The following is a 72,089-nucleotide window of genomic DNA, read 5'->3' on the forward strand; positions in this document are numbered from 1 at the left end:
GCACTTTTTGTTTGTCGTTCAGTTTTAGCCTGCATAAAACTCATGGCCGGCTCGCTCACTTCTCATTACATCGGAATGTGAAGAACTGAATGAGAAGTGAACAGGACTCAATGATGATCTTCCTGTCTAAACATTCTGCACGAGCGCGAACAAGTGCGAACAAATTACTTAACTCGCTCATGCCCACGTCCAAACGAGCATTGGTTCGTGTAAAAGGGCGTGATTGTGGACAGTTTTGATAAATTATTCCCATCTTCTCTAGAAATGTGAACTGCATGCGGGCAGGTGTTGCCCCCAACAAACAATATACCCATGGCAGGATACGGGACATGAGTCATCGGTAAACACTAGACTCTTGGAAGTGACTACAGTTCTACATAAATTACAAGCTGAAATAAGGGTTGTGTTTCAAGTGAAACCCCCTGCATATTGTGGAGGTTACAGATGGCGTGTATTAGTTTATGGGAGTTGTCCATTTGTATTAACTGACCATTGTTAGCTCCAGCTGTTTATCCCAAACCCTAAATTGATGAATCACATCCCATCTAGCCATTATGTGACAATACAATCTGGTCTTGTCGATTACTGCTGGGTACAATGATGTGTGTTCCACAGATGGATGACTGATTGTAAGAATATTTCACATTATTAAAATGTCTAATAACTTTGCAGCGTATGGGTTGGGATACTCAGGCAGCTTTATATTCTATGCGATGATGGGATAGTTCTCAGGCATAGACTAGTAGTATTTTTTCTGTCTTCTTCTACTTACCTTTGACAAAAAGACTAGGAGATTGAATGGAGTGGTGGTTGGGCATTCACAGCGATGCTCCATTCACTTTCAGTGGGACCGCCAGAGATGGCAGAGTGCTTAGCCCCATGGAAATAAATGGAGCAGCAACCACACATGCATTGCAAGCAGCTCATTCAGTCTGACCTCACAACAGGTAGGAGACGCATCCCACAGGGATTAGAAGCGGGACTCAGGATCGGTGGGGTCTCAGTGGTGAGATGAACTGTGGGTTGCAAAAATGACTTTGAGTTGGACAGCATTATCGACCAATAGGGCTTGTTTCCAAACATTAATATACAATGTGTTTCACATTACCATATTTTTTGGTTGGGATACATGCCCATTTTTGGTGAAAAAGGATCATGTGAATGTTGCCCACACCTGGATAATATATTGATAAAGCAGAGACATCATTACAGACACCATATAAAAGGTTTTATTACATAGACCTAGGAGATTAAAAAGATTGTCCAGCTATGAAAATTGATTACCTAGCCTCAGGATAAGTCATCAATAGCTGATTAGCAAGGATGTGTCGCTCGGGACCCCCACGATCAGCTGTGCATCAGGCCGTTGTGTCATTGTACAGAGCCAGAAGCAGACAGCTCTGTGCACATAGTAGTGGTTCAACATGGGATTGCAGGCACACATTCTATACACCAGATTTGACATGCATGGGATTTCAGGGACCGCCGTGTGTAGATACTTCAGGAAAGTCTCCAAGGTAGGTATGTACAGAGAAAGGTTATATGAAACTCCAGGCAGCTTCTTTGCCTAGATGAACAATCTTGCCACATGTTCCCAGTAGCAGTTTCAGAGTCTCTCAGGGATCACTTTGTCACATATTGCTGATCCCAAAGATTGAGCAGGATACTTGCTTGGCTTAAAATTTTTCAGAAAATCCCTTTACTATCTATGGTATGTCCTAAGATGTCATTCAATACCGTAGGCTTGGCACAGAGGGGGCCCCATATGCACCAACGCTTCCCAGTTATAAATTATCCTAGTTCTTGACATCCAGGGGGCTCCCACTTCCCAGACTTTTATCGCATTTTTAAATGCCACATCATTAAAACGAACAGATTGAAAACTCCTTTTGCATCAAAATGCTGCACTTTTAACAAAAACCACACAGCAGCCCGATGTTAGCTTTAGGTCAACATGAAACATGCTATACACCTTTTTGGGATGTTTTTCCTCACTTGCCTTGTGCTTTTGTGGTCTACAGCTTTTTTTCCTTAAACAAAATATATGTTTTAGGGTAGCTAGTTCACTTCTGATGCTTTCCTGTAGATTTCACTACATGTACTAGGAAAAAGCATGTATCTCTAAAAAAAAAAATGCCACCCGAAAGACACGTGTAACAGATGACATTCACGGCTTTTTTTTTTTTTAATCAAAAAGCCACAACATAGTATACCTGAAAGAATCCGAAGGCCTGCGGTACACGGGCATATCTGCGTGGGCAATAGGCAGTGAATAGAACCCATTGATTTCAATGGGTTTGTTCATATTTTGCACACACTTTCCTGCACATTTGCGCACGAAAATAGCCCATATTGAACAAAGTAACTTAATTGTACATTTCAATGCATGAGAACGGGTTTGCAGGATTTTTGTTTGTTTTTTTTGTGCAACATCGGTCCACATAAAGAAAATGCATATCTGTATACACCAGTTTACTTTAATGGGTCTGTGTGCTATCCGTATTCAGGCAGTAAAAAATACTGAAAGAACACGTTCACAAAACACGTCCATGTGAATGGGCTCTTAAAAAGGGTATTCCAGAGAGTAGGACTTTTTCCAAGGTTTCACCTAGCCTTTGCATGGGTGAAAAGTGATAGATCAATGAGACACCTTCTATCCTAAGAATAGGGGCCTGTATCTTCCTTATTTCTCAGTGCAAGATCGCTTATCCCCATTTCCATAACATTGCAGCGAATGGTCAGCTGGTCCTGCTTGCGTGGCCGCAGCCCCATTCGTTCCAATGGGGCAGACAAATAGGCAAAGCTTTTGCCTATCTCTGTCTTTCCCATCGAAATGAATGGACACGTGGCTGCACACTGCTGTTCCATTTATTTTGATGGGGCTGATGAAGATAGCCAACTTCTATGCTTGACTATCTGCCAGCTCTATTGAAATGAATGGCGCTGCTGCTGTGCATGCATGAACAGTGTCTGATTCTTGCAACTCATGGGGGTTGCAGCAGTTAGACGACACCAGTTTTCACCCATCCAGCAGAAGAACTCTTGCTCTCAATACCACCCCTTTTAAGGTAGAGGACTGCAGAGATGACCATATTTGATAACACAATATGTAATTAACTGTAAAAATATGTTTTTGAAGATTTGTAATTACTAGAGATGAGCGAGCGAGCGAACGCATTAAGGACAGATACTCAAGCGAGTCTCATCCTTTTCGAGTACGTGCTTGCTCGCAAAGATTCGGGTGCGGGCAGGGATCTCTCTTTCTCTCCCCCGCCCCCGCCCCCGCCCCCACCACCACCACCACCACCTCACTCCCCCCTGCAACCCACCGCTCACCCCCGCCAACACCCGAATCTTTGCGGGCGAGCAGGCAGGTACTCGAAAAGAACGATACTCGCTTGCATATCTGTCCTTAACGAGTACGCTCGCTCATCTCTAGTAATTACCTATTATACAACTCCTACCTCACATTTCTGTTCACGTTAACCATTTATTGTTACTACAGGGTGGGGGCACAGAAAAGTAACCCGCCACCACAGTCAAAGAGAATTATGTTCCAGGTACAGTTCAGAAACTTGAGAATTTGTCACCTCGGACCCCCCACCACCACCACCACCACCACCACCCCATAAACTGCTGAATGCATACTATAAAAGGATAGCGACTTCACTTATGTACTTAAATATTTATACTTGCGCCTGTTCCCCCATTGTGCATCCACAAAGCAGCTGTTTGGCGATGACAGCAACTTTAAGGCCGGTTTCATACGGGCGACAAAAGTACACGATTTTCTTGCGCTGCAACAGCGCTACAAATCGCATGTACATGAAGCCCATGGTTTCCTATGGATTCATTCACATTAGCAATATTTTGCAGGCTGCTACATTGCGAGAATACAGAATCGTGGCATGCTGAATATTGTCGCATTTTGTAGCCCATGTTTCCCTATGGACTCTTCCTTTGTGTTGCATTGCGTAAAAACACGGTTTAGGTGCGATGTAACTTTTACAGTAGTAAGTCTTACTGTTGGAGCCCTATAAGCAGCCCCATCTGCCTTTAAAAACAAAACAATATATCACCTATCAGGCGCTATCCGCTATGGCATACTCCCTCTCGGCAGCTCCGGGACACTTGCTTGTAGTTTTCAGCCAACGCTTCCTGGTCAGAGGTTCAAAAACCCTGCCTCCAAGAAGCGCTGGCTCTGATTAGTTCTCGAGCGTGGCAGCTCAGCCAGCCACTGCAGCGCTCGATGAACCAATCATAGCCATCGCATTGAATGGCTCTGATTGATTCTCGAGTGCTGCACCCCATGCCAATCACTGCAGTGTTCGATAAACCAATCAGAGCCAGCGCAAGTGTGCCAAAGCTGCGGGGAAGTGTGCCCGTTGGGTGATGTATTGGTTTTTGGGTTTTTTTGTTTCCCATGTTGTTACAAGCCCAACAGATATAAGTTTTTCCGTTTTCTAGGTGACTTGCTTTAGCTTGTTATACATTTGCTAGCAGAACAAATTGAAAGCAGTTTGATGCAATCTATTTTTGATACCGTATTTCCATTAAATGATCAAGACCTCAAGTATCGGGACTCACCTTCTGAAAAAACAAAATAAGGCCCAATATGCATGGCTTTGATACAAACATGCACTAATACCATTAAACAGTCTATAGAAGCAGCTAATGCAGGTGGGATATAATGTATACAATCCGTGTGCAGTATACACTCCACCTGCCTGGCCTTTGGGATTTGGAACATCCAGGCAAGAAGAGCAAAGCTTTTGTCAATACCTCATTTACGATTCTCATCATTTATAAAACTAGACAGCTGACCACACAAAAAAGAAGCCACCAGGGGGATTTATAAGATTTGTCCTCCTCTATGCATGTAAATGTATAGCTTGTAAGAAACCTAAGAACCAATTTACTAACATGATTGTGCCCAGCACTGGTTGTCAAAATGCACCAGATTTTTGCACATAAATGTTTACCCTTTACACTCACTTCTGAAGGAAATGCACCAAATTGAACTAGCGATTACACCTTGCTCGTTAAGAGATATGACTTACTGGCAAAGGGCATAGTTTAGTGGGAACGAGGGCACGGCTTAGAGGGGTTATCCTAAAATATACTGCTATCCACAGGATAGGGGATAATTATGATTAGTGAGGGTCACACACACACACAGTGCCACTCCATTCACTCTCAATGAGACTACCAGAAATAGCCCAGTACAAAGCGCCCAGCCAAAATGAATGATGCGGTGACCACACATGCGCAGCCAGTACTCTGAGGTCGATGCAAGTGGGAGAAGTGACCTGGCAGTGAGAGGGGTGTAAGGGACCCCCATTCTCACATTCTTAGGAGCTGTGGGGGTCTGAGATGTGAGACTCCAACAAAGTTATCCCCTCTCCTGTGGATTGGGGATAACTTCCTAGATTGAGAGAACCCCTTTTAGTGTGTTTAAGTCCCTTGACACTTGCTCTATGCCCAAGATGCTCGGGTGCAACTGGCATCAGACACCTGTATGATACATGGACAGTTCACACACAGACAAGAATAGGATATGCAATGAGGTTTCTTTCTTTCACGCAGTCTATGTCTGTGAAAAAGGAAGAAAAAAAACCCCTCTGTAATTGCTGCCTTATTGATTAATATGTGTCCATATGCTGTCCATGTCATCTGGATTTATTTGACATCCACAGTCAGGTTTTATTAAAAAATAAAAAAGGCTAGTAAGTCGGGCAACTATGAGATTAGGGTGGAGCTTTCAATGCCCTAAACTTATTCTAGATGAATTGAAAGGCCAACCCTCCTCTCACAGGACTCCTCACCAAAAATCAATGCCCAACCTTTCTGACGATTGGTGCTGGAAATTTGCCCTCTTTCTCAAGCTTCATTCACACGAGCGTATGCGTTTTTACCGTTGCCCGCACGTGCCGTAAAATAGCGTGAAGAAAAGCTGCGATCAAGTCTGAGCTTAATTAGCGTTTTCTTGTGCATTCACGCGGCCAGGTGTGACGTATTAGTTAAAAAAATAAATAAATCGTTGGAATGACTAAAGCCTAAAAAAAAAAATAGGAATCTATGGGAGGCGCCAGCATATATTGGTCGAATGATAGGTTGCGCTCTATTCTTTTCTGGCTGTGTATAACTTCGGTTGCCGATGTCAGTTGCATATGTGCTATTTTTTCTCAGCGCAACGTTTTTACGCAGAAAAAAAAAAAAAAAAAAAAGTCATCTGAAGAAATACATGGGAAACCAATGCTTCGGATGGTCAGCCGACGCAAAAACGCAGCTAAATAGCCCAGGTAAAACGCTCATGTGAATAAAGCCTAAGACTGCTGGAAAGTCTTCCCAGAAAGGGGTGGACTGTTCCATTTAGGCTGGGTTCTCACTAGGCGGATTCCCGAAGGAAATCCTGCAGTTTGGCCGCAGCGAAAAACTGCGAGATTTACGCCGGGAGAACCGCTGCTTCAAAACCCACGGCGGTTTTGAAGCGGCCCGGCTGCTCGCTCTTCCACTGCGGCCAGCGCTGCCATAGAGGAGAGCGCTGCCGCAGCGGGGAACAAGAAATGAACATGCTGCAGTCAGCAAATCCACGCCACAGCAGCGGCTTCGCCGTGCGGTGTGGATGAGATTTCTGAGAAAATCTCGTCCACATGACTGGCTAATCCCGGGATTAGCGGCTGCATGCGGATTTGCCGTGGCAAAATTCAGCACGGAATTTCCACGGCAAATCCGCCCTGTGTGAACACAGCCTAATAAGGTAAACCAGGCAAAAATAAAAAATGAACTGTTGGTTTTGAAATCACAACCTTTTAAAAACTTGAATCAGGATTTGGATGCAATAATCTGAAGCGTTAACATACTGTGTTCAGGGTCAGATGGGCCCATCAGTAAATTACCCGGTGGGCTCAAGCTCTGACAATATTGGATGCCTAATAACAGTCCCCCAAAAAGGCCCAGGAGAAGAGAAGACAATCTCACTCGGAACCAATTCCAAAATATCCTATTAAACCTCATTAAGATACGGCCACATGGAGCAGTAAATCTGTGGATTCTGCAAAAACTGTAAAAATCCAGCATTTACAAAAGCAACAAAGTCAATGAGATTGTAAAGAATCTCATCCATGCTATGGAAAAAAAAATCCATACGCAATTTACTTGTGTGGCATATTTAAAATCTGCAGCAACTCAATTGTTTGCTGCAGAATTCACCTTCCATAAGCGGGGGATTCGCAAGCAAAATCCACTTAAAACAGGGTGGATTTTTCTGCAGAACCCCAGTGGAGTTTTTACCCTTTGTAGCTTTACCGCAGCTCCTGCAGGTTTCTTAAAGGGACATTATGTATACAGGACATGGACTGAGTGGGCCTTCAGAGCTAATTCTTATAGTGTATTCAAGGAGCGCAAGGGTGCCTTCACATGTGCAGAATCTTTCTGCAATACACACCAAAGAAGATTTCAGAAAGAGAGGTACACACAGATGCAAGTTCTGATTCTGCATGCAGAATCCAACCCGCCCCCCCCCCCCCCCTCCCCGTGTGCAGCCGGCCTTAAGCTGCATCTTTAGGTGCATATTGTGAAATAATTTGGCTCATGTGAAAGCACCCTAAAGTCCCTTTGGCACATAGCAATTATTGTGTGAATCATTAGATTGAGTAGGTTACATGAATTGTCAGGTGTAAATGCATGCAGAGAGCGAACAATAATAAATTATTCGGTCCGCAAGAAAAATCTGATCAATGATGACCTGAAAATCGTAGTTTGTCGGCCGCTGCATTGTTTAGTATGAACAGGAGTTGTGCGATTTGCCAAATAGAGGGCAAACGATAGAAATGTTGACTAGAGGCATGGATATGATCCAGCCAACAATCAAAAATCCCCAACTATTGCTCAGTGTAAACGCATGCCAAGTGAACAATATAGGATCACTAAGTCACCGCTGGTTGCATGCTCACTCCAACTTATCATGCAGTGTAAGAGGGCCTTTAGTCAGATGTGGGATGTGAAGTACATACTAGTCATCAAGCAGATGGTGATGTATGAAAGATTGCATACTAAACATTGATATGTGGATAGAATTCTAGAACTGATGGAATGATGGATTCTACAGAGCCCTGTGTGGTGCAGTGTGCTAAGCTCTCACACATGACCTGAAGGTTGTGGGTTCAATCCCTGCATGGTTCAGGTAGCCAGCTCAAGGTTGACTCAGCATTCCATCCCTCTGAGGTCGGTGAAATGAGTACCCAGCTTGCTGGGGGGTAATAAGTTACTTGCGGAATAAGTTGACGCTATACAAAATAGCAAGATTTATTTATTCTACTTCAACTGCCCTCTACGTACCAAGACCTAAATTCGGACCCCCATAAAGACTGTAAAAAAAATCATATCAAATGCCATGAGAGGCAGAATCTAACTTCCCAATTTTTGTGGCCAGCAAACATGAATTGTATAGGTTCTAACAGAGAGAGATTGTCAAACAACAGCATCCAGAATTATATTGCCTGTGTTACACTACTTTACAGGCATAGGAGGTGGATTTAGGGCTCATTCACACAAGGTATATGCAATTCTGGTCTGTGAAAAAGCACCATTTTTAATGAGTATGCATGTTCATTTATAGTGCATATGCACATTTATATCTGTGCTGCAACCAAGTTCGCTGCATTTTTTACGTGCACAAAAAAAAAAACCTTCAAGACAACCCAAGTGATGCCAGTATTATTACAGCCCACAGTAAACTGACAAAAAAAAAAAAAAATGTACTGAATGCATAAAAAAAAATTAAGTACACACACAATAGGACAGGCTACTTTTTTTTTCATCTAACTTGCAACACATCTGAATGCACCAATTTAATTCAGCGAGTCCGTATTCTGTCTGTATTTCGTCAACAAGAAATCTGGACAGAATGCTGACAGAAAAATGTGAATGGCCCCCAACTGTGTATAATGCATAGTAGTAACCCATAGCTTACCATTATTTTGTATACACAAGTCTTAAAAACACACACCAAATTTTGGAAAATTCTTGTATTTGAGTACTTGATTAAAATTACAGTATTCTATTCATCAATGAAACAATAATGGAGCTGGACGTCCAACTTTCAAAAAGAAAGTGCATAAAATGTCCACTTCCCACTAATACAAAAATCATGAACCACACCTCACTTTATGTTATTCTATCAGAGAATAGAAAGGGGGATGTCCATTAATTTTTTTTTTAACCCCTTGACTGCCAGAGGGCTACAATGCCTTCCAATGCAAATCCACCCCCCCCACACCCCCTCCCCTTCAAGGAACACTTGAGCAAAAAGGTTGACAAACTTATTTACACTAAGTGAATATTTTCTCATTTATATATTTATATATGTACATATAAACAAGCATCTACATTTTATTTTTTTTCCATGGAAGTTTGTTCCAGATGCTATACTTAGCAGCAATTGTGAAATTCCAGCACATTCTATAAGGACTATACCTACTAAGAGGGAAAGAAACAAAAACAAAGTGTCAACTGCAACTTAAAATAATTAAAACACTTGCATCCTCTCTCAAATCACCGACATGGTTGTCACTGTACACAAATCTATACAGAGAAAAATGAAAATGCACTGAACATCTACTAGTGGATAAGAAAAAAAAAAACTTTAAAAAAATGCCAACTATTTAGGGTAGCACTGTACAGTCTTAAAATATCAGTCCCATTTCGTACAACCAACCCTCCCACCCAGGAAGAAGGAAGTAACCTTCCCTTTAAAATGTGCATTCACATACAGACATCATCATACTCCCATATTATCTTATGCATTAACACCAGGGACCATGTTAAAAATCAAATATATAAAATAAGTTAATGCCAAAAAGATCAACCATCAAGACTTGCAACTTGCCATAAATGTTACAGCCGGTTTACAACTCTAGTGTATTAGTATTTAGTTCCAAATATGAAGGCCAGAGTTAAAGCTTGCATTGAGATGCAGAGCTAAAAAAGTTTTAATCACTAATAAATACACTCACTTAAAACTCTGGAAGTTGGATGTAATACAAAAAGAAAGTCTCAATGGTGTAGTTCTCAGAAAATAAAAAAAAAGGAAAAAAAATAAATCTGAAGCATGGCAACCTCTGGCTGCATGAATAGTTCTGGAGAACGTGGGCTAGTTTGTGGCAATCTCTTTACTGTCCTCCACAAAACGCATAAACTTGAAGGAAGTCCCATTCTCACTGCTTGCTAGTTTCTCCAGACCAGCTAGAGGTGCATTTGGTTCAGAGTTTTGCAGTTTTTCTAGGTTCCCAGTGAGACCACTGATGGGAGAGCTCCCACCATTTCCCAAGCTTCCAGTCATTGGAGTAATTCCACCATTCTGAATAACCGAAATTTCATTGGTCTTCATGGCCAAGCCATTTGACAGAGCTGCAGCATACTGGTTCCAGAAGCTAGATGGGTCCCCATTCCCTGTCCTGGCAACCAAGTCTTTCTGGAATATTTCTGGAAATTTGACAGGATTCCCTCCTAAAAATGCCATAGGCCCATCCACAGAAAGCCGCCTTCCTCTCCTTGCAGGTGTACTGTTCCACATGTGAGTACCCATATGAACCTACAAAATAATTTGGCACATTTTAGTTTAGTGCATAGACTTCAGAAATCATAGTTTTATTTTTATATAGATATCTATACACTTTTCCATAAAAAAAAAAAAAAGGTATAGAACAGTAAAGACGTATTCCAAAAAACAGGTATAAAAATTACCCAGATATTTACAGGCTTTGTTCATGTAAAGCAGACAGGGAAAAGCAAAAAAAAAAAAAGTGCTTAAAAGTAATTATTCATCTCACATTGCTCACGGCAATCTCTGGAGAAATTCTGTCAACACCATTTGCACAAATACAAGGACTGCGCTACTGTTTTAAGAACCAGAGTCCTACATGCTTCAGATGAATAAAGGGCATCTTGGTTAAACACTTAAGGGTTTCAGAAGATAAATGATGTCATTCAAAAAGTCAATATACGGAGAGAAAAAAAGCCACACACATTTACATGGCTCTTTATAAGGAAAAAAAATAACACAAGACACTTAGCACATGTGAACAAAAATGACCCTTCCGTTTAAAGGTGCAATACTAATGATTTCAGTGTATTACACGGACCCATACTGCAATATCAAATGCACATGACTGGAGGGCAGTATAAAAACTCCAAAACTAAAAGCACGCTTCAAAAACTTAATAAATATATCTCTTAATGCCCAATTACAGAAACTATGCATATCAAACTGATACAACCATGATAGATAACCCTGTCCGTAATCCTTCAACTACTTCCAAATACCTATGTCCTGTTATACAGTTTAGGCTGCTGCAGGGATTCTGGGTAATGGCATGCAAATGAACACAGCATTGGGAGGTAGATTACAGAACAGAAATCTGACATCTAAAAAGGGGTTGAACCACTTTGTATTTAGAGACCAAAAATGCATTCAACGCTAACATTTTGCAATAACAGCTAAGCAAATACAGAAGACGGATGGCCATCATCTGCATGTGCAAAAATCCCCATATGCAAGTGATAAATACTATTAATCTACTGCTATGATATTTAACAAAAAAAAAAATATATTGTATATCTATATTTCCAAGTACAAGTCACGGGCATTAACTTTAAATATATTGAACAAGTCTAAAAAGTTCAAACTTCATAGCCTTCTAGCACAACTACTGCACAGTTCTAAGAGCAGTGCGTTCGTTAGTAAAGTACATGATTTAAAAAAAAAAAAAAACACGAACATGAGCACAAACAAGATACCTTTTTAGGCTATCAGTTATAGCTTCACACACATAAAAAGCTGAAGTCAAAACAAACATCAAGTCAGCTGCAGCAATCCAAAACTACAATACTTAAAGTCAGAATGAACTTGGGTAGGGACAAAGAAAAAAAAAAAAAAAAAAGTTTAGAGAGAAACAGAATATAGAAATGACTGTTTTTTTCCAATATTTGGTAGCTATTTTTACACTATAAAACCAAACTGTACCAAATAAATATACACGTAAAGTTTAGCCATTTTATGTCAAACATCACCGACTGGAAATAGAAACATTATACAGCGCACATTTATATTCCAACATGTATAAATTAGTGGAAGTGACAAGTTAGATCATTCTAAAAACTGAAGTGAAACCATCTCAAGATACGCACTAGTTTTCGGTAGGCTCTTGTACATTGTATAGACCGCACTACAGAATGTTAAGCTTTAGCATGAAGCTAACAGAATCCGAAGACTTTCTACAAGCAGAGGTTTACACAATTTGTCTGGTGCCCAGTACTTAATTGGGCCATTTAAAAAAATAAATAAATAAATAAATAAATAAAATCACATCCATGCTGTAAGAAAAACTTTTGAAAGCCTGCACGCTCCTACTCTGACCACTCTTAGAGCTCTCGGCAAACCTCGTTTCATCATTAACCTTTTGACGAAATACCTAAACATTATAAAAGGATGTCCCATTAAACAGTCTTCTCTTTAGGGAACAGGCAGACTGTTATGTGGGCCTCTGCAAAACTTACCAAGCCATCTCAGCCCAAGTCTAAAATTCTGATAAGTCTATTAGCTCTAAGTCATTGGATAGACAAGTGTAACAAAACCCCATTGCATATATGAATTGTAAGAGAGGTAGGGTAGAGTTGGTAAAATCCTAACCGACAAGGCCAATGCACCTAGAATGTGTGTGTGACTGAAAGCAATTAATTTAGTTCAGAAAGGTATTTCCTAACTGGCTATAATATCCAATTCATTCCTACAGCAGTGGATGATTGCCTTTCACAAATTAAACAATTTTAATAACGACTCATCAAAAAATTACCAGCTTAAACCCAAGTTTTTACGTTAAAAAAATATAAAAAATTATATATATATCCCTTATTGTCTTGTAGATTTTACTTTGGCCACCGAGCAAAATACACTTCCTGTTCTGTACAGCAGCAGTAAGACAACTGGAGAGGACATTAACTTCTCTTCTCTGCACAATGACCTCCATACAGATCACAGCATGTTCTAGTCATGCTGTGATCTGTATGGAGGTCATTGTGCAGAGGAGGGGAAGAGGTGAGCTGTGTCCATCACCTATTACAATGGGTAAATCCGGTGTTCTGTATAAAACTGTTAGGGTACTTTTACATGAGCCAACTGTTGTCCCAAAAAGTGCTCAGACAAGTAATTTTAAGCTATAGTCTCCATGTAAGTGTGGGACCTACCAGGATATTAGGCGAGAAACCGCTCTATTAGTTGCTAGTCAATTTGTTTTAGCTCACTGAAAAGTAGCGACTGGAGAGCGACTTCTTGCTCAGTGTAAATAGGCAGTTGCTTATTTTGTGGCTGAAGAGGTGTTGGTGCACTTTACCTCCACTAACTAAAGGCTAGCCCCCCCTGAGTGAAAGCACAAGAACAATAATCACTGGGACGACTGTTGGACACTTCTGTCCCCAAAATCTGTCCTGTGTAAAAGTACCCCTACCATTAGTTGTAATGCCTGTGATAGAGGATTGCTGAGAAATTCTCTACAGAGCAGGAAGTGCCAGACTAGTCTGTTTAATGGCCAGTGTGAAAACTGCAATTTTTAAATATACATTGACGTACAATATGTATTTTTTATTATGTTTAACATAAAAACGTGATTTACGAATAGGCCAATTTCTGATTAAACATTCCCTGAAAGTTTTTTTAGACATGCATGAAAGACTTACCTTAAGATTGCCTTTTGTTGTAAACGCTCTTCCACATATAGTGCAGGCAAACGGTTTTTCACCCGTATGGGTTCTCTCATGGATTTGTAAAGCACTGGAGGATGAAAAAGACTTGCCACATGCATGACAGTAATGTTGTTTTGGAGTCCTTCTGGCGGCTAAAGATGGAAGAAGAACTGGTGATGTAGCAGAAGATGACAGAGATCCTGAAGATGTAAGACTTGAAGGCTGTTCTTTATTGTCCTGAGTTGAGCCATGCATAAAACCATTAAACTCAGTTTTTATTATGGTTGCCAGTGGATGTGGAGTTGGGTTTAGTGGTGGGTGTGTATTAGTTGTCAAGTTGGAATTGGGTTCAAAAAGTTGTGATGGTAGATCTCGCATCTGATGGGTAAGCATATGCTGTTTCAAGTTGCCTTTAGTGGAAAAGCCACGATTGCAGACTGTACATATAAATGGCCTCTCTTTGGTATGGCTTCTGTAATGAATGTCTAAGGCACTCTGACACGCAAATGTTTTACCACAAATATCACATACTGTGTTTTTAAGTTTATTTCGTTCTCTGAAGGGAAACAGCATCCCCATGGGTTCTTCTTTAATCACTTTATCTGTGTTGGTCGAAGTCAAGTCTAGAGCACCTCCATTGGCAGGGGTTGGCGACATCCCATTGGGTAGTTCAGGTGGTAAAGCTCGAGGCAGCTTTTCTTCAGCATTTGGAAACTTCATGTGGTCGTTTGTGCTGTTAGGAGACAAAGCATTCATAGAATAAGTAGACTCGGATGCAGCTGGGCTCCCACCACTGTGACTTTCAATATCTCCACCAAAAGAGGATGAATCAGTCATACCATCACCTTCAACAGAGCCATTTTCAGCTGACTTCAGACTAGCCTGGAGCTGCTCAACCAGTCCAGCATTGATCATCTTCATTTGATTCTCTAAAGCAGCAATGCTTGACACTTCAGTGGGTAGTGGAGAGGAAGACAAACTATCTTGAGATGCATCTGCAGACTTAGGCGTGTCAGGAACACTGCTGTCAGGACAGTCTTCCATGTTTTCATCTGAGAAGTTGTCAAGGTCATCAATAGTTTTCTCATCAAAGGACCCAGTATCAGATTCCATAGAGTCAGGATAGTTTTCATTGACTGGGGTGTTAGGAATTTGTCCTCCCATATGCATCCTGATATGTTGCTGCAGCACAACAGCGTTTGTAAATTTCTTTTGACAAATTGGGCAGGAATGTTGTACCCTAAGTGGTGGCATGGCACGATGTACACTATAGTGAGTCTTTAGGTTACCTTTGGTGGTAAAAGCACGTCCACATACTTTACATTTAAAGGGTCTTTCTCCTGTGTGTGTTCGGTAATGCATTTTAAGAGCACTCTGGCAGCTTAATACACGATGACATATTACACACTCGTTTGGGTCACTAGACTTTTTGTCAATATTTTCTACAAGTTGCTGCAGTTTGGAGGTCTCCGATGCAGGAGCTGTATCCAAAAGCCCACCGAAAGGAAAATTTGCCTTGAACTTTTCAGAGATCAATGGTAGAATTGGGTTTGAAAACACTGAGGGGTTAGCAGTTGTTAGCGAGTCATCGGAAGGAGAGCAAGCAGTGCTGTCAAAGTTTTGAAAATTTGAATGTTGAGAGTTTTCTTCACCTTTGTCATCAGGATTGGGCAATTCCATAGATTCAACCTCCTCTGAAGGACTGTTACTTTTTTTAAAAGGTGGTCCGATAGCTTGCAAATCACTTTTGACCGAATCAGATGGGCTTGGAACTGGGTGGCTGATAGCTATAGGTTGTGGTTCTTCAGTCTTAATAAATGGTGTCAAGTTGGAAATAGTTGGTGGTAGTGGCATCCCTACAGATGTTGTCAAGGTAGGTAAAACTGGCTTCGTGTCCAGCCAGTTTGTCACGGGTTTTTCAGGTGGTATAGACATTCCATATGGAATTCCAGTACTTGTTGGTATGTTATCTAAATGCTCTGGCACTGGGTACGGATTCATCTGAATGTGGGGGTATTTCTCTTTATGGCGTTGAAAGTGAACTTTTAGATTCCCTTTTGTGGAAAACCTGTTTCCACAAATGTTGCATTTAAATGGCCTCTCGCCTGTATGAGACCTAAGATGGATCTGCAAGGCACTGTCACTACCAAAGACCTTTGCACAGAACCTACACTTGTGTTTGAAGAATGCCTCATCAGAGGAGCTCTTTGCTTCGAATGGAGCCACGCTGGCTGGTTTATTTTTCCTCAGTGAATTTAAGTCCTCTACAGTTGTTCCTATGTTGGGTAATGTGCTGGGGAATAAGGTGGTACTTGTCGCAGCCTGAGGTAGTAGTGGGTTAGATGCAGGACTTAGTAGACTGCTTATTGCAAAAGCTGGTGAAGATGTTATAGGTGCTGGTGGGTTACTGACCTGCGAGCCACCAGTGCTTGAGGGTACTCTGTCTACAGACGGTGGATTAGCTGCTGCCATTTGATTTATAGTAGGAGAACAACTGCTATTGGATGGAACAGTGGTGCCAGGGCTGCTCTGAGGTAGCTGTACTGAGGGTATTTGCTTGATACCAGTGATGCTAGCCGATTGGCTAGCAAGACTTTGCGCCAATCCAGCTGCTGCTGCAAGCTGTTGGGACAGGTGAGAACTCAATGTAGTCAACGGGGTAGCAGATACCCTCAGTGCCCCTTGAGAACCACTAGATGAAGGTATTTCTGCACTTTGTGATGCCAACAATAATATTTGGTGACGAATTTGCTCAATTAGATGCAACTGGTGGATCTGCTGCTGCTGTAAAGCCAGGAGCTGCTCCATTAGTGCTGGCACAGCCATTTTATTGTTACTTGCTCCTTTAGACTTGGCTTCTTGAGAAAACTGTGCCACTGCCACTTTAGTACTCTGAAGGTTTTCAATAATGACATTGCTGTTAATAACAGAGAAGTTGCCCAAAGCTGCCAGATCCCTTACTTGAGGTAGTGTGGTTGTGATAGCTGAGGTACCCAATGTGGAATTATTACTGCTAGAAACTCCATTTTCCACTTTGTTGGAACCACTGCTGCTGTTGCTAGCTTCGATCTCCACCTCCATGGATTCTTTTTTGTCAGGCTTGTCATGCTCTGAAAGGTCACTACAGTCAGCTTGATCTGCGTTATTAACTGTGTCATTCATGTGCTCGTCAGGATTATCTGAGGGGGGACTTGGAGAGGTTGTTTCAGCAGGAGGTGGTGGATTTTCATTCACAATTAGAACCAATTGATTTTTAGTGCAGTTCTTCTTGTGTTGCAACAAATCTGATAGTTCAAAGAACTCAGCGCAACATCTGCTGCAGACATGAGCATCCTTGTTCTTGGGTGTCCGATGAGGTTGACCCCTCTCTGTAACTCCTAAAAAAAAAGAATTGAAAATTAGGAATATGGCTTCCAAATCAGATACATTTTCTACAAAATCATATTTACATTGCAATTCATAATGAAAAGGATTTGTGACAGTAGCACACGGATTGTGCACAATATCTAACACTTTACACACCCCTACTAGACTTTGAAGTCCTGAAACCCTCATAGATAATTATTTGCTTTTAAGAACCCATCGAAAAAATTAAATACTCTGTACGGGAGGCATTTGGTAATAATGAAATTCCATAAGTTGTATTGATTTCCAATATTTCAGGATTTTGAGTTATGCCGATTTCTACTGGGCAGAAACCAATTTGAAGGCCTTGTTAAATATCCTGAAACAAACAAGGTTGATAGGATCTGGGAAATCTTGATTATATCCTTCAGTCTAACACACAAGTTAACAGGCGTCATTAGCAGCATCACCATAAACATTTGTGAGCAGGGACTAGGTTTTAGCTCTAGAATAAATTGCTTATAGCACAAGGAAACTTGTTGGAATCTCATAGGTTTCTCAGTCATTGCTAAAATGCTACAATCAGATGAGATATTTGCAAACAACTGGAATATAGAAAATCGGTCACATTTGAAAATATCCTTTATTATGCCTAGAAAAATATCCTTCGAGTACCTAGATCATAAAAAAAATATGGGATCAATGGCCAGATGTAGACAAGTCTTCACTAGAGACAGCTTTACGTACACCTCAATCAGTATTGGCTCATCCAAAATAGAATTTGGGTGCCAATATCAGTCACAAATATGGATACATTTCTGGAGGTTTCCAGAAATGGAAATGTGAAAAAAGCAGCGATTTGGGGAGCTCAAATATTTTTTTGCACTTTGCGCCAGAAATCAAGAGACCTTAAAAATGGCTGCTTGAAGCAGACAGATTGCAATTGACAGAATAGCAAGTGTCAGCAAGATACACTTCAGATTCTGCACGTATATTTGTGTCTGACTGAAATGCGTCCGAGTAAAATCCCTCGCAGGCATAAAAATATTGTAATATCAGATATCTATCTTATAATTGTAAAGAACACATTTTATTACTAGCAAATATCTATGCTAAGGCTGGAAGGAAAGCAACTTTCAGATTTAATGGGGGGTGTATGCGCCCAAAACTCCAGAATAGTGTGATCAAACTCTTCTTCTATTGTTCCACATCTGTGTGCTTCCACACATTTCAATTAACCTATGGAGAAGGCTTACCAATTTACTCTTCCCACTAGTTGCTCACATTTCTTATCACACCCAAGACCATTTGCAAATTAAACATAAGTCTCTGACTCCAAAACTAACTGATCCTATTGAAAAACAGGATGGTTTCCTATTGTTCACCCAGCGTGAAGACAGAAACTTCTGTTGTTTAAAATGGTGTGTGGTTATCTTACAAGGCTGTGAAAAAAACCCTGTTTAATTCAGAGATTACCTCCCTGCATGTTTTACTGCAATCCTAAAAATCACATAATGGGAAGTTTCCATGACACCAGCATTGAATTTGGCCAAAGACTTTTTTGTGTGTGCGTCTTTCAACATAATAAAATACCCTGGTCTGTAATAACTTATTAGAGCCAGTGAATAAAATTAACATTTTAGGCGCCAGAAGGAGCTGAACAAATAAGACCAAGGGCTTTAAAATTAAAGTTTGGGAAAGTTTCATAAATGATAGGTTGCTATGATTTGACCAGATTTAGAATATATTATATTTCATGCCATCTACATTTGGTTACTTTTCTACCATGAAAACTAGGCAAACCGTAAAATATGATAATAGGCTTCTCAGACTATGTGTAGGAAAGGCGGTTGGGATTGTAGCGTGTTGACAAGCAATGTATGTGCATTTTAGTTGCCTCTCTGTTCCCATGAAAATTCAGCATCTAATATATTCAACAGAAATGCTGCACATTTCCATATGTAATGGTTATGTCCCCATCTACTTTTACAGCCAATTATGAGCGAACAAAAAGCCATTCTGTTTGTGCACACATTTTGAACAAAATGCATTAAAACTATTATGTCAGCATGTTCATTTAAGCTCTACATTCAGTGGAAAATACGTTTCAACCAGATCACATTTATCAAAACATAATGCCACTTTAAAACACAGTTTTGCTTGGTCAGCTGTGCTTAGGCAAATAATAGCAAATTCAGGACTAAACCGCTTGCGTGTGAGAGGGGGGGGGGCAAGGACTTTCTCTAGGAACATATAACTTTATAACTATATAACTTTACAATATTTTATAATATAATAGCTACAATGAATAGTCCAAAAACCAGGAACGAACCGTGGGCACTGTTCAAAAACACCCAGTTTAATAATTGTCTAAAAAGTCAATTAAATAAAAGGAGTTCACATACTTTCATTTTTAAATAGAAGTTTTCCTTCATGTACTTCAGATTTCATTTCTTCAGACTCTCTGGCAATCTTCATCTGTATTAGATCCAGTGTACCTAAAAAGTACAGAAACGTTTATTGGGGAGAGAATTTATTTTATGGGAGAAACATTTAAAATTACCTGAAAACTGGTTAATAGGTTAATAATTTGCTGGGGCTTCATGTAGAAGCTCAAAATATAGACCAAAGGAAATTGAAATACTGTACATCCAATAGGGTGGCAAATATTTTTGTATTTTATATTAATGTGCAGAAGTACAATTCAGTGGGCCGTATTCACACAAGTGTCTTTTAAAGCATAGTTTTAACGAAAGACAAAGGAAAGGATCATTTCATGAGTTGCATTAATTTCCCTGGCATACAAAATGATGCATTTTTGCATCACTTCAGACAGGATCTAATGTGTTATTACTATTATTCTCGTAGTTATATGATCAAGTGAATATGACATTTTCAGATCTGAAAATAGTGTATATATTTCTCCTGAACCCATTTGATATGCACAGAATGCTATCAGGTAGAAGAAAAATAAAATGTGTGTATATGTTGTGTATGAGAGTATATTTTATATATATTATATATATATATATATATATATATATATATATATATATATATATATATATATATATAAATAAATATATAAAACGTGGTTTACTAATTACCCATGGTTTTAAAAAAAAAAATGTGTGCAAATGCACTGTAAAGACTAAAGATAATTACATATACACTAAACTATCATAAATGGAGAAAATATATTTATCCTACCATCTGCCCATAGTACACAACACACTAGATATATGGATACAATGTAATAGGTGTACATATTAATTTTGAGTCATATCCATATAGGTATAACAATATATTTCTGTATTTTGGTCATGCATTTAATTCATACTTGGCAATATTAATTTCTGAAGTTATTTTTCATCGGTCCAATATTATATGCAGTTACTAGATGAACAACTTTTACAAAGAAACTTTTGATATTCTATATCACTTCAATAAATGAAGCTCACACTTTATAATAGTGAACACTAGGTGGGGATCCAGAAGCAATGCTTTCAATGGGGAGAAAGAAAAAAAATATGACAATTCCAGTGTGAGTGAGTGAAAGAAAGTAAAAGAAAGAAAGGTTCCTGGAGTCTCCATCTACACTCTGCCTACATAAATATTGGCATTCAGACAAGAAACTAAATCCCAGTTGTTTTGGAGAGCACTGCTCTATGGGAAGCACTTGTCAATCCAGTGTTGTGTGAGGGCAGGAAGGGGTTAGTGGAGAAGAAGTGCAGCTCCTGATAAGGTGTAAGGGACTGAGTTAACTCCCTGCTAGGAAGGATTAGGGGGGACTGGATGTGGAGTCATTGAGAGAGGATCCAAAAACATATTGGATGCTGAACTTTGTCACCTTTTTAAGAGAGGAGGCCAGCAGAGGTTAACAAAGCCAAGGGATTTAGATTGATGTACAAGATACAAGGCATGCAGCATGGTAACAAATATAAATCATACAGCATAGAATATAGAATCTAAACAGTTGACAATTAACATTTGTGGCTCAATTGTTTTGTCACTATAACTACAATGCATCTCCATGTATGCAACACAGTTAATCAGCTTCCCTCAACACTATTACCATCTTACGAACTCAACAATATCTAAAAAAGACAACCAGTAATTAAAAAAAGAGAAAAAAGAAAAAACAGCAAAAAAGACTTTGCTCCTAAATACCAGTTCGTAGCTTCATAGGAAGGACAAAAAGAAACAAGGACGATTTCTAATTTTATTTCCACTAAAGCAAATTCAGTTTATCTTAAACTCCACCCATCTTCTTTACAGAAAGTACTTGTTGAATTTCTTAGAAGATAACAATGTTTACAAACACTGGTAGAAAAGAAGGAACAACAAACAAAAGAATGATCTAAACTCCAGGGAGGAATCTCTATACATTGTATCTCAGCGAAACAACATCATCATGCGAATTTGCAGAATAGTTTAGAAATGCGACTTTCATTATTGAGTGAAGCAAGTGACAATATAGCTTTTTGGTTGTAAATTAACATGATAAAAAGTATATAATACTTTAATTATATTTTTGGGGGTAGGGAGGGGATTTGTGGCTTTTACAAAATGCTAATATTATTACAAGATAATCCTCTGAACTATTACAATACATGCCCTGCGGGCAGAGTTGCTGTAAAACGAAGATTTAGAGGTGATAAAACTCTTAGGTTGGTTTATAATATGAACGGTAGAATTAAATACTGAACTCCCCTCTTAACTACCCGTTAATTGCAATTTTAATTCCCCTTCAATTTTAAAAGCTTTGTATAATATTTAGTCATGTGTACACTTTTGCCATATATATTTGATCACATCGGGCTACTTGTCTACATCCAATTTAGATGCAAACAGGTATAACTTAATTTGTGAACCTTAAAAAGTTTTCACACTGTACTACTGTAAACCAATTAAGGACTGAGGGAATCGTAACATTTAATTTTGATTAGTTGTAAAATAATTTAAAAAAAAACCTAACGAAAAAATACGAATAATCAGATCAGATGGCAAAAAATAAAAAACAGATTATACAGTTAACATTTGCATGTGCAAAGCTGCGTGCAGAAATTCAGCAGTTAATGCAAATTAAAAAAAAATGAAATCCTATTGTTTAGCAAAGATGGTGGGAACCGATAAGCACAACAAACAAATAATAGCTTTCGAGGGGCTTATTAGCATTGAGCATAGACAGGATCTGGTTACACTAAGTACTTTTTTCGTTTCTGGTTGGAGTGACCATATTTTTGGGATTAATAAGTAACCATCTCATGCTGGATGTGGTTAATCTTTTAGCAGGACCATGAGGAGGAGGTCACCTTAATGTGACTGACTCACTGGGACAAAGCAAGACAGTCCCCCCTCACTATTATAGGGGCACTAGTAAAGAGTTAAATCCTTAGAGCAGCAGTTCTTAAGAAGTTATCTGAAGAAGACAAAAAGGTGCTTCCTAGAACCGACACTTCATCTTAGGTATATACTAGGATATCTAAAATAAGGGGCGCAGAAGATATGGGGGACAAGAAACCCCTTTCTTTTCCTCCCATGTGGAGAGCATTGTTTGTTAGTGAATAGCTTAAAAGATCTGACCCTAAATGTTGCCCTGTCCTCACAATGGGACATGGGGAGCTGCCTACTATGCCTGGAAGATGTTTAGCAAGAGGGGACAAATCACTTTTCAATGGGGGTCTGGGGGGATTGTCACACAAGGTGCATGTAGTAGATTACCAGCCAGCTCTATTATTTTAGGGGAGGACTTTAAAAAGGAACACAGGGATAATTGATACACCAAAATATATTATTATACATACGTGTATGCTTCATGTAAAAAGTCACACCATAAAAAAATAATAATTCTTTCAAACAGCAGATGTGATAAAAGTCCATTATAATATATTATACGCAGCATACTCTGTCCTTTCTTAGGGGTGACAAGAGAACTTGCACAGCTATAATGTAGGACAGGACTTCAATAATAAACAAGTAGCGAGAACCGACAGATAAATGAAGGGATCGTAAAGTTTGCAATGAGTAGAAAGTAAAAAAGTTTGCTTTCGTGCCCATTTATGTGCACATACATTTCTTCAGATATATCCTATTAAAGCCCGATGAAGAGACCTAAGCAGATTGAAGAGCTTTCTGTATCATCATCGCTTTTTGATAGTCATTAGAAGCCATCATATCTACAATATGACTTTGTTTCGCTCACTGAGAACAATCACAGTTTGCAAGGAGTTTTACTGGAGAGTCTTGAGAAGGGGCAGCAGATAAGGTCTAGGATCCAAGGAAGTGAAGGATAGGGGGAGACATGCAGGGTGTGCGATCCCCAGGGCAGAAGTGCAGCAGAGACCCCCAGGCTGGTGCAGAGGATACTGGAGCAGAGGGGACTCACTTACCATGACTTCCAGGCAGGGCCAGCCCAGGGTCCGATTGGAAATGCTGGGGTTTCGCCTGCTTCCTCCGAGACATGCTGGCTCACACATCAGCTGGGGCAGAAGACAAATAATTTACTCCCAAAATGTGCTCCCAATTCCGGGCAGGGAGCCCCATCCAGCGCGCATGTGTCCTGCCATAATTATGATGATCAATAATGCATTGCGATTAATCATAGGAGAGGAGGGGGGAGGCTGGCACATGTCCAGCTCTATTCAAACCAACTCTCCCTAATCAATGAGCCTGTGATTCGCTGGAGGCTCCTGTCCCTCTCAGCTGCCACCCAATAATAAGGGGGCCGGCTCCAGGAGAGGAGGGAGGGGGCAGGGACTGCTGTTTGGATACAATGTTAACCCTCTTAGCAACTAACTAGCAAGCTCCGTATCTAGAGGAATGTTTATTGCAAGTCTCCTCCTTGTAGATTGCAAGCTCTGAGGGCAAGTCATCTGTTGCATCCTTCCTCTCGTTGGATAAAACTAATTGCAAGCTCTCAGGGCAAGTCACTGCTATACACACACTTACTATGAATGGAGAACTATGGATAAGACTAATTGCAAGCTTTTAGGGGCAAGTCACTGCTATACACATGTTTGCTATGAATGGAGAACTGTGGATAAGACTAATTGCAAGCTCTTAGGGCAAGTCACTATGCACACACTTGCCATGTCTGAAGACTAACTGCAAGCTCTTAGGGCAAGTCACTGCTATACACATACTTGCTATTGCAATTGTATTCTTCCTCTCATTGGGATTTTTGCAGATAAAGCTAATTGCAAGCTCTTAGGACAAATCAGAAACTTGAATCAGTCTTCTCATTGGATTACTATGTGTAATATTAATAGCAAGTTCCGAGGACAAGACACTTCTACACACTCACATGGTCTCTCTTCTTGAATAAGTATAAATAAAACTTCTATAATAATCACCTGATGGATGCTTAATCCAAAGTATCTTTCCAATAGACATATATTATGATGTGGAACTACAAGCAGCAGCATGCCCTCCTAGGCAAAATGCTACTGAGGCATGCTGAATAAAGGTAAATTCACGCAAACAATTTTTCCATCCAATGTAGGCTAGGTGCACACTTGCGTGAAAAAAATACGTCAGCAAAAATTGGATATTTTTCATATGTGTGCAGCTCCCTGTAGCCTCTGTATTCTGTCCTTTTGTCAGTCCCCCCCCCCCCCCATCCTGTATGTCATAAATTTTTCACTTTCAAAAAAAAAAAAAAAAAGCCCCACTTTTTTTCGACATTTGTGTGCTGGCCTTTTTTAAATTTATTTTTTGCCCCATATTGACGCGAATGAGTGAGTCTCATCCGTAAAATGGATCAGAATAGTGCATGTGATGAGTATTTTCACGCAGTTCCGGTGTGCGTAAGGAATCTTGGTAGTGTATGTTGCACCATAGAATAATAATGGTCCGTGTGCTGTCCATGTGTAGTCTGTCATTTTAACGGACTCCACACGGATGAAAAAAACACTAGTATGCCTGTGGTTTTCCGTATTGAAAAAAATGGGCCTGAAATCGGACGGAAATAAAGAATATCATTTTAAAGGATTATATTCACACTTGTGTTTTATTTTTATTTTTTTGGACGAAAGTTCTAAGGGAAATAAAAAAATCACTGCTTGTCCTATGTTGGCGTGATTTTCGGATGAAAATTGCCCATTCAAGTCTATGGCTTCCTTTAAAAAAATCATATTGCAGAGGAAACCATGGAAACGATAAATAAATTTAAACAAATTAACCGCAATGCGATATTTTTTTTAGACGTGTGAAGAATATATGCATTAAAAAAATGTGCGGAGAAATTGCAAGTGCGCACAAAAAAACCGATTGCTAAATTGGACCAATTTATATGGTACAACTTTGCAAAAGCACACGTGAATACATAGTCATGTGTATGTATATACATACATACACATCAGCTTCCAAACCCTCTATTAACAATGCACTATTAACCCTTTCATACAGTGATCTGTCTCATATCAATTCTCACTACAGCCCACAAAACTCTGGAGTGTTTGCAAAGCAAAGAAGTTGTGCAGGGAGCTCCAGGACTCAATTGGTCATTGGCTGTGGCTGCTGTCAGTCACTAGAGCTGTACAGTGTGGGTGGATGAGAGGTAGGCAGGACCTGGGAGAAGTGCTGGAGAAGGGAGGCTGTGAGTGTGTGAGATCTCCCCCTTGTTCCAGCACAGTGCAAGGGATTTAGGATGATGGCAGCAGGTCCTGGAAGAAGCTGAGGAATAGTCAGATCACCTTGGAGGTTGCATCTCCCTGTATGTGTCCCCTGGAATACTATAATCTGTTCTGTTCCACCATTGCCAAACTTGACCCTAACACCATAGCCCTCTGCTTAGTTATGATGACTGATTGTATAGACAGCTGCAGCTCTATTAATGTCTATGCATGACTTCATGTGGTTGTTTGAAATAAAAGTCCAAAGTTATTTTTATATATTTCTTCTGTTTTATATTTCTATGTGTTGTATTTATTATGTGATTATTTCCCCTTACAAATCAATCTGATTATAGAGGAGATAGACTAGGGAGTTTTGCATACATGTAGGCGAAGACTGTGGCTGATGGAACATGGAGCTCAGTTGGGGGCTGAGTTTGAAGGATGGACATAATAATCTTCCTATAGGTGATACTGAACAAGTCATTATTTTTCTCTGAATATTTAAACACATCCTTTGGCAGAGATTGATATATGGCTGGTGGAGAGGAGATGGTGAAGGCTGCTGTGCTGTCTATGTATATACAAGTGTGGTGTGATTATATTCCCTGTATTAGACAAAGTTTGGATATCTATACAGATAGCTTAATATTGTCTTTATTACTACTACCTATTTGTGTATATATAGTGTATTTGTTTATAGTATACTTCAAACAATTTTTTTCATACTATTTTGCTGTATAAAAAAGTAAAAATAATGCTAAAAAGGTCAATTGTTATTTTTATTACTTTTTACTCATTTATATAGCACATACATATCCTGCAGTGCTGTGCAGAGATGACTTGCACTTGCTTGTGTCCATCTTTCCACACCTGCCTGATGACAATACTGCCAGGACCTTTTGTAGCTTTAATTAATCAATTACCTCTATCACTTTTCTGGGGGTGGGGGATCTTAACAGAAAACCTTGCAGCTATTTATGCTTATTCTTCTATATCCATCTTTTTAAATCCCCAAACCAATAGAAAGACAAATTATTGTCAATTTTGCAGTAAAGTAAAATGTAGTCCTATTTTAGAAGAAATGTAAGATTAATTGGAAAAAGGAAAGTGTTAATAGATGCACAAGTGACAAAGCTGCAATTCATTAACCATTTAGCAGCTGAAAAATAGTTTCCACCTTAGACTTCATTGCATGAGCGAAGAGGATGCATGTTAATGGGAGAGGTGCTATGTACACCCCAGTAGTCTTGTATCACACATTATGATGAGGAGTCATTGCAGCACATCTGTCATTTAATAACCGCTATCTTTTTGGTATATATATATATAGTGCACACAGATGTAGCCGAGCTGAATTTGTGAGATAAAATCGCTCAGCTGGTTTTTACCTGCGATCCCAAATACATAAATTTTGGGACATGCTAAGTTCAGTTTTGCTACATATATATCTATAGTAGGTTTGCCTGTATAAGGCTATTATTGCCCTGCATGGCCAGGTATTTCAAATTGATTGTTCTTTGTCTTTAAATACAGTCCTCCCTCCACCCACCCCACATATTACCCCTCTGTATAACATGAAGCCCTTGTGGTCTTTGCACTTTTTCTAGACAATAGGGACCCATCAACTCCCTAGTTTAGATTTATTTCTTCATGATCAATACCAGGCATGGATGTCCCAAATTCAATCTGCTTCCATTATTTCTGACAGCAGATAATTGATCAGAGGTCAAACAAATACACATAATTGAATCATAGATAATATGGGGTGGCTCAAGGCAACCTGATTGGGGAGAAGGAATCAGTCCATTCATTTGTGCTTTGTTGTCCATTGGCGTGACTGACCACACCTAGAAGTGTCTTTTTTTACAGTTTGGATGTTCCTCTTCTAGAAGAAGAGAATTCACAATTGCTACTTTTATAATAGATACAATTATTATTCAAATATAGTGAGGCACCAAAAACATACAAAAAAGTTATGTTCCAAGCTGAAAATTCTACAAAAGCTGTGAAAGATTAATTATGTTAAAAGATCCATCTATCCATGGTCCGATACACACATATCATGCTAGATAGACTCTCTGGGAAAGATGTCCTTGTTAGTTTGCTCACTGCTATCAGATATTTGTTTTTCTGTAATTGTAATCTTTGCATGTTTATAACTTTGCTTGATTATGAAGCTCTGTAGGATTGCTACATAGTTACATAGTCTTAGCAATACTAATAACAATACATAATATGTATAATTTGTGGCTGTAAATAAAAAGAGAATGGATGTACATATAGTATGAATGCAACATGGAAGGAAAGCAGTGGTTACAAATCTAAGCTTTCCTAATCCAGGGTCAGAAGGACAGGGGTAAGAAAGCATATGATTGTTGAATAAAACTATGAACCAATCAGTCATTAATTCTCAGGGAATGTATCTGCTTTGGTTTGCATCATTACATTAGTAGAAATGCAGAGCTTTTCTTGAAAGTACCTTAAATGCCTGTTGCATGCATATTTTACATGGGACTATCTTGGAGAAAACAGACTTGCAAAAGATGAGACCGTCTTTAGTGTTTAGCTGCAGTCTTGTTTTTTTTTTTGTATTTGCTCATTTAGAATTTCCAGCTCCTTGGAATGGAAATGACTGCAAGGAAGCTGTTCCTCAGACATGGCATATGTTCCTTTAGGCGTAGAGGAGGCAACATTATGTCACAATTAAATTAGCTCTGGCTTTTAACATTGAATAATTGGGTAATTTAAATTAAAGTCGGGCTAACACCTTCCATCGGTTATAAACTTTAAAGCATCCTGCCATTTGTTGTCACCATAATTATAACAGAGGTAAATAAAGTGCATATATATATATATATATATATATATATATATATATATATATATATATATATATACAGTACTGCGCAAAAGTTTTAGGCAGGTGTGGAAAAAATGCTGCAAACTAAGAATGCCTTTAAAATTAGAAGCGTTAATAGTTTATTTTTAGTCAATTAACAAAACGCAAAGTGAATGAATAAAAGAGTAATTTAAATCAAATCAATATTTGGTGTGACCGCCCTTTGCCTTCAAAACAGCATCAATTCTTCTAGGTACACTTGGACACAGCTTTCGAAAGAACTCAGCAGGGAGGTTGTTCCAGACATCTTGGAGAACTAACCACAGATCTTCTATGGATGTAGGCTTGCACAAATCCTTCTGTCTCTTCATGTAATCCCAAACAGACTGCATGATGTTGAGATAAGGACTCTGTGTGTGTGTGTGTGTGTGTGTGGGGGGGGGGGGGGGGGGGGGGGCATATTAGCACTTCCAGGACTCCTTGTTCTTCTTACACTAAAGATAGTTCTTAATGACATTGGCTAGATGTTTGCGGTTGTCCTGCTGCAGAAAAAATTTGGAGTTCACAGACGCGTTCTGTTTTTGAAAAAATTCTTACTTAGCAGAATCTTTTCATCACAAGTCACAACATTTAATCGTCGATCCATGACCAAGCACTAAATCTTGATTTAGCCATTTATCAGACAAGTTTGAAAAACAATTAAAGCCATTATACATTTGGTGCATAAGGGGGACACTTAACTATTTTGTGCCATAGCAATTAGATTGCCGACAAAAGCCACCAAAATTGGATGGATCTACTAATAAATATTACTGGTCTATTGTAGCTTTATGGTACTCCACGTGGGGCGTATTTTCTGCAGTGGAAAATCCACAACAAATCTGCAAAATTTGGATTTGCGATGGATTTTACTGAAGATTACCCAGGATTTCACCCCACTCACTGAACGAATGAAATCTGCAGTGAAAATCCACAGCATAAATTGACATTGTACTGTAGTGGCCTGGAACGGTACTGCTACACTCTCCCATTCACTTTAATGAGACTGAGCTTGTAGTACCATTCCGATCCACTGCACAATGTATAAATCTGTGCTTGTTCCTATGCACAGCGGCTCCTGCAATCGGGGAAGAGTGTGTGTGTGTGTGTGGGGGGGACCCCACCAATCTAATATGGATGACTTGTCATGAAATAGGTGATTGATATTTTAGACCCAGGAAACCCCATAAGTGTTTATAATGATTTACCAGTGAAGTTGAATCCAGATTTCTGGCTCTGGATAACATCATGGAAACTCGTTCTTTTAGGATTGTGCATTTTATAATGCAAGCAGAAGGCAAAATATTCTGCCAAAACATACAATTGCCAGAAGTTATAGAGAATGTATCATCAGAAAATGAAATATCATTTTAATCACGTTTTTAAGAGCAGTCACAATAGATTGACACTTCCTTTATTCTGTAGCTCACTTGTGAACTTTATTGTATATTCTGGATCAGGTTGGACTGAGTCATCTCATTATTAGACAGTGGATGAGTTAATGACAGCTCTTTCATATGGAAAGATAGTAACATTATATACAAATAAGACTCTGCATGCAGCTCCGTTATAGCACACCTATCTGTGTGTGTGTGTGTGTGTGTGTGGGGGGGGGGGGGGAGTAGAAGGATTTACTTTAATCTAAAGGTGCCCATACAGATCAGATTAAAGCTGATGAAACAGTAGATTTCAACCATTGCATCAGCCGGCTAATGACATTGTCATTCTCTGGAAAGAACTTGACCATGTTTGAAATTTTCATCTGATAGTTGTATAAAATATTTTTCCCAGAATGTTTCCATTGTTCATCCATTTCCCAGTGTCATTAAACATGTATGACCAATGTGAAGGACTGTAACGGCCAACAATCATTCACCACATCATCAATGATGTTCAACCATCGACCTACTTCTATCCAAGGTGTATGCTCACCTAAAGATATTTCAGTGGCATATAACACACATCTGTTGGGCAGCATGTTGGCTCAGGGGTTAGTACTGTTGGCAGCATGTTGGCTTAGGGGTTAGTACTGTTGGCAGCATGTTGGCTCAGGGGTTAGTACTGTTGGCAGCATGTTGGCTCAGGAGTTAGTACTGTTGCCTTGAATTACTGGGGTCCAAGATTCAAATCCAGCAAGGACAACATGTGTATGAAGTTTATATGTTCTCCCCATGTTTGCGGGAGTTACCTCCCACACTCCAGAAACATACCAATAGCTAGATTTGGATTGTGAGGCCCAGTGGCGACTATATAAAATAGATGCCTCCGATATGTTTGTCAGCAGGAAAGCTTTTCAACATAAAAAATAAATAGCTACAAAACATTATCCTTTCTGCTGGATAGAGTGTCTATATGGGAAGGTCATGATAAGTACGGCATATGAATTTATAGCTCTTTTCCTGTGTTTTTTCTAATTCCTATGTGCATTTTTTTCAGGAAAGAAGTAGCTATGAACAATAAACATATGGGTTCCTGGTGATCACTTGCTCTATAAAGGAGAATCAATGGGAATAACATTGTTCCTGTACCTGCATTCTGCACACTTTGCTCTCTCGTATACTTTTTGTTCATACATTCTCTTTTTATTTCTGTCCATTGAAACAACATATCAGATTCTCCACAACATTACTTGTGTCTTTCAATTAAGAACTCACTTTCCAAATCCCACCTCTCCCCTCAGACTGTGTAATCCATTCTGCAAGGGAACATTACAATATAACTAATTCTTCTGTCATGTAATGAAATATTTATAGGTGTAGCCTGCAGGAATTTGCATAAGGTTGGCTTGAGTTACACACATTGTAGGACATGTGAACCACTACCACTGTGTTAACCCAAGTAGCTACACAGAAATGCACAGTTATTTTGTGTTCACTTTATTCACTTAACAAAAGGCTCCTTTGGAATCCAGAAGGACATACTGCTGTTGTAGAAGAAGTACTATTCTTATGTGCAACATAGAATTGTAAATATTGTTGTTATTATTATAATATTATTGTTATGTACCATGAAATTATATGCTGTAAAATCAATGATTTTATTAACAATTTGAGATTCAAGGTGAATATTGTATGTTAGTAATATGCAATGAATTATAAAAAATCTAATAGGTCGCAATGTATTTTTTTATCATTTTTTAATATGGGAAAAAAACAAAACAAACAAAAGCATTTGTACATCACCAAATATGTGAAAATGTCAAGTCTTAGTGGTCAAAAGTGAAATGGCAACACGCTAAATAAACAGCAGTCTTAATAATCGGATCAGCCACAACATACTTGCCAGCATTTGAAGCTCAAATCACAGGGCAATTGCAAGCAGGGGAAGGACAGTGAGTTGTAAGCAGGGGCGGGGCAAGGAGTTATATGCAGGGGCGGGACAAGGTGATGGCAGAGTAGGTAATTGCTTACATTACCATGAGAAACACAATTTATGGATTGATTTACTTTTATAAATAATGTTTTGCTACTTTTCACCAATCCATATTTCCATGTATAAAGTAGAACACTGTGGGATTGGTGGGGGAAAAAAAACAACAGGAAATAATTAAATGAATGATTGCCCACTCAGCAGCTATCATGCTGATTCTCAGGAACCAACAGTGGCAGAGTACATTCTGTGACCACTGCCCCAGGCAATAAAAGAGCTAGTTTTTGTAAGTGCTTCTTATTCAGTGAGGAAATGTGCATGAAAATGTTTTTTTAGTGCAAGCTTTGCAAAAACACTGATACTTCATGGTCTGTTTCACAAAAAAGTCACATAATAAAAGGAAAAGTATGTTGTCAGCTGAAAAAGAAGCTAATAATATCATATTCTTCCCATAGATGTCAATAGGGAGGGGAGAATACAGATCCATGTTACTGATCTGTACTTTCCCCAATGAAATCAATTGAGTCAAACTATAGATCTGTAATTCAACTTCTTTAGAGGATGAAAATGAATTCTGGATGCTTAATTTGAAATGCCATTGACTGCTTTGTCCTTATTTATGCACATGAAGCTATTTGTAATATTGTCGTTATACTGTAGCATCATGTTAAGTTAAATGACCGACTGATACATTTTTAGGGGATTTTCTGCCATGTAGAAATCTATTCCAATTATTTTCTATATAAAACTAGAAGGTGAAACAATAAAGCAATAAAACCGTGAACTTTGTAGCATTTGTATATTTTTTTACAAGTGTTTTGAAAAATAAAGTTATATCAGTTTGCATCAGTTCTGCCGTAGTCTGATTTAAAAAAAATCCCAAACTGCCAATATTGTTATTTTATGTATTTTGTTAAAAAAGTTGTTTTGCCTGCAGATTCCATTCATTCCTGAAGCACCAGCACAAAAAAATAGAAAAAAAATTCCACTGTGACCAAAAGGTTCTAAAAACAGATGCAAAAAGTTAATGAAAACCTAATGCAAATTGATATAATAAAGGATTTATCTATTCAAACAGTTTGTATAAAAACACAATACAGAAATAATAGCAAATAATAAAGGAATCGCATTGTGGAGTAGAGAACCTTAACTGGAAATATATTATGCGCCCGGCATAAAGTTCCTACCCCCTGTTCCATGCTCTACCCCCAGGAAACTGACCAAAGAGAAGATTGTGTTGTTAGTTATTTACTTTGCATACAAACAATAGAGGTGTTAGAATGCACTGAGCATACCATTTACAGAAGGTTTACATACATATGATAAGGCTTACAATTTGGAGTGAAAAATCACACAAAGACCACATAGTGTCATTTATGGAATATTTTAATGTAACTTGTAGATACATTTTAGCAACTGGTGACTGTGACATTTTGGTTATATGTATGCTGTTTATTTTTTTCCATATACTGCTTGCTTTCATTATTACCCTTTGTTTTTAAAGTGGTACTAGTTTATGCAGTTTTATTTGTTCTTAGGTATTTTTTCATGCTTTTACACACTTTTTTATGCAGCATAAAGTTTTCGCTTTATATACTTATAAACTGAAAAGGTAACAATTAAAAGGCATTGATTGACGTATGCAGTAGACTAAATTGGTGTTCTTATAGATTGTTGTCTAATTAGAGAAATGTACTAGTACCACAGCTACTACTAAGGGCAATGATGAAAAATATTAGGTTGCAAAATCATAGTAAAACATTACAAAAACACAATATCATCCTTCTCTGCCAATAATAAACATAGTAATATGACTAAAAAAGACATAATATAAAAAATAACAAAAAGTTCCAAGGACGGTAAACTTAGAGGGGTTTTCCAGCTAGGCTATTTTGCTTAATAAGCTGTATATGTGCTAACAAAGTTATGAACTTAGCTTCACCTTTTCAGTCATTTCCATGCAAATTGTTCCCATGTCTTTGTTTACAGCGTTGCAGCAATAATAATTAAATGTGTGACTCAGGCCTTATTCACATAGCCGTATATATGAAGCTAAAGTAGCTGCGCCCAAAAATCGTGACCATCTGAAGCATTGGATTCCAATGTATTCACCTGATGAGCGATTTTTGGGCACCTAAAAAAATTGCACTGGCAAATATGGCACCTCAGCGACCAAAACAGTGACCGATTTTATAGGACGTGTGAAAAATTGGTCTTGCCCAATCTTTTGCCGAGATATGCTGGAGGCTCCTATAGTCTCCTATGGGTGCTAAAAAAAGGGAGGGGAGGGAGTTTAGCTGAATCCAGCACTGGCAAAAGATGACAGCTGTCTCTATTTAGGCATTAGCAGCCATTCTGAGGATTTCTGCTGACCGAGGCATTTCTGCGCTGCAGCAGATTTTTTTGCCGATATGTCGCCTGTGTGAATGGCAGCAAACATAGATGAACGATTAACTGGCTGATCATCGTTTGACTATTATGCTTGCCTAAATTGAATGAATCATTCATCGTTCAGTTACTAGCAGTGTTTACACAGAATGATTATTGTTCAGTTTCGTATGATTCAGCAATAAACAGAATGATAATCGTTGTGTGTAAAAGAGTCCTTAAGGTCCTTTTAAACACAACGATGATTGCTCAAAATTCGCTCAAAAACCATCTTTTGAGTGTTAATCGTTGCATGTAAATGTGCCCATCTTTCACTTTTCTGCCGAACGATGATTTTATGTTCTGCATAAAATCCATTGTTCAGCAGAAGACTTGTTAGCAGTGACTTCACGCTGTGTTCTCTGCACGGAGCGCTGATGACATTGCCTCAGCTTTCAGCCCCGCGGCAGAACAAAGGGAATGTATTCAGAGAACAGACCACCCGCTGTTCTCTGAATATAGCTCCCAACTGCTCACACACATTAATAATCTACTAATTGGCATTAGTACCAATTACTAGTTTATGCAAAATAATCACTCAAAAGCCATATTTTGAGTGATCATCTTTGTGTGCAAAAGGTCCTTTAGGCATCTCCTGTCTGAAGTGGTTGTGTCAGTAAAGGTGTGACCACTATACAATCAGGATCAATGGGCGACCCGCCCGTCAGAGTCCCATAAATTATGGCATATCCTAGCAATAGAGCATCAGTTTCTGTGATGGAAAGTCTCTTTAAGAATTTGACATCTATGAGCAGCTTAAAGTGATTGTCTGATTCAGACAACCCCTATCTATCTGAATGAAATTCAAATGATCAGCTTATGCCCCAGGAGGGGGGATTTTTCTTCCTTGGAGGTGCCAGAATGACTCAGGGGAAATATATGGATAGTATTATCTTTGTCAATACAGAAGACAGATATTAGACATCACCCACAGGATCCATGAGTCTTCTGTGGTGATGCAGAGATGGACCAGGTCCTTCAGCTCTGGGGAAGGAGAGCATGTGAGAACCCTCTTTATTTCACCCATATGGAATAATATTGCATACAGAAAAAGGTTACTTAAAGTGGACAACTCCTTCAAGGTAGGGGTTACACTCATATATTTATTCCATGGCTGTTACAATAGCAACTGTCACATCTTAATATTTTGTGTCGTGTCGGTTACTGTAAAATCCCACTGAAGTGCAATCCAATGTATTCCTACGCACTGCAATACTTCTCTAACAACTACTAACTCTGCAAGTGCAAAACGTCATGTTCAGCATGCAAACTGAGAGAGAGGGAGTAAAATATAAAAGTGGCCAGCAGAAAATGTAAATTTACTTGTAGCGAATGTCTTAATGAACGGCGCTCACTACAATAAAGTAAAAAGACCAGGTGTCACAAAATTTGTCTTCTATAGTGCAAACTAGTCCTATAGGGTTTTTATGGCAGTTTATGTAAGACACAAGGGGATTGCCTGTTCAGTTGTTCCCTTAGGCACCAGAGAGACCAGAGTTGTGTGATTGGTTGTCATTAGTTACAGTACAAGAATTCTCTATAAATACAACATTAGCAGCTACACTACAAATTCATGACTACTTCTAAAAACTCCATTTAAAATCTAAAAACTGAGTTGTGGCAGAAGCTAGCCCCTATATCCCAGAGCAGGGGCGTAACTAAAGGCTCAGGGGCCCTGATGCAAAAGGTGAGCTGGGCCCCCCTCTATCTGTATCTGTACCCGTACCCATACCTAAACCATGCTGCACAGAGGCATAACTTGAAGCTTCTGGGCCCCAAGGCAAAACCTGTGACAGGGGCCCCCGAACTATAATGCTTTATTCATAGTACTGGGCTCCCTATAAGAGAAGAAGCCTTATGGGCCCCCTAAGGCTCCTGGGCCCGAGTGCAACCGCATCCCCTGCACCCTCTATAGTTACGCCCCTGTCCCAGAGCCTCCAATCTCATTCCCAAAGGGTCCAAGAAATTAAGGTATGCTTGTCAGGATCCTCACACTGGGAAGCTGGTGGTCGCTGGTGATTTTCTTTTCCTATCATACACCCGGCCATCTAGCTTCTTTCAGCATTGTAGTGAAACATTGGAGGGAAACTGGTGCAAGAACCTATCCTATAGTTGTCTACGGGACAGTTCAAGACATTTGGCACATACCTTCCAGCCCAGAACAGGAAAAACATTGCATGCAACGATTTTTTTGTCTGGCTATGTCCAGCTATGAATGTTGGACCAGAGCCAAACGTACTTCAAAATGGCGTCAGTTGCGTCTAGCTCCAATATGAAAATCAATGGCCAGACACAACAGCCTTACAAAGTATCTACCTAACCTTCCCTTAGTTTACAGCACCAATGATTATCAGCAGTCTGGTGTTGGAACCCTGACAAACAGTACCCATATCTCAGCTTCCTGGACCCTGTGTGTGAGATGCGTAGGGCAAGACAGATACGATCCTGGAGTCAACTTCAGATGCATCAGAATTTTTAGGCCTTTAGTGGATTCAAGTTTTCATTATGCAGTCTCATAATAGATGTTAAATAGATATTAAAGATGAGCAAGTATACTCGCTAAGGCACATTACTAGAGCGAGTAGTGCCTTAGCCGAGTATCCTCCTGCTCATCTCTAAAGATTCGGAGGCGGGCGCCGGTGACAGGTGAGTTGCGGTGGGGAGCAGTGGGGAGCGGGGGGGGGGGGGAAGAGGGAGAGAGAGAGATCTCCCATCTGTTCCTCCCCGCTCTCCTCCGCCGGCCCCCAATTCTTTAGAGATGAGCGGGGAGATACTCGGCTGAGGCACTACTTGCTCGAGTAAAGTGCCTTGGCGAGTATACTCGCTCATCTCTAATAGATATATATCAGCTAAAAGATGTTAGCAGAAGTTCTGAATATAAACACACTGGAAGACACCAAGGCCATATGATGCACATGAGCATCCCATATTAAAGGGTGTGTACCAGGATCACATGTTTTCCTCTAACCCCTATCCAGACCCCCGCTGATCTCGAGAACTGATCTCAACGGTGAGACCCCCACTGCTCAGTAAGCTATCCCATATTTTGTGGATAGGGGACAACTTGTGATCCTGGTACAATTGCCATAGGGGTCTATATCATTATAGATCTTAAATACTATGTCAATGCATTTCATTGGACCAGTTGCATCACGATTCTTTACATGCCATATAGGGGAACTGAATTCAGTGTTTTTAGAGTAAAACTTGATTCATAAAACGTAATCTAACTCAGGACTTGAAGATTGTAACACAGTCCATGGACCACATAATAGGTCAACATGCATAATTCTTGTGTGCATGAGGCCTACCTATGAATGACCTCCGGATTGTGAGCTCCCGCGGTCAGTGCTTTCTTCTATTTAATCCTGAAACTCTTCCACTCTGATAAGAATGCCTCCTGCATTGTTCTGCTTCTACGCATATTTTGTTCTGCATTTTATGATACAGCATCATCAAAGGACGATGTCACTATTTAGTTTCCTTCAGTTCATTTTACAACCCACCAAGTCTGACCTCGGTGCTTAAAGAAATGATGACGGAACTGATGATGACTTACATGCAAAAGTATGACTTGCCCGATCCTTTACATGTCAGCTGACAGAGCCTTGTATGACACAATTTAACAGTCCAAGTTCTGTCCCAGTTTAAAACTGATCGAACTCGGACTTGTTAAAGTCAATGTGTGTATTCACATGTGCAATTTTTTTTCATAGGCTAATAGACCGTGTCAAAAAGTCACAACATGTCCTATTCTGGTGAGATTCTCGGACCAGAGTCAGCCATTCAAGTGAATGGGTGCATTAAAAAAACGGAAAGCACTCTGATGGCATGCATGTTGTGCCCCCTATTTTTTTTTTCATGCACCCATTGATTTTAATGGGAGTTTTAAATGTCATCAGTTGAACCACCTTCCATTTTTTTGAGGTGCGTGAAAACCGGATGATGCTCGCACATTAAAAGTGCAAATCAAGAATCAGGCTGATACACCTGTGCCAGAAGATTGATCATTTTTTTTTTCGCGATCCAAATGCCCGTTCCCTTGCTCGCGTGTTACACCTTTCCATAGAGTAGAATTGCAATTAAATGCATGATTAGAATCGTCTGTCTTCTTTTCCCCGGTAACTCCCTTCCCCTTCCTTTTTTTCAGCTCCCATAGAAGTCTATGGCAGCTTTCTGCGCAACATGGACAACAATAGAGCGCGGAAAAAACACATTTGTCTGCATGAATCTATTGACAGTGAAGGGATCGCTTTACTGCGTTATACTGGCAAGACTTTCACTTATGGAAATGCCTCTGCAAATACGTTCGTCCGAATCCGCGCTGAGGGTATATTTACAGGGAAGATTATCACGCTCGATTTCCGTGCTTTGCGAGATGCGCAGAAATCGCACGTTTAAAGAACCCATTCATTTAAATAATCTATTTACTTGTGCGATTTTTTTCTCGCAGTGATGCTGCAAGATGTAAAAACTCCTGTATGTCCTATTATGGGGCGACCTTGTTCAGGAATCGCCCATGATTTACTAAGCAAGGGAAAAAAATTGTGTTTGACCCGCACGTAAAAGCGGTTTTCATGGCAGTGTGATTTTCTATTTTTACTATTATAACATCGTGAGATTTCGACACATGTGATAAATTACACGGGCAGCTCTGCGATACGCTTTTCTTACAAAATGCATCACGCTCACCGGAAGAAGTTGCAAGTTTACAAGTGCGATGTCGCGTTGCCTGTGTACGGCCTCGGACTGATCAGATTATCTGCCCAATACAAAATAATTCTAATGAATGCAAATAAGCATGAAAAACTGATATATCTATATTTTAATCACTTTCTATAGACGATTATGGGCATATTTTAAATTAAAAACAGACAATGGTAGCACATGCTGCGTATTTTAAACACCTCGTGAAAAAAACGCACATGTGAATAAGCCCTATTAGGGACCTTTTGCACAGGCCGCATGACCAGAGCAGAAGCTGCGTTAAATTCTGCATCAAAATCCGTGGATTTTAATGCGGAATTAAAAAAGGGTTAAAACCTGCCTGCAATTCTGCATCAAAATCCTCAATTAGACCTGTAGATTTTGGTGTGGAATGCTGCGGACTTGGCTGCGTTCTGCGGCGTAATTCCGTCCTGTGTGAAAGGTCCCTTCATTAACTCTATCGTAACACGGATTAAATATGGCTTTTGAAATCCGCTCATCTGAAAGCGCCCTTACGTGTAATAAGCTAAATATCTATTTGCTGATCAAAAATACGCAAGCTCGCTAACTGTATATGACGAAGCGATCAAATAACTCTACCGCGCGCTTCTGCGCTGTTCAATGTACAACCTGAAAAATAAATCCCCCCTAAAAAATGATTAAAAAGCCCAAATAAATTATACGCTAAAAGGCATTCAATAAAATATATTAAAATATAGACATATCAAGTATATAAAAGCAAGTATTTAAATGCCTCTATGTGTACATGATGTAATATACTATTAATGGTCTATAAAACACATCATATAGCAGGCGTATAACCAACATCCACCTCATACAAACAGAATAGAAACTCACCCATTCTCCAAAGTGCCCGCCGAGGTTTACAGTCTAATATTCGTAAACCACACAGGACTGTTTATGGATGGAGGTTGTGGAATCAGAGCCGCGCGGCCAAGTGCTGTGAGTGCGAGCAGCCAGCCGGATGGAATGTGGCACGCAACACATATTCCACTGCGAGCGACGCTTGTTGGGATGATTCTCGTCCTGGCACCAGTTTACAGCAAGTCATCACCGACGAGTTTATTGTCGATGGCCCTGTCAGACGGATGTCCTGCACAACACGTGGTTTAGATTTACCTGAAACCGCAGAGCTTACAGTCTAAGGGCTCGTTCACACGAAGCGCATTCCAGTCGCACAAATACGGCGTGTGTTTGTATTACCGGGAAGTACTTATTCTTGCCATTTTTGGCTGCGTGTTTTTGTGTGCGCATAGATAAAAAGGCGCACAAAATCACATTGATTTGTGCATACATGCACAGCGAAGATGCCAGTTTTCTGCATATGTTGTGCGCATTTACGCCCGCCAATTGATTTCAATGGGCCTCTGTCGTGCGCACCAAGATAGGTCATGCCGCATATTTTTTTTTACACAATCGCATATAAATAAGGCCGCATCCACACAGGCGATTTTCTCGTGAAGTGACAGTGCTACAAATCGCATGCATGTGGAGCCCGTGCTTTCTTATGGTTCATCCACATCAGCGATGTTTTGTAGCCTGCGACATTGAAAGACTACAAAATCGCGACATGCTCTATACACCCGTGATTTTCTATGTTTTGTAGCCCATGTTTCCCTACAGAGCCTCCTTGTTTATCACATCGCATAGCAGGAACTTGGGATTTTCATGCTAAGTGATGCAAGTTTAACATTAGAATATCCTATTAATCTTCTCGCTACAAAATGGCGGGTGGCAGCGACATAATGCTACATTTTCCCCAAAAACGCTACAAAATCATGTCTACATAGCAGCGATATCGCTGTCACCCATGTAACTGCACCATCAACCTTGTTATGTAGCGCTAACTTATTTCCCAGCGTTTTCAGGTATCTTTTTTTTCATTAATTAGCCCCTCCACCAGTTTACCGACCTCAGAAGGATGGGAGGCAGAGTCAAGCTTTAGCCAGCTACCTGAAGCAAGTGGGGATTGAACCTGCAACCTTCAGGTCATGAGTGAGAGTTTAGGACTGCATTCTGCTGCCTCAGCACTCTACACCACGCGAGGATGAACAGACCACAATGGGGTCTATTCACTGTGTATTATGCACCCAAGATTTGCTCATGTTATACGTTGTGCAAATACGCTCATGCGAACAAGCACATTGCTTGAGGGCAAAAACACATGGGCGCATGAGCTAATATGCTCGCTGCAGCGGAGCGCAATAGCGCATTAACCTTTTTTTATTATTATTATTTAAACTCAACGCTATTGCACGCAAGTTTGAAAAAACGAAAGCCGAGAGATAGGTAATTCCCTATTTTTCTTGCACGTAGGAAGACTGGACAGGGCTAGTTTCACACGGGCGAGCGCGATTTTGCCGCAAGAAAATTGTCTTTGCTCCAGCCATTTTTGAGCATCACCGATGCTTTTTTTTAAGAATAATCTCGCATTGCTGCTGCCTGCGATAAAATTACGCGATTTTTTATCGCAAGGGTCAATAGGACTTTCTACTTTCAAAATCGCATTGCAATGCGTGCTTGTTGCGATAAAAAGAATCCTCCATAGGGAAACAAGGGAGACAAAAAAAAAAAATCGCACATTGCAGATAGATAGAGCATACCACGATTTTTTCTCCCGACATCGCCTCAGTGAAAACATCGCAGATGGGAAGGAAACCATTGAAAAAAATCATTAGTTTCCTAATCTGCTTTTTTACTGACTATCGCATTAGGCGAAAATCACGTGATTTTCTCACTCGTGTGAAGCCACCCCAAGTCCTATCTTTTCTCATGCGTAGTATTAACGTGCGAGAATCCCAATAGGGAAAATGAAACCATTGAAGTCATGGCCTTGTTTCGTGCCGTCATACGGCCGTGATTTTCACGGCCACATAATGGTCAAAAACACGCCCGTCTGTTTAGGCCCTAAGGGCGAGCACCCACTGGTGTTTGCGTTTCCCGCGGGAAAAAAAACGCAGCGTTTTCGCCGCGTGTCCCGCGTTTTTCCGCGCGTTCTTTCCGCGCGTTTTCCGCTGCGTTTTCGCGGCTTTGCCATTAATTTCCATGGAGAAAAATAAGGACACATATGCAACTGACAGTTCCTATGTTAAAAACGCAAACGCAACGCAAAAAAAACGCCAGTGGACAGGAACACATGTTATCTCTATGCCTGTGCAGGAAAAACGCAAAACGCAAAACGCAGATAAAAAAACGCCAGTGGGTGCTCGCCCTAAATGCTATTTGATTTGTTCCTGTTGATGTACTTTGAGGAATCTCTGTATGTTCTTGGCTGATAGCGAGGAAGGGGTTAATTACATCGCAAACATATGACATTTCACACCGGGATTCGAGGTGCTGTACGGAAGGTGCTGTCCGGCGCTATTCGCGTTCCAGTCTTTTTGCAGGAAACATTAGAGACTCTCAGAAGATGTAATTATCAGCGCGGTGCTGTGAATGGGAGTTGTGTCTCACCGCTGGTAATATCGCAGCGTCCGATGCTTCAGAGGCTCCTGATAAGCGCCGAGCGCGGCTTCCTGTCTGTGTATTACACCCCGCGACAACAATGACACTGATTTACAAATATCACCATAGTATTGTTCGGATCAGCGGTGTTACTCTGCGAACGCAGGCCATTATTAAAATTGTTATTACGTTTACAGTCGTCAGACTTCTCAGATGATTTGGGCATTGTTGTTATTCTATTCTCTCGCTTGCATAGCACCAACATATTCTGCGGTGTTGTACACGTCTTCTCAGCTCTCCCTGTCCCCTATGGGGCTAACAATCTAAATTCCCAATCTCAGACATATTCACTATTTAGCAGGGGAAATTTACTAAGCCTGACACCTCCTGTGCCAGGTTTAGGGCAAAAACACGTAGGCGCATGCGCTAGTACGCTCGCCGCTATAGAGTGTATTAGCACATCAACCAGATTTTTTTTTGACTATTCAAACTCTACTCTTTTGTAGGCTAGTTTGAAAAAAAAAATCTGAAAGATAGGTCCTGTCTAGAGATGAGCGAGCACGCTCGGTTAAGGCAGATACTCGAGCGAGCCACGGTCTTCTCGAGTATCTGCATACTCATCAGAGCAAATGCGGGGGAAGGCGGCGGGGTGGAGCATTTGCTCGGACGAGTATGCAGATACTCGAGAAGACCGATCCTCGCTCGAGTATCTGCCTTAACCGAGTGTGCTCGCTCATCTCTAGTCCTGCCCTATCTTTCTCGTACATAGAAAAACTACTTGTGAGAAAGATAGGGCAAGTCCTCACTTTTCTCGCGCACAAGAATCCCGCTAGTGGAAACAAAACTGTTGAAACCAATGGTTTAGTTTCATCCCATTATGCGGATATGATTTTCCTGGCTGCAAAATTAGACTAAAACACACCCACGTGTTTAAACCCTTAGTAAGATTTTCCCTGGCGCATGGTCCTCTGAATACATGAAGGGCACATGCCTTTTCGTGTATTAAGCACATCCCCAACACAGAAATGTATGTCTGCTCCAGATACCTGGCATAATTTTTGCCAGTTTGTGGCATAAATTATGCATAAATCTGTCAGTCCGCCCCTTCCCAACAAGCCCCTCTGGCCTTTTGGGAAAGTGGCGGTGTCGGTGCAGGAGGAAGGAAAGTTGCTAAATTTTTGTGCGATCACAACTTGCACAAAAATTTGCGATTTTTCTATCCCAGAATTCCAGGGCAGAGTAAATGTCCCCCACTATGTTTTTGGAGGGTGGGAAGAAAGTCTCACAAATGTAAGAGGGCGTTATGCCCAGAGGTGTCCTGGTTAACCAGGTTTTATTGATGCTGATACAGTGTGAAGGAAATCTGTGTGCTGATCTTTAAAGGGGTATATCCATCTCGGGAACCCCATTCAAATATGCCGTAAATGCGAAAATAAATTACCCACCAAAAACATGTTTTCTTGAAAATCCTCAGTCTTCGTTGTAGTTGTTTACTACTTGTTGCTAGGGTAATTGACCATCTCCACTATGGTGTAAGGGGGAAGCACTGCCCGCTTTCCCTCATACAGGGCAGTGGCATGCAACAGCTGTCACGGGTGTCTCAGGAGCCGCAATATTAAGCCCCACCCCCGACGCATGACTTGATCAGGAGGGTGAGAGTGGAGGCTTGCACTTGCGCTTTGAAGAAACATCCGGCTCCCTTGCCAGAGAGCAGAGGCAGGGAGCCGGGGATGATCGGTGCAAGGCGCCATTCTTTAGAAACCTTGGCTCCTGGGGGAGAGCTCTACCCCCTTCCTGACCCAGTGGTAACATGGCTAGTGCATAACTCCCAGAATTACGGCCCTAGGAGGGATAATATATTAATCCAGGCCCTTCTTCAGCTGATAGTATGGCTGGCGATGGCCATCTTTGCAATAAAAGGAATTGTAGCTGCATACTGCAGAGAATTGACGCAGCTTCAAAGGCCGAAGAAGTGCTGCCTCCATCTCTGTCTGTCACTGCTATGCCACACACAATATCACCACTTGCTTCAAAACTGGCGCAGTCAGCAGGATGGCATCAGGGATGGCGGTAGATAACAGCGAACCACTGCAATTCCCAAGTTTGCCCAATGATTGAACAAGGACAAGCAATAAAAAAGTCGGAGGGTATGTAAGAGGAAAGTGCTGCATGTTTCCCCCTTTCAGGACAGCTGCATGCAGACACTATTATGAGCTGCTCAGGAGCCGTGATATACTGTCCCCATCCCATGGTCCATAACTTGGCTGAGAGGGGGACCTGGGAGGGTGGTGACTGGTGCTAGCCAGCACCAGTCTGGTAAGCATTGCAGCACTTTGGGGAGAGACCATGCTCCCCTGCCAGAGAGCAAAGGCAGGGAACAGGGGGTGATTGGTGCATTGTGCCTTTCTGTAGAAGACTCAGCAGAGGCTGCAGGGAGTCTCATCTACAGGATGATTGTATTGGATCATTGTTAAATGCCATGATTGTAATTTAAAACAATGAAAATAAATCAAGAGTAAATGTCAAGCTTTTATGATAAATATTCTGACCAATGCTATAGAAATTGATTGTGTTAAAGGGGTTGTCCAGTTGTAAACCATTTATAGATCACCTGCATGATAGGTCATCAATAGAAGTTCAGTAGGGGTCTGCCACCCTGGACGCCCATTGATCAGCCTTATTGCTATTGCAAGCCATTCACTTCAATGGAAACTTTACCTGTAGCATGAATGGAGCTCTCTGCTTCCAGCATAAATGAACTCCGTGCAGGAGTGCACCACCACAGGGAATAGCTGAATCTCTAGAATGGCAGACCCCCACATATCTACTAGATTTACAACTAGACAACCCCTTTATTTATTGATATTTTATTTGTATTAGAGGTTGTCCAATTCTAAACTATTTACGGCTGATCCGCAGAATATGTCATCATTATAATAGATTGGATCCATCACTAGAGACCCATCATTTTTGCACTTAGAGCCATCTACTTCCTGCAGAAATCTGCTGTTATCACTGCTGTGGCCTGACTTGATATTGCAGGCCACAGTCATTTCAATGGGAACTTGCCCTGCAATGCCAAGTTGGGTAACTGCAGTCGGAAAAGAGCTATCTGCTTCCTAAAGAAATCAGCTCCGTGTACAATTTCATAATTCCAGAGAACAGTTGACCAGTGGGGGTACCTAGTAACAGACCCCCAGTGATATACTATTGATGACCCATCCTGAGGATGGGCCACCAATATTTACAACTACACAACCCCTTTAAGATTGGTATTCCATAAAATGCTGCCCTTTGCACTGAAACAGCCAAAGTACTAATAGAAGAGACTGAGTTGTTTGGATTCTTTCTTGATCCAATTGGTCATCAATACATGGCTTTGTTATACAGCTCCTATGTACATATGTATACAATTAAAGATGCATGAACAAAATCTATGGGTCCTAGCCTATGGTGGCCATAGCCTGCTATGGGCCCATACACTTTTTCCATGCATCTTTATTTGTATACATAGGTACATAGTTTTTTCCCTTATGGATATATATATGTAGAGGCATCATACAGAAGCACATGGACAGCCTATGGGTCTGTAATGTAGTCATTGCTGTCAAATGCAAATCATATATAATGTACTGTTAACTTGGAGTAATCAATAAGAAAAATAGTAGTCCTATTGTAGACTGTGGCATCTTCCACTGTTTCAAAAAAACCCTTTTAAGACTTCAAAAACACAGGATGGGGCAAACGTCACCATTCAAAGACCTATAAAAAATTGTAACAGTTGTTATTCCATGGTGTTTTGGATGACGCCTTTTAAATTCCTCAGCAACCTCTCCCGGTACCAACAAGCAGCAGAAATTCAATGTAATCTTCCACACTCAATTTAAACAGCATCCTTCCCAGATGGTGAATTTGGCGCCATTCTGTGTATTATTCATATCCATTAACACTATGAAACATTCTGGGTATTGAGGGCTCCTTTAATGAAATATGTTATGTCCAAAAATGGGAAGGGCATTACGTGGCCCCCAAAACAAAACTTTACCCTGTCTAGTACAGATAATATTGAACAGCTGTCCTTAAAGCACCATCTGCATGGACTCATAATGACCACAATGCTTGATAATGATTTTAACAGGATCAATAATTTCACCATCAGGCGTGTCAGGAGCCTTGGTTATTGCATTTGAAGGATGAAGGCAATTGGTCTCCATGTGTTCATTTTTCCATTACATCAACAGGACTCAGGGATGTTAAAAATAAACTACTTTGTGAAGTCAATGGAAGCCGTCCGATCCGCAGCCCGTCCGCAGCTGACACTGCAGATGGGCCGCAGAATCCGTGTCATCGCCTAATGATGGCGCCACATAATCTGTACTGTGCCGGCCAGCACGTCTTCAATACAGATTATGAAGAATCTACACAAGTACGTAGGGATCACCAGCCGGGCACAGGGTCGGGTTCCGCCGCGGGATCCTGGATGCGGAATCCAACCCTGCCGTGTGCTTTCCACCTTAATGTGTCCCTTTATGTCTAAAACGGCTTTTCAAATATTGCTACATTTTTGCATGCCTTCAGACTTGTGAGAAGGTTACACTAATAGGGTCAAGCTGGGACCACCATTGGTACTCTAGAAGGGTCCCAAATCCATGAAGAATGGAATTCATCACCTCTTGCTTATTCTGTGGAAATCACTGCCCATATGAAATTAGTAATAATAATGAAAAGTAAGAGCCAAGCAATACATTTTGGAGTTTTTCCAAGTATGTTCATTACAGTGCATATAATCAGTAATGGGAGTTCATTCAGATAATCACTGTTTTAAGCCATCAAACGATCCCTATCATATCAATTGAAATCTAGTTTTCTATTTTTTAGGCGTATTTATTGGACATGTTTCGATATTGGCCAAAATGTTGACTGATTGTCGGCCATGACAGTTGGCACATTGAACACACTCGCTGTAAAATTTCAGTACATATTCAACATTGGTTGGAAGCATTGAAGTCCTGAGTTGTACTCCAACCAGGTCAGCATCTACATGGAGCTTCCATGTTTTCCTTGCAGTCCCTTTCTGTTTTTTCTAAGACTCCAAGGGCTTAAACAGATGGGCTCATGCTCCAATACATTTGCTTCTACAGAGCTTATTAGCACATGAACCAGTCAAAATCCTTTTGGGTTTTGGCAATTCAAATTTTGTGCTATTATGCAAAAACGTACGCAAACAAGTTAATCTGTATAAACCCTAATGGAAAACAAAAAAATTGATGGCTTTTTAAAAGTTTTTATACTTTTTTACATATATTACATTCGGTTAATTGTAAACTATTGTCATCTGATGCCCACAATGCATTTATTTACTGAGAATGTGGAATTCTGTTCACACTTCACCTTTTCTGGGAGGGAAAGAGTCAATGCAGCTCTTTAGCATCAGTGTCCACCTTGAGAAATGATTCTCCTGCAGGCGACTGTTCAAGACATTGTATTGATCTAATGCTTTCTGAGTCTCCCTGGAGCTACAGAGAGAATGGATAAAATGGATGGAACGAGTGTGCCACATCAGGAACTATTCAGCAATATATCTCCCGCAATTACTACAGAGCAGGGACAAGCGTGTGTACGTGAATAAATATTACTGATATTCAACAGTTGTAACCAGTGTAAATCATGTGTTGTTCTACCATTTCCCCTGTATAAATCACTCCCTTAGATTATTTTGTGCTATATGTTTCACTCCTGAATATTCTCGTCATACGGAGGATTGAATTGAAATGGATTCCTTGCAATGTCATGAAGATAATATCATGTCCTCCTCTGTTTTGACTTGCAGTCACAATTGACATGACATGGCAGGTGGAGCTTACCATATCACTCAGAAACTCATTCAGGTCCTTCATCTGTTCACTGATGAATATGGATATGTCAATCTGCATGCTGAGACTTATCTTGTATATATTTTCTCTTAAAAGTCCACCATACCTGCTTGGTCCACCCAACAAGCGTTCTGCAAAGTGATGGAAATCGAGAAGCTGTGGCTTGTTCTTGTACATCCTAACTCTCTGCTGTGGAACGGAGATCCCCCTCCCGCTGTCTCCTCTTTATTAGGCTCCATAAAATTTACCAAGACTGTATGGTTGGCTTGTCAACATAAAGTCTCTTTAGCTTCACTTTTCTATACTTCATATTCCTTCTGTACCAAAAAGCCTAACATTCTCTATGGTGAGTACCTGGTCCTCAGGGTTCTTTCACCTTGCTGATCTCGTAAACCCAACTATGCTTGAGCTTAATCTGTTTGACTTCTTTAAAAGTTTCTAGAACATGCCTAGCAGGGAAGAGCTGCACTACTCCCAGATACATCATTGTTTTTTGCCTGTTTGGCTCAATGAAAATGTCTCCACTCAGAGCCCTTTGGAAAATTTTGCCAAACGGATGGTTCCACAAAGGGCTTAATTTCGACTGCATACCAGATTCTATCAGCATCACCAAGTGGCACACCTACCCATCACAGATACATGGATAAGTGGGAAAAGGCTATAGAGTCCACCTATCCATTTTTCAGCATAGCAAATTATTTGGAGACGTGCATCCAAATCGTCAGTCTGTACTACCTATAAGGAAACACAGTGAAAGCTTATGATGCACTGGTATCATAATGACTTTATATTGGCATTGGACACTGGTGCTCAGGAAAGATGTTGCAGTGCTTCAGGGTGTTCAACGAAGGGCAACTAAATTAATAAATGGAATGAGAGGACTGGAATATCCAGAGAGGCTATCAAAATTGGGATTACTCACCCTGGAAAAAAGACGGTTAAAGGGCAACAAAATAACCATGTATAAATACATTAGGGGACAATACAGGGATCTCTTCCATGATCTGTTTATACCCAGGACTGCAACGGTAACAAGAGGGCATCCTCTACATCTAGAGGAAAGAAGGTTCCATCACCAACACAGAATGGGGTTCTTTACTGTAAGAGCAGTTAGACTGTGGAACTCTCTGCCTGAGGATGTGGTGATGGCAAAATCCATAGAGGAGTTTAAGAGGGGACTAGATGCCTTTCTAGAGCGCTATGATATTACAGGATATAGACATTAAATACCAGTGGGGTTGTTGATTCGGGTCTTGTAGTCAGGTGGGAAATTTCAAAACGTTGATCCAGGGCTGATTCTGACTGCCATTATGGAGTCGGGAAGGAATTTTTTCCTCCACATGGGCTAAATTGGCTTCTGCATCATTGTTTTTTTTGCCTTCCTCTGGATCAACAGGGGGTGGGGGTATAAACAGGCTGAACTAGATGGACAATGTCTCCTTTCGGCCAAACATACTATGTAATTTTTTCCACATTTTTTGGACCTGTCTCCTTATCACCATTTTTTGGAGAGAGGTGATGGTTGTGGTCTTATCTTAAAGGGGTTGTCTCGCGCCGAAACGGGTTTTTTTTTTTTCAATAGGCGCGAGACAAACCCAAGGGATGGGTTAAAAAAAAAAAAAAATATATATATATATATATATATATATATATTACTTACCCGAATCCCCGCTCTGCGACGACTTCTTTCTTCCTTCTCCAAGATGGCCACCGGGATCTTCACCCACGATGCACCGCGGGTCTTCTCCCATGGTGCACCGTGGGCTCTGTGCTGTCCATTGCCGATTCCAGCCTTCTGATTGGCTGGAATCGGCACACGTGACGGGGCGGAGCTACGATGACGACACGGGACCAGCTCTCCGGCACGAGCAGCCCCATACACCAGGCAGAAGACCGGACTGCGCAAGCGCGTCTAAAAACGCCAGAATACAGCGAATTTAGACGGATCCATGGCGACGGGGACGCTAGCAACGGAGCAGGTAAGTGAATAACTTCTGTATGGCTCATATTTAATGCACGATGTATATTACAAAGTGCATTAATATGGCCATACAGAAGTGTATAAGCCCACTTGCTGCCGCGAGACAACCCCTTTAATTCAAATAACGTAATTTTAAGCCAGAATTGCTGGTCTACAGTTGAACATAGACATAGAATGTTTGGTGTGATTCATCCAATTTTGGTTGTCACATCCACATCTGATGAAACTTCTCAGAGCCCACCAAATACAATGGGATCAGTCACTGCTTTAAAGGGGTTTTCTGGGACATACAAAATTTAAACAGACTTAAAATGAATCAAAAGGGATTACTCACTTATCCCGGTGGCTCCACTTCCAGTGCTGCAGCCCCAGTGACCACCACACAGAACTTGGAAGAAATAGAAGGTGGTGACATCCGTGCCACAGACACCTGGACTGCAGTACTGGATGGCGAGCCACCTGGATAAGTGAGTATTCACTTTTGGTTAATTTTAAGTCTGTTTAACTTTTTTTATGTCCCAGAAAAACCATTTTAATGTGTATTGCAGGCAATTGAAGATTTAGGAGAAAGAAGGATTAGGCAGATATATTTTTAACATAACAATTCTCTGTTCTATGGAAGATAACACATTGCTGGAGGTAACAGACAGTGGTTTGTTCCCTTCTCCCTATTCTCCTTCAAGTGGGCATATTTATGGGGGAGTCAGAAGAGATAACATGTAGATTTGACAGTTCAATATTGCTATCTTCACTTTTTCAGTATATTCAACAACAAATTGGTCTGATTTTTCAAAAATATGTGATATCTACTGTTACTTAAGATTTTTTTATGTTAGTACTCAGGACTGACATCCTAAACTTTTCCTTTAGTTAGGCTTTATGATCTCAGAAGTCACAATTGTTGAATATTTACATAAAGCATATCTGAGTTTTCAGCAAGTTTTCTAAAATATAACAGGTTCTCCTTGCCCACTCATTTGCTGCTTTTTGCATCCTGTTTCACAGCCATAATTTCTGATTTTCAGCTGGTCTTTCCTATCTTTATATTGTTCTGCTGTTTGCAATCCATAATCAGGCAGGGGTTGTGTAGCAAGCCTAGCATTCTGCCAGTAGTTTACTATCCTGTACTTACTTTCTCTCACTTTCCATGCATGCTGAAGGGCATATAATTTCTAAATATATACCTCTACTCTGCCTCAGTGAAATCCATGCTGCATTACAAGTCTGTGTTCAAATCAGTAGGGGGGCAGTATCTTAATGTCTGCCCCTCTGCTTTCCAAGGGTGAGTCAAGCCTTCTGGCCAAATGATGAGTAAACCCAATATAATGTGTTTGCGCATAGACAGACACACATACCCAAGAGAGGTTAGAGATTGTTCAGATCGATATCACAATAACTGCAGATCTGTCAGCCTGCAGCCTTCAGTACATGGGAGCACCCCTGCGAAGATAGGTCCTCCCCCTATTGCTAAGCAAATCTTCCCATGTCCTTGATACTACAGAAGCTCTGAACCTAACAACAGACAGTGGACTCAAGAGAACCTGTAAGGGAGACCCCTAGTGGCAGCCAATTTAAATGTGATTTGCAGTGGTAAAGCAACATAATTTAATGCCAGTATATTCCAGAAATGATGAGACTTACACACGCTACAGGATGAGCATAAATTGTCTGAAAAGTTAGTGCCCCTTTAAATTGGTACTCCAATGCTGGAGATTTATAGCATAGATTATTACATAGTTGATATAATGGTTGTCTCTTGACCCTCATTGTGCAGTATAGGCTGAGATGGAAAGCATCTGTGTGGCTGTCTCCATTGTAGCTACAGAAAAAGGCAATTAATTGTGGCTATCTGTTCCCCTTATGGTAAAAATCCAACATTTTGTACAATATTTTGCATCTAGTTCTATTATTTTCCCCTTTTTTGGGTTTCGCCAGGCTTATAAATAGCATATAGCGCATAAGATTAATTAGATATTTAGGTTTCCCCATACAGCACATTACATGAACTTATGGCAGTGAAAGAGTTACCGCTTTTGTTCTTCTACAGAAATAACCCTTGAATATTACTAGCTTGCTTCTTGTCAGGTCCTAAAGGTGATTTCTGTTCTTCGTTGCCAGAAAAACTTTGCACTGATCAAAACACAGCTGCATAGATGTGCTTGATCCTATAATAGGTGCCACTGTGCCTGGCTGTATCTGCCTGCACCTATGAAAATAGATACATATAATTAGTAAGACGGATATCATATGCATGCTAATTCAGCTTCATGGAAAATGAATTATAATGCAGCAAGGTTTTATTTTGTTAAACCTTGATATTAATACGACGAACACGATTCACCTTAACAATTGTGTCTTTTCCAAAACAAATGTTTCCATTGAAATCGCTGCATCGCTTTATCTAATTCTTTCTTTATGTGTTTTGTTTTTTTTTCCAACATGATCTCTTCTTTTGTAACAGTTATACTAATGTGCGCTGTTTCACTTTCCCGACTAAATAACCGTTTTTTCTCTATAGTTATATATTTTGTTAGCGGGCATATTTTAAGAATACTTTACATTAGCTTAAAAAGCAAAGAGTAAAAACCAAAAAATTAACACTTAGGTGTAAAATAGCTAATTATGGCATTGGTGAATAAGCAAAATGTAGAATCGGAATGGAGTAATTGGCATGTAGGATGTCAAATGTTACCACGTTACAAGGATCATTATGAGGCCAATATTGCAGAAGGCCATAAGATTCTTTAAAAAACCACAATAATATAAATATTTGCCATAATCTAAATTATTAAAGAATATTAAATTGTAACCATATGGCAAACGGCGATCACAGAAAAAAATCTGATTATGGGGAATGGCAAGGTATTTCTGAAAAAATGGCATTCATTGGAACATCCCATGATTCTGTTAAAGAGTAACTGCCCTTTTTTGAATGCACAGAATAGGCGATTCTAAGCATTTTTGCAAAAGGTTTTATCAGCCTATGTAGCTTATGTCTTCACCTAACTGCATAGCAGAATAGGGAGCTGCAGCTGTGCCTGCACTGTTCTCTCTAGTGCAGGCACAGCTGTTCCCATATAGCAGTGGATTAATAAATGTCTGTTTTGTGTTTTATTGATTTTTCAACCCCACCGGTGATTGTCCTCCTGTGTCCCCTAGATCTATTCTCCAGCGCTGGTGTTATTACTTTCCAGACTCAGTGGCTCTGTCCCCTGTGTAAGGAGAAGCTGTTCTGTGCTGCAGACAGCTTCTCTCTTTCAGAGCGCCCCCTTTCCCACTAAACATGATGTACTGTCAGATTTTCAGTGCATCGGGTTTGCAGTATTATATGTCACAACCCGATGCATTGAGACTAGAGATGAGCGAACGTACTCGGTAAGGGCGATTTCGCAATCGAGCACCGCGATTTTCGAGTACTTCACTACTCGGGTGAAAAGTACTCGGGTGCGCTGTGGGGCGGGGGGTTGCAGAGGGGAGTGGGGGGTAGCAGCGGGTAACAGGGGGGAGCCCCCTCTCTCTCCCTCTCCCCCTCCCACTCCCCGCTGCAACCCCCCACTCACCCACAGCGCACCCGAGTACTTTTCACCCGAGTAGTGAAGTACTCAAAAATCGCGGTGCTCGATTGCGAAATCGCCCTTACCGAGTACATTCGCTCATCTCTAATTGAGACCCATGGAGATTAATAGCACCAGAACTGCTCATCTTCTCTTACTCAAATGACAGAACACATATCTGTGACCAGAATGCACATGTTTATGGGGCTGATAGCTGTTAGCCTTAAGATCATTCCTCCGACATCAATCTCACATCTATGGTTGCCTTAACTCTATGTTGCCACCACAAAATATGCCACTGCTATTACCAGGGGTTTGCTTGACTTTTCATTTGTGTAAAGGTCATTTTCCCTTCCTAATAAATACATTGATTGACCTTTTGTATTCAGTTTGTAAAAGATCTGTACAATCATTGCAATATGCATCAGTAGTCACTGCCCCAACCTGATGTAAACATCAAAGGCTTTTGTCAGCTGGAACATATTCTAATAGTCCAAGACTACTTGCATCTGGAATATTTGCCTAATTTCCCTATCATTAACTCTCATTTCAGCTTATATGTGGTTTCTCACTAATGCACCAACTATTTCCCCTGAGGAGACCATTATAGTATAGTTCCATGCATGCTATACTCACATAAGAGTCAAGAGACAATTTTATGATTTTATGGCTTTTTTCTTTGATATTGCATTGTGACTAGGAGGCCTGTGGTTTTCTGGATAGTACATAAGTATGTGTAGACAACGAGTGGTAAGTTAACTGATTGTCTATGTGAAGGCTTTGAAAAGTCATTCTGAAGAGAGATTAAAAGGAAAATTTTCTTCTAATTACTCAGAGCCACAGGTGAATCTCTAAGAATTCCCTTGAGAAATGTTGTAAACCTGTTATTGTATCATCACAATAATTCATATAATTATGTTATGTTTCAAAGAATAACTTCTAAGCTACACATTATTATTGCTTCTGGGAAGCTAGTACTGCCTGTATATCACTTGCATGCATACATATTCAGGTGTGAATGCTATCTCTAAACCTCACATAGCTACGACGCTAAAAAGTACCCACACTACATATAATGATACTAGTAATTATTAGGAAATCATAGTACCAGTGTTTCTGGTGGTGCAATGCGCCACACAACTCTGCTACATGCATGTCACACACAGCTCTGTTACATACATTGCTCATCCCATACAACAGGGATCAGGAGCAGCACAGCACTGGGGATGAAGTATCTGTGATGACGTCACCATCATGCTCCACCCCTGATCACATGACAATGATGCCCATCCCGAGTGAATGACTTACATGCTCCGCCCCTGATCATATGATAGTGATTAGAGATGAGCGAACACCAAAATGCTCGGGTGCTCGTTACTCGGCACGAAATTTTCGCAATGCTCGAGGGTTCGTTTCGAGTAACGAACCCCATTGAAGTCAATGGGCGACCGGAGCATTTTTGTATTTCGCCGATGCTCGCTAAGGTTTTCATGTGTGAAAATCTGGGCAATTCTACAAAGTGATGGGAACGACACAGTGACGGATAGGGCAGGCGAGGGGCTACATGGTGGGCTGCATCTCAAGTTCACAGGTCCCACTATTAAGCCACAATAGCGGCAAGAGTGCCCCCCCCCCGCACTGTCAGCGTAAAGATCGTTCTCCTCTGGCACAGCTGTAACAGCTGTAGCAGAGAAGAACGATGTTTGCCCATTGAATTCAATGGAGCCAGCAATACAGCAGGTTCCACTGAATGCAATGGGCTGCCGGCGATCGCAGGATGAATGGTCGGGAAGGGGTTAAATATATAACCCCTTCCCTGCAATTCATCCAGAAATGTGTTACACTAAAAATATATACCGGCGTATAAGGCGACGGGGCGTATAAGACGACCCCCCAACTGTCACCTTATACGCCGGCAATACAGTGGAGCAAAGAATAAAAAGCATTACTTACTTCTTCAGACGATCTGCGCCGCTCCTGCAGACTGTCACTCCCTCCTGGTGTTTGCAGGCTCTTGCTCGCTCCTGGTCCACGGCAGACTAAAGCTTTCTCTACGAAAGGTGACAGTTGGGGGGTCGTCTTATACGCCCCGTCGCCTTATACGCCGGTATATATTTTTAGTGTAACACATTTCTGGATGAATTGCAGGGAAGGGGTTATATATTTAACCCCTTCCCGACCATTCATCCTGTGATCGCCGGCAGCCCATTGCTTTCAGTGGAACCTGCTGTATTGCCGGCTCCATTGAATTCAATGTGCAAACATCGTTCTCCTCTGTCACAGCTGTTACAGCTGTGGCAGAAAAGAAGGATTTGTCTTCTATATGTTCTCAATGGGGTCGGCGCTGCTGCTGCCGGCCCCATTGAGCGCATATAGAGAAGATTTATGGCCTTTAGAAGGACCGTTGGGGTTCTTGAAGCCTACAATACACCTAACACTCTCCCTATAGCAGCTCCAACACGATAGCACTTTCCCTGAACTAATGTCAGAATGCATCCGTAGGGAGCCGCGGGAGGGGCCGATTACAATACTCGGGTGACACCTAATCTCCCCAGCCACTCACAGCAGGGGGGTGGTATATGGCTTGAACGTTGCAGGGGGAAGTTGTAATGCCTTCCCTGTCTTTCAATTGGCCAGAAAAGCGCGCTAACGTCTCACAGAGGAAAGTGAAAGTAACCCGAACACCGCGTGGTGCTCGTTAAGAGTAACGAGCATCCCGAACACCCTAATATTCGCCCGAGCATCAAGCTCGGACGAGTACGTTCGCTCATCTCTAATAGTGATGTCATCAAACGTCCTGCATCCTTGTGCAGATTATGAGCGGACTACATCCCCCATGGCCTCAGTTGCTATGAAATAGTAAGGAACACCTAGCTGGACAGCAGCCGTTTGCGTACAGGATCTGTGATGATGTCACCATCATGTGATCAGGAGCGGATCATGTAGGTCACTCACAAACCCACTCACACATGGACAGACAGGTCGCTGTTAGTAGTTTGATCAGCCTTTCATGGCTGAGATTGGAATACTCGCATCTGTGCGCCATGGCCAAGGATTACAGAAACACTGAAGCCAGCTATTCCCGCAACTTCCACATAAGTAAATGGAAGTTACAGAAATAGAGCAGCATGACTGGTAATGCTGACATCTTAAAGGGACTGTCCAGACACTTTGATACTTCTGCCCATTCTCATCCACTCTTTAAGATATAGCTGATTCATATACTTACCTTTGAATTTCCTGTCGGGTACTTTGTCACATGTTCCTATTTGCTTGTGTCCTCCTTCTTCAGGTCACATGCCTTATGTTTCTGAGTGCATGGCTTCTGGCCATTACAGAATGGCGCATCTTCAACAGCATAATCGGAAGTTCTGATGGCCCACTCTCATAGACAGTAGCGCTGCGCTAACAGGCATGGACTGTCCATGCTACTGCGAATGTACCAGCGCCAGCATCTTGGGCACTGTCAGAACAGAGTCACTGTGCATGTCAGGCTAGCACTAGTGATCATGGGGATTGAAGATGTAGTTTGCAATCACCAGAAGCCACCAAGCTAAACAAACCAGTAGATCGCCAGGTGAAGAAAGACACTGTTGTAGCAACAAGCAGCCTATCATGGGTGATTATAACTATTAATGGGGCATAATTGCAGTGAATAATCAGAATCAGATTTTTGAACAACCCCATTAGTTAGGAAGCTGTGGAAACAGTACAGCTTACAGTGCTATGCTGTGTTTTTAACTCCTATTCACTGCTATGGGAGTTACGAAACAGTGTGGCTGTTTCTATCATCCTGGCCACTGCATATAGGTGGAAAGGGGGTTTTGGCTGCCCACTCTGGAGATAGATAAGGTACCATACCCTGTGGGTATGCTATAAAAGTTTCAGATGGGAATACCCATTTAAGGCCCTTTTACAAGGGCTGTTGATTGGCTGTGGACATTCATATCAACATTCATTAGCTTCGTCATAAGACCGTTTGAATAGGCCCGCTGACAAATCATGGATCTTACGTTTAAATGAGCAGATACGTATGGTGTCATCGAATGGATTCTGCATAGGCACGGCCGGTTGTATTAATGATCATTTGTCAGCGTACTAACGATCCTGTAAGCGACAATAACGAGAAGCCAATCGATAGACTACATTAATTTATGCCCATGTAAAAAACCCTAAGGCTCCCCTAGATCCCTTATGCCCAATATGTCTCTGCTATCACCCCTACACCTCTTAAAGTTGTACCAACTGTTCTCGTCTTTGCAGCTATAAGAAGCTACACAAAATAAGGCCTTTTCCCACGAGCGTCGGCGTTTTTATGTGTGCCCGCCGATGCCATAAAAATGTGTGAATGTGTGCACAAATCTAACATTTGTGCACCCGTTCAGATGGCACAGGCCCGGCGCCTATACGCCGAGACCGCAATGCTGTTGCCTCCCCTTCTCTCCCCCTCTCCAGATCACCTCCTCTCTCCTTTCCTTTGATCTCTTTGTGATTGGAGTTGGCAGGACAAGGGTGAAGCTAAGTAACCGCCCCTCCCCATTCCTTGTCTACAGCCAGCAATGGGAGGGGGTGAAGCTCAGCCGCGCCCCTGTCCCTCCTCCTCCCATTGCAAACAGCCGGAGGGGAGGAGAGAGAAGGAGAGAAGGGGGAGGGAGTTTAGCAGTTACGCTGCTAAACTCCCTCACACCTCCCTTCTCCGGCTGCTGCCATTGATTCCCATAGGAGCCAATGCAGTGGCCGACATATTCCGGGCACAAAGATAGTTCCAGGACTATATTTGCTGCCAGGCATGAAAGTGTCCAGTGCTATATTGGTCTGTCAGGCGCTTTTATGCCACGGGAATACTTCTGTGTGATCTGATGCATTGGAATCAAATGCATCAGATTGTAGCATATATTGGCCGACCGTGAAAACGGCAGCTGATATCCGCTCATGTGAATAAGCTCTAAGGGTAACTTTAAATGTGAAATAGTAAGTGTTTGTGCATCACTTTCCTCTACTCTGCGGTTTGTACTGGATGGACAGTAAATGATTGCATCTGATTAGAACTGTACTGAGCCTAGGAGCGGAAGGTGTTTATCATACAAGACTCGGCACACTTCCTTTCCTTCGATAACAAACAATCTAAGCACACATTGTTTGTCCATTATACATAATTAGCTTTTTGATTAGACCAATTCTCATATGAAAATGATGCTCTATTTCACATTATCATTCACTTGCAGTCTACTGTCTGGGCTATTATGGTTTTCCAAATGACTCGGATGCATTCCCTTAGTTCTTTGAGTGGGGGCATCTGTCTTACAATCTTGACATCATTAACTACAACCAGATGTTTATGTTGATCATCTTTATGTCATTTGGTGGTCTTCAAATGCTACTGATAACAGTTTCTAAATTATTGAAGTCAAACATATAGAAAAAAAACAATGCAGTACTTTTTATTTTAAAATAGTTTTCTTACTGTGTACCTTTATCGCCTATTAATTGGATAGGTAATAAATGTGTGATTGCTGGGGATCCAACCACTGGGAGCCCCAGTGATCACGAGAATGTAGGTTCTTGAGGTTCCTGAGTGAATGGAAGGATGGTGCATATGAGTTTCACTGTCTCCATAGAGAGTGAATGGAGTGGTCATCATCTATGCACACCACCAGGGGCGTAACTATAGGGGATGCAGGCAGAGGCGTAACTTGAAGCTCCTGGGCCCAATGCAAAACCTGGAACGGGGCCCCCAACTATAATGTTTTATTCATAGTACTGGGTTCCCTATATGGAGAAGAAAAGCCTTATGGGGCCCCCCAAGGCTCCTGGGCCCGGGTGCAACCGCATCCCCTGCATCCTCTATAGTTACGCCCCTGGATGCAGTGGCTGGCACAAGGCAGAAGCATCCGAGTAGCGGCAGGACAGGAAGATGAACCTGGCTGCCACATTCAGGATGGATTGGAGAGAGGAGAGTCTGGTGCAGGGGAGGCCGATCAGCAGCGAGTTGCAGTAATCTAGCTGGGAGTGGATGAGGGCAACAATAAGCATTTTTAGCATGTCAACAGTCAGAAAAAGTTAGATTCTTGCTATGTTCTTGAAGTGCAGCTGACATGTTCTGGCTAGAGATTGGATGTAGGGGGTAAAGGAGAGATCAGTGTCGAATATAACCCCAAGACAGCAGCTCTGCTGTCTGGGAGTTATGGTGGTGCCATACACTGAGATGGAGATGTTAGGATGAGGTTGGTTAGTAGAGGGTGGAAAGACCAATAGGTCAGTTTTTGAAAGGTTCAGTTTCAGGGCTTATTCACCCGAGCGTATATCGGCCACTGTTTTCACGGCCGGCCGATATACGCTACCATCTGATGCATTGGATTCCAATGCATCAGATCACACAGGCGTATTCTTGCCGCGTAAGAGCACCCGATCGGCAAATATAGCGCCGGGCTCTTTTACGCCGGACATCAAGGATAGTCGTGGAACCTTCTTTGTGCCTGGAATATGTTGGCCACTGCATAGGCTCCTATGGGAGCAAGTGAAAGTGGCCAGAGAAGGGAGCTGGGAGGGAGTTTAGCAGCATGACTGCTAAACTCCTTTCCCCTTCTCTCCTCTCTCCAGCTGTTTGCAATGGGAGGGGGGCGGGAGGGGGTAGAGCTAAGCCCCACCCCTTCCATTGGTGGCTGCAGACAAGGGGCGGGTGCTTAGCTCCACCCTGCCCCGCCCACTCCCATTGTAAACAGCCAGAGGGAAGGAGAGAGGAGGTGAGCTGGCGAGCGGGAGGGAAGGGGAGGCAACGGCATTGCAGCCTCAGCATATATGCGCTGGACCAGTGCCATCTCAATGGGCGCACAAACATTAGATTTGTGCACCCGTTCACACGTTTTTACGATGCCAGAGGGCACATGTAAAAATGCTTACGCTTGTGTGAAAGAGCCCTTAGGTAGAGAGAGGACATAGTGTTAAAGACAGCAAACAGACAGTCAGTGAAAGGTGTGGAGATATCAAGGTAAGAGGTGTATAACCAGGAGTCCTCAGCGTAGAGATGATATTGGAGGCCAAATCTCCTGATGGTATATTAATTATATGAAAAGCATTAAATAACCATATGCAGTGCTGCTGATGATCTTCTGTATCTATAACACCTACAGTGCCATCCAGTTGCAAACCATATAACGTGATGAGTTTTGCAAATATTCAAAGGATCTGCACTTCCATTTTTCCTCATTCCCAATATTAGTTTTGCATTAATCCCTAATTGACTTGTTGCACAAACTGAATTTATAGGTGTGAATTCTATTTGGCTACATCTATTGAAATTGTGACTCTAACGCGTCTTATTTTCACATAATAAACTGTTATGCTTTTTGCTTTTGATCACAGCAGTTTCATGGGTGATATAAAAACATGTAAATACATATTCCAAGCGCAGATGAATTTTAATATTGCAGCAACAGATGGCTGTGTAATTACCGCTCAGATTACTAGCACATAATTAAACGGTACCTGTGTGATTTAAATACATGCTTTGTATGTGCTATTTTGGTTCTGTAAAATATTTTTCTAGCAAGATAACTCAGTTTACCTGACAAAGGCTTTGAAGTTATATGCTGAAAAACATATATAGGGTACCTACCTAGACGAACACCTGAACGTAAATACCAACAACTAAATGTGATACCTTTTTCTACTAAAGAGATAACCACTACTGATTGATTAGTGGGAAAATTCTAAAGTTAAATTGGTTTTAGAAGAAGAGTAATTGGGATTAGAACAATTTCTGGGTGCCAAGTGTACTCTAACTATAAAGTGTTCTAGATCCCTGGGGATGGATAAATGGCTTAGGAGCAATATGATGGAATAGTTCACAGACCTAACTTTGTGCGGATGGAGTAATTCTACTGGTCCTGGCCCAACGCGTTTCTCTGAAGGCAACAGATCGCCAGGGACCTCAATAAGCCTCAGAAATAATTCTGAATAATTTGATAGGATTTGTAGGTCAGTACACACACTGGGGCCCTGGCAGGTCCACAGAGCCTGATTGCAGTGCCAAAAGATGGGTAAGTACTGCTCCTTTTGATATGGAGGGAATGTTGTACGGTAGCCAGATAACCCCTTTAATGCCAATATCCCTGGTAGTCTAGGGCAGGGGTCCCCAACTCCAGTCCTCAGGGACCACCAACAGGTCATGTTTTCAGGATATCATATAGTAAGAACACCTGTGGCAATGTCTGAGGCACTGACAATAATTACATCACCTGTGTAACACTGAGGGAATCCTGAAAACATGACGTGTTGGCGGTCCCTGAGGACTGGAGTTGGGGAACCCTGGTCTAGGGCAAAGAAGGGGCTAATCTTTTATATTTGGGATTCATTGAACTAATCATCTCTCTAGGCTCCAATCTTGCCTGGTTGGGAGTGGTCTAGGGCTGTAGCGATCAGCTGGCAAACCAACTATACACCGGCTGTACTACTTTTCCTGAAGTTGATCTTATAGCCTCAACCTGAAACAACTTTCACAGCCTCAAGAGACTAGACAGCCAGTGGAAACAGCTCACAAGCTACATACAGAGTTAGGTGGAGCAGTCTACCCACAGCGTTTTACCAATTTGTAAACATCGGCTCTGCCGGCATAGACCCTGTATGGCTGCAAGTGCATTTTGCTGCGTATCACACACACACGGACATGCACAGTGTTTGAGAGCGGGGAGTTAAAAAAAAAAGTGTCACACTGTGCATGTCATTGTGATACATGGCCATGCACATTGCACTCACAACCATAATCTATTGCGTATAGATATTCAATGAATGGCTGAGCACTGCCTGTGATTGGTTACATCGCTCAGCCAATCAGACCCAGTGCTTTCAGGAGGTGGGGATTTTTAAATCTCCGGTGAGGAGAAAATGCTTCAGAAGAGTGCTGGGGGAGCCAGGGAGAAGATGCGCCGAGCTGAACAGCGCCGGAGAGGTCATGTATATATATTTTTTATTTTTTCAAGCAGCTAGGGCGTATTTTCAAGGAAGGGCTCATATTTTAAGCCCTTCCCCGAAAATCCATGCAGGGGTTGCCTTCATCCCATTGCTGTTAATGGGGCGGCAGCAGCATCGGCCCCATTGAAAGCAATGGGATAGGCATCGCAGTCTACTGCTACAGCTGTGACAGGGGAATCTTTCATCCCTGCAGGGAGTCCCATCATCACTAAAGACTGTAACAGTGCTGTCACAGTGTTCAGTGATGAAGGGACTGCTCGCAGGGATTAACGAAACCCTCTGGGAGTCCCCTCATCCCCTGTCACCTCTGTAACTTTACATGCAGCACAGACCTCACAGGCACGCATGTCCAATCTTTCACAGGTGCAAGTATTTTGCGCCTTCATAGGGAACCAATGGTTCTAATAGATGCTACTTTTTTTTGCATACACAGGCTCGCACAAAAAATTGCTCATCTGATCGCGGCCTTACAGTTTTGTTTTTATTTTAAATATATATACTAAAATAAGGTATGGGAACAGGTTCCTCCTTTTGTTTCGGACATTTTGATATATAATATGCATGGTTTCAGAATACATGCCGCATACGGGGATGGTTCTGGTTGGTGTCGGTTTGGGTTATTATTTTTTGATGTATATGTTTTTATTTTATTCTGTAATTTTTAAAAATCATTTATGTAATAATAACATCATATAGGACCTCTGGGGGACATTCACTTGTTTTTTTTGACACTTTTCCACTGTAGTTGGGGCATCCATAGGAGCCCCAGTTACAGGGGAAAACATCCCCTATAGTGACAATAGTCACTGGCAGAGCTGATCCGGATCTGCTGGGACCCTGCAGCTCTGCTGTGCCAGGGGATCCTGGCGGCCATGTGACCACCGGCTCACATAGTGGCAGTTACACTTCCACTTTCACTTCTTAGTACATAGCGCTTTGTACTAGAGAAAGGAGAAGGCAGTCATGGTCAAAATCTACTTCTCTCTTCTCCTCCGGGTTCTCAGCTGTGACTAAAAGCTGACAACTGGACCTGTTTCTGCTTGATTGCAGATTCAAGGGCTTTAATTCCCTGCCGTATTTCTGCAGTCAGGTGGGATTAAAGCCGAGGATCAAGCGCCGTAAATTTACAGCGCTTGGTCCTTAAGAGGTTAATATTCACCTTATTACCTTTATTTATATAGTGAATGCATTTATTAAGAAAGAAAAAAGTACTTTTATGGCTCTTAGACAGCTATTGGTGTTGGTGAAGTTCCAGTTTGGTTCAAACTAATTCGGACCGGACTTCTTGTCGAGGTTCGCTCAACGCTAGTGCCAGTTTGGGTGGCCGTAGGCCTTCAGGGAGGCCCGGACAGCTGCCCAAACCACCCACATTGTAATCCACCATTGATTAATCTGCACAGTTTATTCTGCTCTACAGTAGACCTTGCTGTCTGCAGATCAGATTGCATGTTCAATGTGACAGGTTCCCTTTAAAGGGGTTGTCCCGCGCCGAAACGGGTTTTTTTTTTTTTCAACCCCCCCCCCGTTCGGCGCGAGACAACCCCGATGCAGGGACGTACAGACAGCTTACCGGAGCGCTTACCTTGATCCCCGCGCTCCGGTGACTTCTATACTTACCTGTGAAGATGGCCGCCGGGAACCTCTTGCTTCGTGGACCGCAGCTCTTCTGTGCGGTCCACTGCCGATTCCAGCCTCCTGATTGGCTGGAATCGGCACGTGACGGGGCGGAGCTACACGGAGCCGCTCTCTGTCACGAGCGGCTCCATAGAAGAACACAGAAGACCCGGACTGCGCAAGCGCGGCTAATTTGGCCATCGGAGGCCAAAAATTAGTCGGCTCCATGGAGACGAGGACGCTAACAACGGAGCAGGTAAGTAAAAAACTTTTTATAACTTCTGTATGGCTCATAATTAATGCACAATGTATATTACAAAGTGCATTATTATGGCCATACAGAAGTGTATAGACCCACTTGCTGCCTCGGGACAACCCCTTTAAGTTTCCCATAGACTGGGAAATAATAAATCTGTATGCAGCTGGACTGTATAACAATGAACTTTACCTTTTTTGAATCAAAGGACTGTTTTTGAAAATGTTTCTCAGCCTTATACCTTTATTATAGTCTTACTTTATTACAGGTCAGTGTTTTTAAGTGTCATTTTACTCTATATTTATACAAATGCAAACATTTCATTATCATAATGTCTAATTTCTACATATGGTCAAACTGGAATAGTTACCCATCAAGCAATAATTGAAGTGGACCGTAAGTTTTGTTCCTTTCACATGAAATCAAAGTAGGACCAGAGTGTTGTAACGAGGTCATATAACTTTACAGGATTCAGGAACACATCTCTACTTTTATGGCCAGTCCACATTGTTCTGTAATTTTATTTAGCGTTCAACATTAATGTGCTGTTTGAAGTATGTAAGATTTCAGTTAGAGAGGCTTACATTATTATTTAATAGCAAGCGTGAGATAATTGAGAACTGTGCAGGTCCAGTCTACCAGGCAGGCTCTTTAAACAAACCACATTTATTGTAATGCCATAAAACTTGCATTTGCCCTCAAACATTCCCATTTGGTTTTCAGATGTAAGATGTAGAACATATAGAATTCGGACCCCACTGGTCTATAAAACGTCTCCTGTCATCATCAGCTACAGTCATGTAGTAAGTAGAAGGAAGAAAGAAGGAAAGTGGTAAACTTTTGTTAAAAAACATAAATACTGCTACAAATCTTTTGTAAAGAGATATCCAAAAGTGAATATATTTAATCTCTGAGAGGAAAAAGAAGTCGTTTAGGGCAACCATTGTAAGCTGATAATTGAGCAGCGCTGTTATAAGTCGCCTTTGGGTTAGTATAGGATATACTGCCATTGGCAACTACTAGTGACCACACATGTCCCCTAGGCAAAAAGAGTTGTAAATGCCAAGCTGAGGGCTACGCAGTATTTTATTGCTATTTGCAGGGGTGTAGCTATAAGGGGTAGTGTTGAGTGAACTGAAACAGTCAAGCAACTTCTTCTACTATCATGAATGTAGCTCAGTGGTTAGCATTTTTGCAGAGCTGGGATCCTAGGTTCCAATCTGACCAAGCAGATGTTGTGCTTGGTCATATTTAGGATAGGGCTTCAGCACTGAGGGGGGCCTTTATGGCTCTTAGGGCTCCATTTGTAGGGGTTTTGGTGAAGTTCCAGTCCGGTTCAAACTAATTCAGAACAAACTTTTTGGAAAAATTGGCCGAACAGAAGTTTTCAAAAGTTTGCTCAATACTAATAAAGGGTGTAGAGCTATCAGTATTATAGATGGAATGTGCTTGTATGGGGCCCTGATTTTGATTTTGCTGCATAGCTTTAGAGAAAATACAGTATTAGGCCTCCTGCACACGGGCGGATTTACATTGCAAAATCCAGAGTGGGATTCCGCCTCCAGATTCGGTAGCAAAGCCATCCCATAGCATGCTATGAGAATACAAAATTTCCTGCCCACAAGCGGAAATCAATTGTGATTTTCCGTTCAGGGGGAAGAAGTAGCAGCATGCTGCGATTTTGTGCGGGCTAGGCATGGTCAGCTTCCATTAAAGTCAATGGAAGCCTTCCATCCTGTGGCCATTCTGTTAATCATCATTGCAGAATAGTTGTGGGAGCCACGTCATAGCCATAGAGACGGCACGTTGTACCTTGTACTGCGCATGTGCGTGGCGCTCTAGCGGGTGCATGCGCAGCAGGGAGAGGTACACAGGGGTCACCAGCCAGGCGGCGGGTCGAACTCTGTTACAGGAATTCCGCATGCATGATCCGACCCGCCCGTGTGCAAGCGGCCTTAAGAAAAAACAGGCATGGAGGAATGTGTCTGCTGGGTGGCTATCAGCTGGCTTTACTCCATCCAGCCCAGCTTTATTGATAAGGCAAATAAGGAGAGAACTGCCAATCAAGTTGAGGCAGGTAGTTAGAAGCCTGCATGTAGACAGTATAGAACAGCCTGATGTAGTGGGAGTATTTGTCTCATCAACTGAAATCATCTACTCGTCTAACTGCTGTGTATTATGTAGGTGAGGCTGACGCATTCGATGAAATGAAATACAGAAACTCACTGATTTCCAACAAGAATAATTTTTTTCTAAGTTAAAAGAAACATCTAGTTTACTAATCTGCTTACATGTACATGATGTGGCATGTAGATATCATAAGACTGATCTGAAACATTACAATGAATGCATCATGCACGGATGCAGCTGTAGATGTACTACAATGCTGGAAATCCAGTGATCACAATGTGCCAGTCATGTTAATGATTGCTTCATCTGTAAATTTAGTTTCACTAATTGGGTGAAATTCTGTACAACAGAAAGAATGGGGAAGATTTAGGGTCTTTTTACGTGGGACGATTGTCAGACATTTAAGTGTCCCACAGCCGGCCTACTTATTTAGGGCTCCTATGCTTTCACACAGAAGCGAAACGTTCAGTGAATGAAGGTGAAATGGGCTGGAGATCGCTTCTGGCCACCCCCCTCCACTCACAGTGAACAGACAGTTCATAGATGAATGACTGCCTGTTCACACAGCCCGAGTGGCTTTTAATTTGTATGCCTGCTAAAGCGAACTAATTATCATTTATTGTTCAGTTGTTGGCAGTGTTAACATTGTCGGATTATCATTTAGTTGCGCACAATCCAGCGAAAAACTGCATGGTAATCATTCCATGTAAAAGGGCCCTTACTAGCCAAAATGCGCCCTTTTTGCAGACACACCTTGCACAAATCAACTAGTGTAGATGTCTTTTACCACATTTATTGTTTTAGACACTTTTAAAGGATTCCTTGGTGAGTAGGCATAGCTTATTAAAAAAAGGATATCAGAAATCGGTGTGGTTTCAGATGTAACAATGAGTGCCAAATTGCACCAAAACTTTTCTGCAAAGACTCTGCCTCAGTCTACACAGTAAAGCTGACGAGTGAGCTACAGAGAACAGGAAGTGTAAACTTATTGTATATGCTCTAGTAGCCACTGTAAAAACTGTTAATAATTTTTTTCATGTGGAAATTTACATAAAAAATAAAGCAGAACAAAAACAAAATAAAATCTATAATAAAAACCTGATTTAAGTTATATGCACTTTTTCTGGTGATACATTCCCTTTAATGTGCAGGATTTCCCCTTACACTCAAAGTGCATGCATTATTTTTAGGGGATTTTTCTTTTCACTGATAAAGGGAATATTTGACTCATTGTACAGAGAGACAGCGGGTAGGATTGTCTTTTATATGTATGTTAAACCACCAGCACTTGCCAGTAATGGAGCCAGCCCAGATCCTGAGCACGTCATACACCGCCGAGTCACTGGGAATTATGAAGGGTTAATCATTGTATAGTAGAGAAGGAGGAGAAGCAACCTGCAAAAACATGAAGGTTTGCAACTCTTAGGACTCCTTCACACGAGCGTATGCACATTTGCGCATTTTTGCGGAATGAATTTTGCTTTTTTATGCATGCATCAGCACAATTTACTGTCCTTTTTCACCCACAGGGCATGCATATTTATATCTTACAAAATTATTATTTTCTATTTACATAAAATTGGAAAACTTTAAGGTAAAGCGCATGTCGTTATCTTCCCTGCGTAAATCTATTTATATCAGACAATTACATAAATTGGACACGACTGACTTCTGACTACACACTTGTCGTTGCCCATATCCTCTATAAATCTATGTTCACCTATTGGTTTACTCGGTTCTCAGCGGCTCCTTTTCATTTTAAGCAAATGTTCATGAGAACGACCAAGTCCACATAATGACCGTACTGTCTCTTTAAAAATGACTTTTTTTTCTTTATCAGAAATACAGACTGCATAATTATAATGCCCTGTAAATACTGAGAGTAGTTTATAGCGTTTGCGTATAAAAATATACAAAAGCACTTAGACCACCTAAACAGGTCAGTGAAATGGCATTAAGTAAGCTTCTTGAAGAAACCATTCATTTTTATTGTGTAAAGCATATGGAATTACATAATATGTTCCTTATTTAACCCAGTTAGATTTTTTTTACACTACTTTTTTAGGTTTGCATCGGGGGCTCTGGTGTTTTTGATTGCAGGAATAGTGTATTCTTAGCATCAAGAATACCAGAACGCTAACTAAAAACGGATGGACTCCGTTACTAAATATGTCAGATAGAACTCTGTACTTTTAATCCTTACAGTTAAAATAACGTTTACATTATGTCACAATATTGACATAGTCATATATAATATTGTACTTACACGCCCACACACACACACGTTACACGTAAATATATATATAGTCTAAGGGTACATTCACACATAGAGTTGTGGCTGAAATTGCTGTGACTGTCCCAGACATGTAAATGGGTCTTGAAGCAATTCATGCACCTGCTTCAGGTACAGCCCCATTCAAATCTGCTGTATCTGAACACATACCTTTATTCACATATATACTGGTATGACAGTAGAACCAGGGTGGTGTTATTACATGAGCCTGGTCCACTTGGCTATGCTTTGAGTGCTGCCGTTTGCCCCTTACACGTCGCTGCAATAGGTCCCTGTGACATTGTCTGTTGGAAATACCTCACTAGGACCTTCCTCTCCACTCTGCTGTAACATCTCCTATGGTGAATGGATTGATTGGTCAACAGGGAGGTGTGTCCCCTAGTTGGCCAATCAGCCACAATGCTTGTATATTTAACCTGGTCACACCCATTCCTAGGTGTGGGTCATTCTGTAGTATAGCTGTTTGTGTTAGGATGTGCGCTGTGTAGCTCTCTGTCTAGATCTTGTTTGGTGTGTGGTCACCTGAATCCATCTCCATCCATAGGTGTGTGGATGTCTGGTCTAGTATGAATGTATCCCTTCCATCCGTTAGTATGTGCATGACTGAATCCATGTCTTGTTTAGTGTGTGTGCACGACATCTGTGTGTTGAGTATCTATATGGCTCATTTTACATCTGTCTAGTTATGTGCTCTTTCCCATTTTTCATCTAGGGAAAGACTTAGCCCTTATGTACAAGATGCAGGGCCATTTTTGTCAGGACGATTGCCCTGCTTGTAGGCAAGCTCCTCTCTCCCGAAAGATGCTAGGGATAACTTTCCCTTTTATGCTTATCGATGTTGTCTTCTGCATCCAGCTGTTCTCTGCTCGGAGTGCCCAGCTGTTATACAGCCGAGCGCTCTGAGCGGGGTATGAAGAACACAGGTGGACCGCTCTGTCATTCATACCCAGACAGGCTGACGGAATACAGCTGAAACAATAGCATACTGAAAGATCAGCGACAGCTTAACGAAAACTGCACGATGTCAGAGCAGTTAAATGCAACGATTATCGCTCAAAAGATAGCTTTGAGCGAAAATCGTTGTGTCTAAAAGGGCCTTTAGACCGTTATGTCTTGGTGTAAACACTTTCTTAGTTCGTTTGTATAGGCTAAGGGGATAAGCCCTGCATGAATGTAACAGAGTATTCAGTAGAAAGCCAGTTAACCTTTAGATACACATATAGGGCAAACATTGAATGGCCACATAATTTTACTGTGGATTCACAGCACATATATTATGCTGTGTTTGAAACTAACCTTATAAACTCCCATCTAGTAGGACGTTGAACCTCCTTTAGCCTTCAGAGCCGCAGCAATTCATCGTGACATAGATTTTACTAGGTGTTTATATCGTTCTGCAGGAATATTGGCCCATGCAGACAGGAGAGATGCTGGCAGTTGCCACAAATTAGATGTAGGCGTTGTCTAGTGTTGAGCAAACCAAAACGAACCCTGATTTGGGCCAAACTGAGCTGTTCTATTCAGCGAAAGTCCAAACCTTTAGCTTATAGTTCGAGCCTCCCCCCCCCCCCCTTCCCCGAAAATCCCTGCGGGGGTTGCCTTCATCCCATTGCTTTCAATGGGGGGCAGCAGTGCTGTCACGGTGTTCAGTGACAAGGGGACTCCCCATGTGGATGAAGGAAGCCCCCACCACAGTTGTCACAGCAGCAGCAGAGGAGCGCAATGTTCTCCCTATGTTTTCAATGGGACAACAAGGTGACAACAAGGTGAAACCCCTGGATGTGACAGCACATGGGCGGGATGTTCCCCGAATGCGTGATTCCCATAGTGGAGTTCGTCCCAGTGCCCGGCCGGTGACCCCTGCATACCTGTCTGGCGGCTCTGCACAACGCTGTGGATGTGCCGTCCAGCATTTCGTCACGCAGTGCTCTGGAGTAACGCAGAGCCCATCATTTTTCCGCAGTGGTCACTGCGGAAGTGCCGCGGGACGGCCGGCTTCCATTGACTTCAATGGAAGCCGGCCGTGTGTAACTCTCACAAAATTGCCACGATTTATTCTCCGTGAGCGGATAATCGCATTCAATTTCCGCTCATGGAGATGAAATGGCGTTTTGCCATTGAATACTATGGGCTGTATTTGCTGTGGAGTCTGGATGCCCACCTCGGACTCCCCAATGCAAATACGCCCGTGTGTAGGAGGTCTAAGAGTCCTATACAGGGCGTTTATGTGTCTTAGACAGTGTTGCAAAACAGTTTTAGCGGTATTGGTGAATTTCCGGTTCGATTCAAACTAATTCAGGCCAAACTAAACTTTTTGACAAAATTTGGTGAATCAGCGAACTGAACTTTTCAAAAGTTCATTCAACATTAGCATTGACATGATGAGGATCACATGACAGCAAGGGTTCATCGATTCATGCGGTTTGCTTCACATTCTGACCCTCTTATGAGCATGGTACAACTGAAATCTGGATTCATCTGACCAGGTGTTGTTTTTCCACTGCTTAGTGAGCCACGTTTTGGGCTCTATTTCTCACTGGAGTCTTGCCTTTTTGTTTTTCTTAGTAACAGTACGGGATCTGGTCGTCTGCTATTGTAGCCCAATATGCTAAGGAATCAAGAGTTGTGCAGTTCGACACAGTTGGATCACTAATAGAGATTAGCGAGCACGCTCAGATAAGGCAGTTACTCGAGCGAGCCTCGCTATTCTCGAGTAACTGCATTCTCGTCCGAGCAGGCTCAGGGGAAGGGGGGGGGGGAGCAGGTGGGAGCCCCCCCCCCCCCCCCGAGCCTGCTCAGACGAAAATGCAGTTACTCGAGAAGAGCGAGGCTCGCTCGAGTAACTGCCTTATCTGAGCGTGCTCGCTAA

At 41.4% G+C, this 72,089-nt stretch overlaps 1 protein-coding gene across 1 annotated transcript; it reads right to left on the bottom strand.

The window, feature by feature from the left end:
- Positions 1-9,014: 9,014 nt before the first annotated feature.
- Positions 9,015-23,644, bottom strand: SALL1 (spalt like transcription factor 1). The gene is made up of 4 exons (XM_066583991.1): positions 23,478-23,644; positions 19,491-19,583; positions 13,735-17,117; positions 9,015-10,594 (listed from the first exon to the last, which is right to left on the bottom strand). Exons 1-4 carry the CDS (start codon positions 23,548-23,550, stop codon positions 10,154-10,156), a joined length of 3,990 nt encoding a protein of 1,329 aa, XP_066440088.1. The 5' UTR covers positions 23,551-23,644; the 3' UTR covers positions 9,015-10,153.
- Between the last annotated feature and the right edge of the window lie 48,445 nt (positions 23,645-72,089).

The sequence above is a fragment of the Eleutherodactylus coqui genome, chromosome 11 (assembly GCF_035609145.1).
Source record: "Eleutherodactylus coqui strain aEleCoq1 chromosome 11, aEleCoq1.hap1, whole genome shotgun sequence".
Lineage (NCBI taxonomy): Eukaryota > Metazoa > Chordata > Amphibia > Anura > Eleutherodactylidae > Eleutherodactylus > Eleutherodactylus coqui.

What these genes read in the sequence shown, in the direction of transcription:
- SALL1 (XM_066583991.1), bottom strand. Translation starts at nt 23,550, where the DNA reads ATGTCTCGGAGGAAGCAGGCGAAACCCCAGCATTTCCAATCGGACCCT. An exon ending in ACTTCTATTTAAAAATGAAA is followed by an intron (nt 17,118 to 19,490) that starts GTATGTGAACTC and finishes CTTTTTTTTTAG; the next exon opens with GAGTTACAGAGAGGGGTCAA. An exon ending in CAACAAAAGGCAATCTTAAG is followed by an intron (nt 10,595 to 13,734) that starts GTAAGTCTTTCA and finishes ATTATTTTGTAG; the next exon opens with GTTCATATGGGTACTCACAT.